Source organism: Muscardinus avellanarius, assembly GCF_963383645.1.
Source record: "Muscardinus avellanarius genome assembly, chromosome: 2".
In the NCBI taxonomy this organism is placed as follows: Eukaryota; Metazoa; Chordata; class Mammalia; order Rodentia; family Gliridae; genus Muscardinus; species Muscardinus avellanarius.
Window position 1 is genome coordinate 174257975 of NC_137787.1, and position 72089 is coordinate 174330063.

Sequence of the window (72089 nt, forward strand, 5' to 3'; positions counted from 1 at the left end):
GGTCAAATGCCCCTGGGTTTCATCCCCAGACCCATGAAAAAAAAAAAAAAAAAAAAAAAAAAGAACAGAAAATCACCAAATAAGTAACCTAATGGCACACCTCAAAGCCCTTCAAAATCAGGAATAGTCTAACCTCAAACCAGTAGAAGACAAGAAATTATTAAAATCAGAAAAGAAATAAAGTAGAGAATAAATAAACCATACAGAAAATCAACAAAACCCAAAGCTGATTTCTAAAAAAATTAACATGATAAATCACTAGCCAACCTATCCAAAAGAGAGAATTAATCCAAATTACAAAAAAAAAGATAAAAAAGGAGATATTACCACTGACAGTGTAGAAATCCAGAGGATTATCAGAAACTACTTTGAAAAACTATACTCAACAAAACAGAAAATCTGGAAGAAATTTTTAGATAAATACAACCTTCTTAAACTGATTAAAGAAGATATAGGAAATTTTAACCAACCAAAAGCAACTAAGAGCTTGAAGCAGCAATAAAGAGCCTACCATAAACAAAAGCCCAGGACCAGATGGCTTCCCAATTGAATTTTATAAAACCTTTATAGAAAAGTAATCCCCATACTCCTCAATCTATATCATGAAATAGAAAGAAATGGAAGGAACTCTCCCAAATACATTCTATAAAGCCAATCTCACATTAACACCAAAACCAAATAAAGACAGCTCCAGGAAAGAAAACTGCAGTCCTTTGTGGTTGATGAGCTTAGATGCAAAACTGCTAAACAAAATACTAGAAACACCCATTTAAAACTCCATCAAGCAAATTATTGTTTTGGAAACAGGGTCTCATCAAGTTGTGGAGGCCTCACTAAGTCGCTAAGGCTGGCTGCAAATCTGTGATGCTCCTGTCTCAGCCTCCCAGGTAATGGGATTACAAGTGTGTGCTACCATGCCCAGCGGTGTCTTGGAATTTTATCTGAACTACTCCACAAAACTCCAAGGTTGCCTGACACAAAGCATCCTATCACTGCCTTCAAAGAGCTCTCTGTAGTTGTAGTGCTGGCCTGACATCACTGTACACGAGTGGTCTGATTCTTTTAGAAGAGTCCTATCTTATAAGGTAGAAGAACACACTATCAGGAAGAATAAGTTCATTTTTTCAGGCCTTAAGAGTATATTTACATCACTGAGAGAGAAGGGATGCCATCGATTGGACTTTGCAAAGAATATGCAGGATATCAGGGCTGGTCGAGCGTGGAGATGCCTGCCTCAGCTAATGTATCCTCATCATCCAGAAATCTATGAAGTTCAGCTGCCTCCTTGACACCTGAGAAGGTGAAGAAAACCGTGATCACCCTGGGAGAGGGAGAAGCAATTTGAATCCTGGGAAGGGGTTACAAATTTCACTGTGGTCCTTCCTTTGAGCAGTAGCAGAAACAGAATTAAGACAACTACAAGGCCGGACATAGTGGTGCATGCCTGTAATCCCAGTCCGTGGGAGGTAGAAATGGGAGAATTGCAGGTTTGAGGTCAACCTCAACAATTTAGTGAGCAACCTAGCAAGACCCTGTTTCAAAATAAAAAATAGAATAGGATGGAGGAGAGGGTATAATTCGGTGGTAGTGTGCTGCTGGGTTCAATCCCCACAACAACAACAACAAAAATTAAATGACTATTCAGCCTGTGTGATTTGCTTAACCACAAACCCAAAGCTGGTAGACCAAAGTCCTGGGTATCAGCAGCAGCACAGGCGATGATGGTCAAAGGTATGATTGGGAGATGCAAAGAAAACTGGGTGAGATGAAGGAGGGAGCAAATATCACCCACTCACCACGAGCTAGGTGCTGAGCTTGGACACACATATACTTTCCACCCATTACTTATTGTGAGAATATATAACTCTTGTGAGCTGTGCGTTATTTTTTCTTTTACAGAGAGGTAAAGACCTGAGTCAAGTATCACATGATTTTTCATCCGGGTTCAAATTAGGGTATTGTTGACTTCAAAGCTTATGTTCATTCTGGGACACTGTGCCAGCAAGTAAGTAGACTAAATAAATAAATCAGGCGATTTATTTTTGTAGGAAATGACTGGTTGAGTAAAATAAACAAATAAGCCAATAAATAAAGTGACTCAGAGGAGCCTTCATTATAGGTGTGCTCCTACCAGTGCTACCAGTATGTACATTCCCAGCAAAAGATGGACCTGCATTGACGACAATGTTGACCTCACCGATGACAACATCTCAGTGTTATTTATATTATTATTATTTTTTTTTTTGGTGTTACTGGGGTTCCTGGAAACCCTTCTACCTCTGGGCTACACTCCCAGGCCTATTATCCTATTATATATATATATATATATATATATATATTTTTTTTTTTTTTTTTTTTTTTTTTTTTTAATTTGGAAACAGGGTCTCTTAAGCCACCATGCCTGGCCACCTCAGTGTTATTTTTTCTCAGTCCTTGTGGAGAGATAGGAGCAACAGTGACTCTGTGAGGGAAAATGAGAGCGAGAACTAGGCGGCTGACCCTTGCTTCCCACAGCCTTGTGAGGGACTGGCCGGCCACCACCCAGGTGGATTCCCAGGAGCAATGCCGACGCAGGGGCATTTTCTGGATGCTCCTTTCTAAAAGTCATTTCCTAGAGAAATTTTCAAACTTCTTTTGTGTATGTGACACTGGGAATGGAACCCAGCTACCTCTGAATTATGCCCCCCAGATCCATTTTATTAGTTATTTTTGAAACAGGGTCTTGCTACATTGAGGGCCTTGCGAAATTGCTGAAGTTGAAGCCAGATGTGGTGGTGTACTCTTGTAATCTCAGTATTTAGGAGGCTGAGACAGAAGGACTGCAGGTTTACAGCCAGCCTCAGCTACTTAGTGAGGCCCTCCACAATTTAGTGAGACCCTGTTCAAAATAAAGAATAAAAAATGGAGTTGGGAGTGTTGCTAAGAGGTGGAATGCCCTTGGGTTCAATCCCTACTACCACAAATAAGAAAACAAACAAACAAATAAATAAATTGCTGAGGTTATCTTCCAGCCTGTAATCTTCCTGTCTCAGCCTCTCAAGTACAGGACATGTGCCAGCACACCCACCTGTTTAAAATACTTGGAAATAGGCTGGGATTGAAGACTGTTGTACTATGAGGCCAGTGCCGGGTACTGCAAGGCCTGGATCAGAGCCTGCTGAGCAGCAAGGCTGGTGCTGGGAGGCCTGAACCAGGGCCTGAGAGGCTGGGATCAGAGCCTTACGGAGCGGCGAGGCCGATGCTAAGGCCAGAAAGGCCGGGATCGGAGCCTGCCACTGGTGAGGCTGGTGCAGGGCCTATGAGGGCAGGATTGGAGCCTGCCGAGAGGCGAGGCCAGGGCCGGGGCCACTGAGGCCGGGATCGGAGCCCAGACTCAACAAGGCTTGGGGTCATAGAAGGTTCAAAGTAAAAGGTCTGAGAGAGGATCAGGTGGTGATATTCAAAGCCTGATAATAACTGTGTTAATTAAAAAAAAAGATGGTTCCAGCAGGTGGTGGTCCGTACAGGGAGAACTCTGAATCATCTAGTATCTTCTCCATTTTTTGGAGCCTGATTTATAGCCGCTTGAAGCGGTGATACTAAAGATAATAACTCATCTCTATGGCACTGAGCAGCAGTTTCCTCAAGCTGCTCCTCTTCTTCAGTATCTAAAGTATCCTCATCTTCCTTAGGAAGCTTAACACAAAGCATATCTTTTAACATATGTGCAAAAAACAAAAAACTAATTTTTTTTACCCATTACAACATTTTTTGACCCATTGTATATTACAACTCTTACGTTAGGCACCTTTGTGTTCTGTCTTAGTTTCACTAGCACAAAGCATCTCTTTTAACTAATCCATTATATATTACAATTCCCACGTTTTTCACCACCACCACAAATCTTCGAGCGCGCTCCTTTTTTATTCAGTGGCGTCCTTCACCAGATCCTCAGTTTCAGAATCTCCCCATACAGGCCACCACCTGCTGGATCCAGCAGACAAAAGTACGGGTTCCAAAGAGAGGAGTGAGGATGAAATAATTCAATTCTTAAGAATTTGATTCCAAGAATTTTTTAATTCTAATGTGGGGGAAGCGCCAGCCTACTCCTGAGTCAATATCTCTACTGGCCGACCCCCATGCCTGGGTAAATATTTCCTACTGGCCGACCCCTATTCCTGGGTTAATATTTCCTACTGACCGACTCCTGCTCCTGGATCCATATCTCTACTGGCTGACCCCTGCTCCTGGGTCAATTTTTCCTACCAGCCGACCCCTGCTCCTGGGTCAATATTTCCTACTGGCCGACCCCTGCTCCTGGGCCGATATCTCTTACTAGCCGACAGTGGGTTTATTTTTCTCGAGGTATTTATAGAGTTACAGGTCAATCAAGACCCTCGTGCCATCAACACCTGATCTTCTCTCAGACCTTTTACTTTGAACCTTCTATGACCCCAAACCTTGTTGACTCTGGGCAAAGGACAGTCAGCTGAGTCAGAAATATTCTTTTAGGGGAAAACCTTAATGGCTTCCCACAGTGAGGCCGGTGCCGGGGCCTGTGAGGCCAGGATCAGAGCCTGCAGTGTGGCATCCACAAGGAAATGTCACAAAAAAATAAAAAAATCAGATGCTTTTCCTAATATGCAAAAACTAGGGAGAAATGGGTAATAGGAGGAACTCTAGTTGAAGAAGGGGCCCTATATATTAATTCTATATACAAAATTATAGAAGAGCAATTAAGATGACCTATCTGAGGGGATGGGAGGGGGAAGATGGAAACTCTTTAAAGCACATGATGAACTTAAACAAATATATCAAAGTCAATCACCAAATCAAGCATGGGATCAAAGGAGGGGGAGGGATTGGGAGGGGGATTGGATAAGGGCTAATTGGGTGATGTGTGCTTGTATATCCTCACAAGTCTTGTATTCCATTGAGATGTTTAACTACAATGCACCAATAAAATATATTAAAAAACCAAATACTTGAAAATATTTTTTCTCAATATCTGAGCTTTTCATTTCAACTCTTATGATTATACTACATAAAAAATAAATGAATAAACTATATTTTCTCCAGCATTAAATGCTTCATGGTTTTAACATTTGTACAAGAACGGGTCAAAGATTACAAGCCATAAATATAAGGCTGCTAACTCAAACTAGGCAACAAAAGGAAACAATATATACAACTATAAGGATTTTTTTGGTAAAATTTATTAGTTTAGCTTACCTCAAAACTCAGTTACATTTTATTTTGTGGTTGTTTGTGGTACTATGGATTGAAGCCATAATCATTCTATTTCTGAGCTACCCTCTAAGCCCTTTTTATTTTTTGTTTGAGAAGAGGGTATTGCTAGGTTGCTGAGAATCTTACTAAGTTGCTGAAGTTGATCTGGAACCTGTGAACCTCTCGTCTCAGCCTCCCAAGTGCTGGGATTACAGGCGTGCACCACAACATCAGCTTCTACCCAAATTTTCCTCTTAATTTTTGTCTAGAATGATACCTACTGTGATGAAAGATACGTGAGCTTCAGTTACAGAAAGGACAAAATGAGAAGACCTGGCATGGTGGTACACACCAGTAATCCCAGTACTTGAAAGACTGAGACAGGAGGATCACAGGTTCAAGACCAGCCTCAGCAATTTAGTGAGACTCTCAGAAACCTAGAGAAACTCTGTTTCAAAACAACATATAAAAAGGTCTAGGGGTATGGTATAGTTAATCTCCTGCACCAAAAAAAAAAAGAAAAAAGAAAAAAGAAAGAATCACTGGAAGGCAAAAAATTGAAATATTTAGTTTATTTGTTTTATTTATTTATTTATTTATTTATTTATTTATTATATTTGTTTTTGGTTTTTTGTGGCACTTGGAATAGAACCCAGAAGCATTCTACCTCCAAGCTATACCCCAGGCCTTATTTTTTATTCTTTATTTTGAAACAAGGTCTCACTAAGTTGCAGAGGGACTCATTAAAGTAGCTGAAGCTATCTGTGAGCCCACAATCCTTCTGTCTTAGCCTCCGAAGTTCTGGGAGTATAAGCATGCACCACCATGCCTGACTTAAGTTTTATTTTTATTTATATTTTGGTACTGGGGATTAAACCCAGGGGCATTCTATCTCTGAGCTATATCAGTAGCCCTTCTTAATATTTTTTGTTTGTTTGTTTTGAGATGGAGTCTTACTAAACTGCCAAACCTGGCCTTAAATCTGCAATCCTCCAATCTCAACCTCCCAAAGTACTAGAATTATAGGCACTTGCCACATGCCCAGCAAACATCCGAATTCTTAAATCCTGCAACAGATGCTAAACTGGAGATAAATTACTGTTAGCTTAAAATATAATATGGCAACTTTGTATCACTTTGCTTGGACTTGGGTGGGTGATAAAAAAAATACCCTGTGCTACTAAAAAAGACATTCAAAATTTGAAAGTGGAGGTTATACAACCTCTTTATGTCAAAAGAGCAGTCTTTCAAAAAGTTGTCCTTCTCACAATAGAAGCGGATTTTATAGTCCTAATGAGGCACAGGAGTCAAACTCTATTCTTGAAACGTTTCTGCTCCCCCCAGTGTTCTCTGTTTAATTAGAATTACTCCCTATACTAATCTCCCTAGCTAGCAATCTAATAGCCATTAGCAGAATTTATTTACTGTTTAACTTGCTGCTTAAACTTCAGGCTTGGTTCCAAGGATTTAGGTAGGTAACCCAGAGAAGGTTCAGTCTTTTAAGTGAAATCTTCGCCTCATCTTTTGAATGTATGCACAAGAACTTTCCTTGTAAGAGATTGGAAAAATCCTAATTCCTAGGAGAGGAGACTTGTTTGCAGAGAGCGGTTGATGAGGGGTGACGGGGGCACAGAATCATAATGTACCTCAGCGTAGCTGCACATTCAACTTATGGGACATCTAGGTAATAGTGTGTTTTCTGATGGGGCTTGAAGAATGGAACAGTTCAAATAAAATTATGTTCCTATATAAATATATCAGTACCAATGTCACTATCATGTACCGAGATGAAGAAGGGAGAGGAGCAGCAGGAAATATGGAAGGAAATGCATCAGATGACATGGGCATGAGTTCATGTATCACTTGGACTCTTGCTATGATGTATAAAACAACAACAAAGGTATTAAAAGTAAAATTAAAGGTATTAAAAATAAAAATAAACCCAGATTCCCAGGGTAGCGTATACATCATGCAGATTGTAGACTGCACAGCTGGAAGGAATGACATTCACTTTGCTGTCTATGGGAAATGGAGCATCCTAGAATTATTATTATTTTTTAAGGTAACTCAACATGCACATTTATGTAAATAATTCAGAAAGCAGAGCTGCTCATATTTCAACTCTAAGAGTTCTCAGATCTGTCAAATATTTTTGTTTCTCCCCAACTTTTTTTTAACACATTACTCATTTAGCCCTTTCTAGTGTCCTGAAATCATGTACTGCACATTTTGCAGGACCCTGTAGTGTGTGTGTGTGTGTGTGTGTGTGTGTGTGTGTGTGTGTTTTACTGGGAATTGAACCCCAAGGAATTTTAACTCTGACCTATACACCCAGCCCTTTTTATGTTTTTGTTTGAAAACAGGGTCTAACCAGGTTGCTGAAAGCCTTGCTGTGTTGCTGAGGCTGCCCTCGAACATGTGATCCTCCTGTCTCAGCCTCCCAAGTACTGGGTTGACAGGTGTGCACTATTACTGGACCATTCTTTTCTTTTCTTTTTTTTTTTTTAAACTGGGGATTGAATCCAAAAACTTCCTACCTCTGAATCACGTCCCCAGCCCTATTTTACTTCTTCTTTTTAAACAGTGTCTCACTATATTGCTAAACTGCTGAGACTGCCACTGAACCTATGACCCTCTAGCCTCAGCCTCCTAAATACTGAGATTACAGGCATTTACCACCTAAGGGGAGGCTTGCTCACCTAAAGAGGAAGACTCATTTTAAAAGATCCTAAGCTTGGGAAGCTGAGACAGGAGAATCACAGGTTTGTGGCCAGCCTCAATTACTTAGGGATGCCCTCCTCAACTTAGTGTGACCCTATTTCGAAATAAAGACTAGTCGGGTGTGGTGGCGCACACTTGTAATCCCAATATTCGGGAGGCTGAGACAGGAGGATCACGGTTCGCAGCTACTTAGTGAGGCCCTTTGCAACTCAGTGAAACCCTGTTTGAAAATAAAAAATAAATAATAGGGCTCTAAGTGAAATGCCCCTGGGTTTGCTCCCCAGTACCACCCCCCCACACACAAATAAATAAATAAATAAAAAATAGGGCTGGGGGTGTAGCTCAGAGGTAGAATGCTCCTGGGTTCAATCTCCAGTACCGCAAAAGAATAAAAAAAAAAAAGGTCATGGGTTTCTAAAACAAGAAAAGTATACATTTAAAATGATAACAGACCCATCTCTATAATGGTTGGCTTGTGGTTAATAATAGCTCATTCATTCCAGTGACATTTAGAAGCATCAGCGTGGTGCCAGGAATTGTGGCTAGCACTGGAGACACGGCGTCTTCATGCCTGTCTTGAACAACCAACCCCACAGTCGGCTCAGTAGAAGGATAGAGGCATGTGTCAATAAGAAACGGCAGCGATGTAACAAAGCTGCCCATGCAAACTAAGGTGAAGAAGAGAAGAGGTAAGGTTTTCTTTAAATGTTTGCTGTTCTAATTCATTTAAGCAATCAGCTGAGTTTTCCCAAATGATTACTTCTTCCTGTCTTTTCTCTCTTAGATGCTGTCGTTATGTCTCTACTGTCTGTTGACTTCGTTCATTCTCTAATACTTACCGAGCACCTACTATGCACCAGAGAATGGGCTTTGCCCTGGAGATCCAGACGCAAAGCAAACAAGCAAGGTCTAATGGAGCCGGGCATGAAGGCACACACCTGCAAGCCCAATTCTTAGGAGGCCGAAATAGGAGGATCAGAGGCTCAGCAATTTAGCAGGACCCTGTTTTAAAATTATAAAATAAAATATGTCTGGGGATGTAGCTTGGAAGGAGAATGGCCCTGTTTTCAAACTTCAGTACTAAAAAAAAAGTCTAACGGGGAGAAAGACATTAAACAAATAATTGCACGAATAGTTAATATAGCTACGTTGGTAATAGATGCTATTAAGAAGCCGTGTGTGGTGGCACACACTTGTAATCCCAGCCTTTGAGAGGCTGAGGCAGGAGGATCGCAGTTTGCGGCCAGTCTCAGCTACTTGGTGAGGCCCTTTACAACTCAGGGAGACCTTGTTTCAAGATAAACAATAAAAAAAAAAACAGGCCTGGGGGTGTAGCTTGGAGGTTGAATGTCCCTGGGTTCCATCCCCAGTACTGAAAAAAAAAAAAAAAAGATCCTATTAAGTAAAAACCTGAATCATGTGACAAGGACCACAGGAAACTTTATGTGCACTGGGGGTTAAGGAGGAGCTTCCATAGGAAGGTGAGAGTTTTTTTGTGTGTTTTGTTCTTTTGTGGTCTGGAGATTGAACCCAGGGAAATTCTACCTCTGAGCTACACCTCCAGCCCCTTTTATTTTTTGTTTTGAAACAGGCTGCTGAACGTCTTGCTAGATTTCTGAGGTTGTTCTCAAGTGATCCTCCTGTCTCAGCCTCCCAAGTACTGGGATCATAGATGTATGTCACCACACTGGGCCAGGAGGTGATAGTTTTAGAGGAGTAAAAGTTTTTTCAGGTGAATAGATGTGGGTAAGGACTAAGGAAGAGATTTCAGGCCAAGGCAGGGGTGTTTGTGAAGGGTGTGTAGGGGAAGGGAAGAGGCTGACTGGTGCCAGGAAGAGATGGGAAGCCACTGCTCATTAGGTGATAGGTGAATGGGTGGCGAAGAAGCAGATCCTTCAGGATCTTGAAAGAAGTGGAACTTTGTTCCAAGAGCAAAAGGAAGTCTTCAAATATGTAGGGCCTGCCAGGTATGGTGACACAGGCCTATAATCCCAATATTTGGGATGCTGAGATAGAAGGATCGCAGGTTCGAGGACAGCCTCAGCAAATAGTGAGACTCTCATCAAACTACTGAGACCCTGTTTTAAAAATAAATAAAATCAGGCCTGGGGTCTAGCTCAGAGGTAGAATTGCCCTAGATTCAATCCCTAGTACCACACAAAAAATGTGGGGTTTTGCTTGTTTGGATGGTGTTTTTGTTTGTTTGTTTGTTTGTTTTTGTGGTACTAGGGATTGAATCCAGGGATTTTCTTTTTTCTGAGCTACACTCCCAGCCCTATTTTACATTTTTTGTTTTGAAACAAGATGTTATTAGGTTGCTGAGTCTGGCCTCAAAATTGAGATTCTTCTTTCTCAGCCTTCCAGTGCCTCGCTATTTTCCAATACCCAGGAAAAATTTCCTCTGTCCTCCGACTCTGGTTGACCTTGGCTCCCTTTTCTGAATATCTAAGGTAACTACCATAGTTCTGAAAACCTAAAATCCAGTGGTTTGCAAGAGATACTTTTATTTTTTACTTTTTGTTGCTGAGGATTGAACCCAGGGCCTCATGAATGCCAACCACTGGCCCTACCACTAAGTGACATTTCCAACTGTCATTCTAAAATTTTAATGTCACTTGAGATCATATAAATTGGTCATACCATCTCATCATCACTTTGAAATTTCTCTTATCAATTCATAGTAAGACTCTACCTTAGCAATTAGTTGTCCTTTAAAAAAATTTTTTTTGAGCTGGGTGTGGTGGTGCACGCTTGTAATCCCGCTACTTGGGAGGCTGAAATAAGAGGATCGTAGGTTCACCGCCAGCCTCAGCTATTTAGTGACGCGCGTTGCAACTTAGTGAGGCCCTGTTTCAAAATAAAGAATAAAAAAAAGAGGGCTGCGGTGTATCTCAGAAGTAGAGTACTCCTGGGTTCTATCCCTAGTACCACAGGAAAAAAAAAATTGGGTTATAATAATTTCTTCAATAACAATTTCTTTTTCTTTTTCATTCTCTCTTCTTCTTTTTTTTTGTCTTTCTTTTTTTGGGATACTGAGGATTAAACACAGGGGTATTTTACCTCCAAAGTACACCCCAGCCCTTTTTTGAAATGGTTTCCCTAGGTTGCTGAGAGTCTTACTAAATTGCTGAGGCTAGTCTCAAAACTACAATCCTTCTATCTCAGCCTCCTAAGTACTGGGATTACAGACATGTGCGACCATATCCAGATTACTATAAAATTTAAGCTCAATAACGTAATTCTTAATTTTTTTTTTTTTTTTTTGGTGGTACTGCGGTTCCTGGAAGCCCTTCTGCCTCCAGGCTACACTCCCAGACCTATTTAATATTTTTTTATTTGGCAACAGTGTCTCTTAAGCCAGCAAGGCTGGCTCCCAACCAGCGCGATCCTCCTGTCTCCGCCTCCCAAGCACGGGGATTACAAGTGTGCGCCACCACCCCCAGCATTACTTAATATTCTTTTTGTGTGTGTGTCTGTGGTGCTGAGAATTGAACTCAAAGACATTCTACTCCCATACTATACCTCCAACCCTATTTTATTGTTTATTTGGAAACAGGATCTTGCTAAATTAATAAGACCTTAACAAAATGGTTGAGACTGGCTTCGAACCTGCAATCCACCTGTCTCAGCTTGTCAAGTACTAGGATTACAGGTGTGGGTCATCACATCCAGTCTTACTTAATATTCTTGACTTTGGAGAGGATACTTTTTTGTTCATATGCTGTTCTATGAAGACATTTTAAACAACAGGTTTTGTTTACTTATTTATTTATTCATTTATTTTTGTACTTGGGACTGAACCCAGTAGGAATCTACCTCTGAGGTACACTCTGGCCCTTTTTTATTTTTTATTTTGGAACAGAATCTCACTAGGTTGCTGAGAATCTCACTATGTGACTGAGGCTGGCCTGGAGCCTGAGATCCTCCTGTCTGAGCCTCCCAAGAAATTATAGGCATGCACCAAATCTGGCCAACAGCTAAATTTAAAATGTGTAAGATGAGTATTGACTCAATTGATGTGGGACAATAGGAATAACTATGATCAAGTTCAAGTCCAACAATAAAAAATATGTTAGGATTGCTATCCTAACATAGCAATGGCAGTTGTAAAGTACCATTGGTTTTCAAATGCATTCCAATTTCAGAACTGTATAAATGAGAATACAAATTTTCATTTCAAAGTGGAATAACTATATCTTTCTTCCTCATTATAATTATTATTTGTTTGTGTGTCATACTGAGGACTGAGCCCAGGAACATTCTACTTCTGAATTACACAGCCCTCTTTCTTTCTTTCTTTCTTTCTTTCTTTCTTTCTTTCTTTCTTTCTTTCTTTCTTCCTTCCTTCCTTCCTTCCTTTCTTTCTTTCTTTCTTTCTTTCTTCCTTTCTTTCTTTCTTCCCTTCTTTCCTTCTTTCTTTGTTGAGTTCTACCTCTGAATTACACAGCCTTCTTTCTTTCTCTCTCTCTCTCTCTCTCTCTCTCTCTCTCTCTCTCTCTCTCTCTCTTCAGGTTTTGCAAGTCTGGGGATGGAACCCAGGGGAATTCAACTTCTGAGCTATACCCCCTGCCCTATTTTTTATTCTTTATTTTGAATTAGGGTCTTACTAAGTTGCAGAGGGCCTCATTAAGTAGCTGAGGCTGTCCATGAACCGCGATCCTCCAGTCTCAGCCTCCTGAATGCTGGGACTACAAGCATGCGCCACCATGCCTGGCAACTTTTTATTTTAATTATTATTTTTTTTAATTTAAAACAGGATCTCGCTAGGTTGCTGAGGCTGTCCAGGAATCTGTGTCTCAACCTCCCAAGTAATGGGATTACAGATGTGAACCATCACATTTGGTTTATATATTATATATAATACTATGGCAGTACTGGGGATTGAACCCAGGGGCATTCTACCTCCCAGCTACACCCCCAGCCCTATTTTTTATTCTTTATTTTGAAACAGGGTCTCACTGAGTTGCAAGTGGGGGGGGCTCACTAAATAGCTTAGGCTATCTATGAACCGTAATCTTCCTGTCTCAGCCTCCCAAATGTTGGAATTACAAGCATGTGCCACCACGTTCAGCTATATCTTTAACGTTTAATTCCTGGGTGTGCTGACCCAGGTCTGTAATCTTAGTACTTGAGAGGCTGAGATAGGAGGATTGCTGGTTTAAGGCCAACCCCAACACCATGAGACCCCCTCAACCTAGTGAGACCCTGTTTCAAAATAAACAATAAAATAGGACTGGGGATGTAGCTCAGAGGTGGAATGCCCTTGAGTTCAATCCCAGTAACACACACGCGCACATGCACACACGCACGCGCGCGCACACACACACAGATTTCTTAAACTTGGCATTATTGGTCTGCTGTGGTGGTACATGCCTATAATCCTAGCAACTTGGAAAGCTGAAACAGGAAGATCTCAAATTTGAGGCCAGCCCGGACAACTTAGTGTGACGTCTCAAAAAAAAATTAAAATTAAATTCTGACTTCCAGTGAGTTCTGAATGATTATGCTTTTTCCTTTCATCTACTTAATAATATTTATACTGATACATAGTAACTATGATATGTAATAAATATTAAATCAGTGACAAGTCATTATGCCCTGGCTCTGCAATGTTTTTTCTTCTTCTTTTTTTTCCCTTTCTTTTCTTTTTCTTTTTTTTTTTTCCTTTCTTTTTTCTTTGCAGGGCTGGGGATCTAACCCGAACCCGGATCCTCACACATGTTAGCAAAGAGTTTTGCCACTGAGCTTCATTCCAGTCCTTCTGATTGGCCAAGCAGCAGAGCAAAGGCTCAGAAGACCTATTATGGGGCTCACAACATGTGACTTTTCAGTGATGATTAGGATCAAATCAATGGTTTGTAAAAGAATTCACATTTTCAGTATTTCCAAAGTCCGAGTTTGTGGTTATTGTGCAAACAAAACTCAATCATGAGGCTCTAGCCTAATTGTGCAGGTCAGTATCCAGGTGACCTCTAGACCTACATGCTCGTGTGGACTGGGTGGCTGCCCATGCTCCCAGTCGGTCCCTTCCCAGCTGAGCTGTGGCTCAGACACAAACAGCTCCTGGGGCATCCTAGACATTAGTCATACCAGCAGACTCCATTTCCACCAAGACACTAGAGGAACTATTGTTCGAGGGATGCAAGTGTTCTTTATAATACTCACAGTGGACCATTAGATATACACCTTGAAATGCTACACTGAACTTATAAATATACCTTTGTGTGTGGGGGGGTTACTAGGGATTGAACCCAGGAGCATTCTATCTCTGAGCTATACCCAGTCCTTTTTATTTTCAAACAGGGTCTCACTAGGTTTCTGAGAGTCTCACTACATTGCTGAGACTGGCCTGGAACCTGTGATCCTCCTGCCTCAGCCTCCCAAGTACTGGGATTACAAGTGTGGGCCACGATGCCTGGCATAAAGATGACTTTATTTCTTTTTATTTTTCCGGGTCTGGGAATGGAATGCAGGGGCATTCAACCTCCGAGGTACACCCCCTGCCCTATTTTTTATTCTTTATTTTGAAACCGGGTCTCACTGAGTTGCAGAGGGCCTCACTTAGTAGCTGAGGCTGTCCGCGAATCACGATCCTCTAGTCTCAGCCTCCCGAATGCTGGGATTACAAGCGTGCACCACCACGTCCGGCTAAAGATGACTTTCTAATAGAAATCTCAGAAATAGATTTCTTTCCTTTCCTTCTTTTTCTTTCTTTCTTTCTTTTTTCCTTTTTTCTTTCTTTCTCTCTTCTTCTCCCTTTCTTTCTTTCTTTCTTTCTTTCTTTCTTTCTTCTTCCTTTCTTCTTTTTTTTGTAGTACAAGGATGAAAACTAGGGGCAGTCTACCTCTGAGCTACATCTCCAGCCCTATTTTTTTTTTTTAAACAGGGTCTCACTAAGTAGCTGAATATGGCTGCAAAACTGCGACCTTTCTGTCTGAACCTTTCAAGTACTGGGATTATAGCATTCCCTACTACAACTGGCAGAAACCAAAAGAAACATTCTCCTATTCTGTAATTATCATCTATTAGGCTATTAGGGCTACTTTGGAGCAGAAAAACTGGGGCTCAGGGTGGGATAGATAAGTCAAGCCTATGAAGAATCCAGAGAGATGAGTTGATACCAATATATCTTTATCAGAAGCCTGCTTGATTACAAGGGCTATTGGTACATGTCAAGAAGCCAGATGTTATTTGGAGCACAAACCATTTTTAAAATGGAAGAGTCTTTTTGTAAATACTGGATGGAAGCTTAGGTTTTGAGAATCATGCAAACCTGAACATCCAGGTCTCAGGGAGTGTTTTTTGGCAAAAGCAGAATCTCTCTAACATCGAGTCACTTCTTTCCACATTGTCGCCTACACCTCACCGCCCAAATTCCTTCTTCACAAGTGCTCATCTTCTTTAAGTGTCGAATCGAGCTAAAATTATGGGTTAATGACAAGAGGTGAATTCTAGCAAGAACTGGAAGAACAAGAATAGACGAATCTTTTCAACTTGGTTCTTAGTTTATACATACACAATATATATGCATATATACAGATAAATACAAACATATATGCATGCATGTATATATAATTTATAAGTGTATATATACACACATATGTATATATACATATACACATGTACACACACATATTTATATATATGTCCCAGCTCGGGTTATTTAAATATCTGCAAAGCTGGGTATAATGGCGCATGCCTATAATCCCAGTACTTGGGAGACTGGGACAGGAGAAAAACCAGGTCCAAGGACAGCCTCGGAAACTCGGCGAGACTTTCAGGAACCTAGTGAGACCTTGTTTCAAAACAAAACCTTAAAAAGCTCTGAGGGGGTGTAGCTCAGAGATAGACCGTCCCCAGTACCAAAAATTAAATTAAAAAAATATCTGCAACCATTGCAAAGATGTGGAGACCAAACCCACCATGTTGAGAATGTATCCCTGCTCCTCCAGCTTGTGCACTGCCCCAGCACCTTGCTTGTGTCTGCCCCACATGTACATCTTGTCTTGCAATTAGGGCTGCTGACTTATTCCCTTTGCATCAGACCAATAGCCCTGTGATTCCTAAACAACAGACATGCTACATGACTTTGGTACCCCTATTCCATTCCAATTGGGTCCGTATGTTAATCCAAATTATTATTATTATTATTATTATTATTATTATTTGGTACTAGAGATAGAACTCAGGGATGTTCTACTTCTGAGCTATACCCTCAGCCCTTTTTTACTTTGAAACAGGGTCTCATTAAATTGTTGAGGTTGGCCTCGAGCCATGATCCTCCAGTCTAAGCCTCCGAAGTGCTGCGATTGCAGGTGTGGGCCACCTCACCCGGCCAAATTATTCTTCTGTGTATTAGCAACTGTTTTGAGAAATAAACCCTTGTAAAGTAAGCTGAAGTCTTGCATGCCCCATCTAGCCAAGCCAGAGGCCAAGGCTTCACTCTAATCTCTTTTAATAGTTTATTAAAAGTATGAGTTGCCAAGTAAGACGGGCTTTTAAAAGTTCTTTAAGTCAATCAAATGCAGTATTAAATAAAAACATAAAACTCTTGCTAGGCATGAATAAAAGTTGAAGAGCTAATGATTTCTCCTCCTCATTGGCTTTATTTCTGTCTGCTTTTTGTCTCTCTTTGCTTGAGAGTTGAATATTACAGTTTTGGCCAGAGATGCAGCATTATTGGTGGAATACATATTTTCTCATTATCCCCATGGCTGTCTCTCATGATGTATGGAAGGTATCAGCATGACAACCAAAGAAAGGCTGTAGTAGTCAGGTGTGTGATACACTCATGTAATCCCAGTACTTCTGATACTGAGACCGAAGGATCTCAGGTTCGAGGACAGCCTCAGCTACTTAGTGAGGCCCTTTGCGAATCAGTGAGACCCTGCTTCAAAATTATGAATAAAAAAAATAGGGCTGGGGGTGTAGCTAGGAGGTAGAATGCCCCTGGTTTCCATCCCCAGGACAGCAAAAAAAAAAAAAAAAAAAAAAGAAAAGAAAAAAGAAAAAATAGCGTTGGAAATGTAGCTCAGAGTTAGAATGCCTCTGGGTTCAACCAAGGAGGGGAGAGGGTGCTGCAGTAAAGCATGTGTACAGTCTGACTGTTTTGTCCTCTGGGGAACTGCCAAACCATTGATGAAACATTTCAGATGTGCAGCTTCACTCGGATGAGCAGTTTGGGGCCTTGTTAAAATTCTGGTCTGGGTTTCTCTGAATGGGACCCCACCCTTTGCCTATCATAGATAAATAAGGCTTTGGTCTAAACCAAAACAGAAATGACCACGACTTTTGCCTTAAGAGATATTGCAAACCAAAGACCAGTTAATAAACTATTTTCATGTTTTTTCTTTACTAAAAGTGCAAAATATCACCCATCAAATAACAAGCTTGTTTCTAGAGTTTAACCAGTCTCCAAAAGTTCAGACTTTTGCACGTACACTCTGGTCCTTTTGTATTTAGGAGAGGAAAGCAAACAGCCAGTTGTGGCTTGTAAGTCAAATGCTAAACCCATTAGACCTTTAAAATTTTTGATCTAGGTGCTCAAAACTAATAAATGACATAATACCTATCAACTGCCTATGAAATACCTCATGGTACTGAGCAAAGAGTGAATTCATTAATCTGACATCATCAATACCTTCGCGCGCGCACACACACACACACACACACACACACACACACATACACACGCCAAGTAATCCTTGGGACGGAAATGTACTAGAGGAAAGTCAGGCAAAGTTTGGTTGGGATTACTTCCCTGGCCTTGGCTTTCTTCTTTCAGACAATCCCCAGAGCAAGCTCAAACATGGCAAAAATTTGGCAGAGACTTGAAATCTCCTGAAAACACATAAATGAATGTTTTAACTAACAACAATCAAGTTGTCATTCTTAAATGAATCTCAAATACAGAGCACTGCAATATATATATATATATATTGCAAGGAAACTAAAACTAAAATTCTAGAAGTTTCTCTAAATCCTTAGGAGTCACATTTGCTCTGTCATTACACTTTTAATCTATCATCTCAAAATATTGCATTGCAAACTCACTGTACTTGTGATGTAAATTTAAGGTTTTTTTTTTTTTTTTTTTTGGTAATAGTGGGAATTGAACCCAGGGACATTATACTATTGAGCTGCACTCCCAGCCTTTTTTATTTTTGAAAACAGGGTCTTGCTAAGAAACTGCTCTGGCCTTGAACCTGTAATCCTTCAGTCTCGGCCCAAGTACTTAAGGTAACAGTGGTCTGCTACCGAACCCCTGAATTTTCAACTTCCGAGATTCAGAATTTGAGGCTGTTATTCCTCTGTATTTATCCCCAAATGTAATAAATCATATTTTTTTAACACTCTGAAGGAGACACAGCTGTTTCCAATCCATTTAGACATAAACATTTAATTTTTCATATTCTGAAAATGAACTCTACACTGGATCATAGACAAATTCAACATTTAACAGGTTAGTTGGAAGCTTCTGGAGAAATTCAACTTTCCTATTTATCTTTAAAGAAATTATTTTCATCAGGACTTCAAACTTACACCAAATCCTCTTCTAACTCCAGCTGACTTTCATATTGTATTTTCAAATCAGTGAGGTATGCTTCTATCAGAGATTACTTATTTACTTATTTGTGGTACTCGGGGATTGAGTCCAGGGGCATGCCATCTCCAATCTACATTCCTACTTCTATTTTATTTTTATTTCCCAACAGGGTCTCGCTACGTTGATGAATCTCACTACTTGCTGAGGCTACCCTCGAACCTGAGGTCCTTCTGTCCCAGCCTCCCAAGTACAGGGACAAGCATGTGCCACCACGCTCAGCAGACTATATATATATGCTAAATTACAAGGAAAGTCCTAGAGCCAGGCCTTGTGGTTCAAGTTTATAATCCCACCATTTGGGAGGCTGAGTCAGGCCAGTCTTAGCAATTTAGTGAGATTCTCAGCAACTTAATGAGACCTTGTTTCCAAATAAAGGCTGGGGGTATAGCTCAGAGGTAGAATGCCCCTGGGTTCAATTTCTAGTACCACACACACAAAATAAGTAAATAAACAAACAAGTAAATCAATTTTTAAAAAGCAATTCCTAGAGCAGCAGTCTTTGACTTGTGGAATGACTAATAATGAAAATTCCCAGGCCATCATGGGAAAAGGTTCTCAATCTACCTTTTCAATAGACACCCCATGGCATTTTCCACAAGTAGTCTATGGAACACTTTGAAAACTGCAACTGCAGTCCAGGACAATTTCAACTCTCTCATTTTCTATACCAAAAAAGCTCTCTCATGCATGTGGCAGTTTTGATGAATAAAGCTAATCAGTCCACATTTTTGAGTTTCGCAAATCGTAAACACTAGTCAGTAAGAAACCCTGCTTTATTTTTTAGCATTCTGATGCTTTTTAGCATTTCTGGTGCTTTCTTAGGTGAACTTTAAAGATACATGAGAATCAACATCCAGTGAGCATTTAGAATTCCCAAAGTTGAAGGTAAAGAGTAAATAATCTCCAATTTAATTTTGAGCTGCTTTAGGAAAGTCAGAGGAACTGAAGGTTCTTAGAGCAACCAGTGAGTTTAGGAGGCTACTTGGTTCCTTGAAAGCCATTTTTAAAATACAAAATAGAAGACAACCTGTACTAAGACCTCTTGACCCAAAAGAACAGGAAACAAGAGATTAAACAATAATGACAGGTAAATCATTTCCTAGACTTCCGGTGATTCTTGGCAGCCAGTAAGTTTGTACTTTTGGAAAGAAGAAGAAAAAAAAAATCACCAGCCACAAAGTGACTAATGAAGTGACTTAAGAAAACCTAATATTTGTCAAGATGGGCTTGTAGTAGCTTGCTGTCTTTGTTCCCAACAGACAGCTCCAAACACCCTGACTTTCTGCCATATTCTATCTTTACCTAGAGTAAAATTTAACATTTAACAATTTTCTGGATAATTTGATTAAATAAGTCAGGACTGTAAGTTGGCCTCTTTGGGGTTGAATTATGAGACCAACAGAGGATGAAATGTCATGATACCAAATACCCAAATCAAAACAAGTTCTATTTTTCATGTCTTTTCTAACATAAGGAATTTGGTCTGATGAATTCCTGAGTCTAAAATCAAATAGACCAGCAAAAACACAGCTATGATCGGCTAAGTCAAGAAACATTTTCAAGGAGGGCCGATCTGTGCACAGGAATACTCCACGCTCCGACACACAGACACCATTCAATAGATGTTTGTCGAAGTAAACTCGTTCCTCTAGTTTTTTTGAATTAGCTTCATGGCATTCACTCAAACTACTGTATATTAAGAAAATGCCTAACTGTAAGTCTTTGGGGAAATTTTTCTAAGTCTATCAGCTCAAACACAAATCAAACCAAAAAAACCCCTGCATAACAAAGGTAAGTTAGCAAAAAAGGACAATGGTAATGGCCAAAATAAGTTCTCATAGGATCAATACAGGTCACATAGTCAAACGTTCAGCCATTTTCTCCTGATAGGTAGAATTATCTCAGAAAACCGTCAAATCCACTTTCTGTTAAACCAGCAATTGTAAGACAACAACAATCCTACAGGTAAATAAAGCTGCTTCATTAAAATGCTGGTCTCAACAAAAAGGTGGTTTTTTGCATTGGAAAAAATAAGGGTAAAACAAGACAGAACAGCTCAGTTTAATTTCAAACGTTAATATATTTTCTATTTTATATTGAACATATGCATCTGTATCCCCTCATTTGCAGCAACTACCACATCCTCATAAAAGGGGCAAAATTTGTAAGATGCCTCTTAAAATAAATATTCTTTTTTATAAAATAATAAAACTTCAAATAAATATTCTTTACACTAAACAATATGTTGAAAAATTAGAAAATAAAGGTTGAATTTTACTGTAACTGTACAATATACATGAAGTCCAAAGTGAAATCAGAGTCTTACAATAAAGGCTTTCTGTAAGGCAAAATACAATCTAAAAACATACTGATTGATTCACATTCTTCCGAATGTACAACATATTAGTATAATATTTTGTGACTGTGCCATGTTGTATGGCACAACTTGTTTTTCACAGTTGCAAATATTATTGTATATACAAAAATATAGCACATTATCTCTGGAGAAAACAATGGGAAAAAAAAGTCATTTGCTAATTTACAAATTTTGCAGGGACTATTCACAAACAAAATCTTTGCCTAGGAGTGTTGCTTTAGCTTATGCAATATGTGGGTCACCAAGTTTTGTATCCCTTACTTTGAGCCCCATTAGCTGAATCCTAACAAGCATATCAGTTAAAATGGCACATGGACAAAAAGCATCTCACTGCAAACAGCAAAGAATAATCCCAACCCTCTACTAACAGTGCCAAGATTACAACTGTTTAGTTGGTTGCATATGTGTGTGTGTTAAAAAAAAAAAAGAACAATCCTTATTACTGTGATATTCCTGATTAATAATGCTATGTTGGTTTATCAAAGTTCCTGGGGGGGACAGTGGGAACTTTGCAGCAAACAGTGTTCGAGTTTTTGCAACGGCATCCAGGCCTGTTTACCCGGTCATAACACCCCTGGCACAATTTAAGGCAACCCTTGGCTGGAAGGTAACACCATAAACAAGGCAAAAAGAGGGACATGACCCCCATGGCCGACCATCGTGTACAACAGTGAGACTGGCTGCAAGAACACGGGTTGTCGGCACAGTTGTCCTCGTCATCATTAGAACAGTGATAGAAGAGACCTTTCACACAGCACACGCAAGTCCCATAGTCAATCACGTTCTGGGCCGAGCAAAGGCACTGCTTGTCGCAGATCCAGTCTGAGGGCAGGGGCCTCGGGTAGGTGCACTCCTTACACTTGCACTTGCCGCAGTCTTCACACCTGTAGGCGTGCAGGCCCAAATCTTCCTTGCTCAGTGGCTTAAGCTCACCTGGCTTGAGCTCAGATTTGGGCTGCACCCGGATTATTCCATCAGCCACTGGCCCCGAGGAGAAGGATGAGCCTAGCAGTCTCTGTTCCGAGGAGCTGCTGCTGGTACTGGTCCTTGTACTGCTCCGAGACCCTGAGCTGACCGTGCTGATGGACCTGGACAGAGGGGCTCGAGTGGAAGGATGGACGTGCACGTGCTGGAGCCGGGGAGGCTGGCGGTGCTCCTGGCGGTGCTCCGGCAGACCGTGGAGTCTCTCTTGTTTGTGCTGTGTGGAGGGGCGGGGAGCAGGCTTGAGTCCAGGTCTTGGGAGCACAGTAGGGCCCTCTGTGTACTCATTGGTGTTTCGGATGGCTCTGATCTGATCCAGAGATAAAACATGTACCTGCTGGGTGAGGGCGTCTCTCGGGTCAGGCTCCCCACGCTGCCTGCCACCGTCACGGGGCGCCGGCAGCAAGGGCTGCGACCCGTTGCCACTCTGAGCTCTGGCCTCCATCTGGTCTTGGCAGTGTGGTCACTCCAGCAGGCTTAGAACACATCTGAACTCCTGGGGGAACCAAGAGGAAAGAGACCGGGTTTACACTCTACATACTTCCCTCTTTCTCCACCCACCTGGGTTCACTCTACTTCTCACATCCCCCAGAGAAACAGGATTTGGAATAGCAGCAGGGAGGGAGGTGTTAGAACTGTCCTAGGATCCAAGCACGCAGGCAAATGCAAAAATGACTGCCGGGCACTGACAATTCTGTAACCCTGTAGTGTAGAGTGACCCAGAGTGATCTGAGAGTCACTTAGGTAACGATCCCTTAGTCAAATAAGCACATCATCTCGAAGGCCCGGGTTCAAGGTAAAAATTGCAAGAAAAGTTATGTTAGAGCTCTGTCGATATTTTCAAAAGCCAAATAGCTCTTCAAAGCTTGAAACACACTTAAGTTCTTCATGGCTATTTCTGCCTTAAACATCAGTAAATACAGCCTAGAAAACCTGTTTTTAGTTCTTTATATATCTGTCTTTACATCAAACACTTGCATGCCTTATCCAGGATTCTGTTAACTTTTTCAAATTCTGTAGGATGACTATCACATGCAAAGTGTTTGTCTCCCCAAGGACTGCTGGGAGTTTTGTGATTTCTAATAACAATTCAGAAGCACAAAGTTATAGGATTAAAAACAAACCACTCCAAATCCTATTAGGTACCAGAAACCCATGAAAGCAAACTTACACAACTAGCAACAAGACAGGAAATTATTTTTACCTTCTCAACAATGAGAATCAAATATAGCCTGAGAGCCTAAGAGAACCCCTTAGATCCTGTAGCTCAAAGGCTGTTCTCCTGTTTTAAAAGTATATTGAAATATTTCTGAAAAACAACCGAAAATATCAACCCACTTGTAGTCATAGGAAAAGTTTTCTAAAAATCCAAATGGCCCATTTCAAACCTAGCATTCTGTCAAGTGATCCCTTAAATTTCAGTCAGCCTTAGGTTTCAAAACTATCACCCCCATCCTTTACTTGGAAAATAGAAAGTAAAATAGGCAAAAGTGGATCTTTAGCCAATCTCTGCTTTTTAGAGGAGGCAGCCACAGCGAACAAGCAGGTGACAAACGCCTCGTAACTCAGAACAAGGCAGAGCTGGAAACCAGATCTCCTCACCTTCCACGGAATGGCAGACGAGGCTGCTCTGCCTCCACTCCGCTTATCGGCTCGATCTGCGCCCCAACACCGTCCCCAGCAGGTGGGACGCAGCCAGAACCCCGGGGGACTTTTCTCCAGGCGGACTGACGCTGTCCAGGGGCCAGGCTGCCCCCCCCCCCCCTGCAAAGCGTACAATCCCGAGACGCACAGCCAGGCAGGGGGCGCGGGCGCCTCCGCGGAGGACGAGTCACGAAACGCACTAGCACACTCCCCCCCGCCTCCCCCTCCCCGGCCACCTCCTCCAGCTCAGGAGAAGAGCTTCCAGCCCCAAAAGGGAGCCGCTCCAACGCCCCCACCCCGCAGAGGTCACGCAGCCCACCACCGGGCGCTTCTGCCAAGGCCCTCCAAAGTCCGGCTTAGGTTTCCAAACCCCACGTCCGGAGGCAGAAAAGCCCAGCCTTGCACACAACCGGGACACAGCTCTAGACCGCGCGCACTGTAACTCCCCAGAGCACGGACCCCAAGCGAGCTCTGTCCGTAATCTGCACACGCCTATTCTCCTCTTAGATCGAGAGAAACAAGAGATTTTTCTTTAAGTGGGGGGAAATGCCTTTTTTTTTTTTTTTAAGAGCCCCGCTGTACAAGCCAAGCGTGCAGGACCCAGATCCCTGGGCTGGAAACTTTGGGCGCAGATTTGCATGCAGTGAAAAAAGTAGCATCTTTGGCAGAAGAAAAAGTGATTTCTGCCGATCCCAGGCCTCCTTCTCCTTAGCCCCCGTTCCACCCCTCTGCGCTCTCCCAGATCCTCCCTCCCCTTTGAAAGTGCTTTGAAACCCCCATTAAGAACAGTGTGTGATCAGACTAAGGATTAGGGGGGAAAGGACTTCAGCACTAGGGTGGGGCAAACCGACACAGAAACCGCTTTGTAAAAAACGCACAAGACTCCAAATTAAGAAAACAGCAACAACACAAAAGGAGAGTGGGGAGGAAAAAAAGAAAACACACCCCCCCCCCAAACTAGCCTCTTTTGCCACCTACTTTCAGGTCATGGAAAACGATCGCGACCACTTGATGACTCCCTTCCTGTGCTGGGTCAGACCAAGTGTCCAAAAATAAAAAAAAAAAAAAAATTTAAAAAAAAGCGTGACCCAGGTCGACCGAGTAGAACGGAAAAAAGAGAAAGCTGTATTTCCGAGCCGCAGAGACCAGGCGCCAGGCTGGGCGCCGCTCCCACCCGCACCGGGTAGTCTGTCCACACCGGGCAGAGGCGGGGGCTCCCGGCGTCCGGCACTGTCTTTTTTTTTCTTCACTCGTAGGATCTCATGCTCGGGCTTGGGGAGCCACCCATCCCCACCGGCGCCCCCTCCGCAGGGGAGGCTCGCCCAGAAGGAACTTTGCCTTCCTCCGAGAGGAGGCACAGGTTAGAATCGCGAGCGCCTGCAAGGGCGACCTGGGAAACACAAAGTGCTCTCCCTCGCCTCCCGCTCTCGGCCGGTGCAAGGCTGGGAGCAGAAGCCAGCGAGCCGCCCTCCGCCCCAAATCCCCGAGGGCGCGGGGGCGCGGGCCGGGGGCTCCGGGCGCACCCGGCAGCCTGGCCGGGGCAGGCCGAGGCAGACCCGCGGGCGGCTCCCCAGATCCCCGCCGGCAAGCCCGACCCACTCCCCAGCCCGCTGCACCTACTCCATGTTGCCCGGAGCCGGGGGAAGAGCCCGCGCGCCTCACCGTGATCGCGGCTCTGCACCAACCCCTCTCCCTCGGCTCCTCTTCTCTCTGCGCTGTGCAAATAAATCCGGTCCCGACGCAAACTTTACTTTCCAAACTCTGTCTCGGGATCAACTTCCGAGCGCGATCGGGGGCGAGTCGAAGAGAGGAGAGGAGGGGAAAAATTAAAAAAAAAAATAATAAAACCCGAGAGAAATTCAGAGTCCGGTTCCCTGGCCGAGGAACACTCTGGGGTTCGGAGCTGGAGGCGCACGCGGAGTCTGTCCTCTCTCTCTCTCTCTCTTTTTTCTCAATGAACCAGAGGCCGAAGCGCCCACGGCGAGTCTCGGATCCCGGCCGACGGGCGATTGAGAAAAGGGCCGGCCTTACAAAGAAGCCGGCGCCGGGCCGCGGCCCCGGTCCGGGCTGGCTGCGGCGCGCGGCTCCGGGCCGTGCAGACTGGGCGGCGGGGCGCGCGGCGGCGAGGCCGAGCGGGGGCGCGGCGCGCGGGGGCGGGCGGGGGCGGGCCGGGGGGGCGCCGCGGGCCCGCGCCCTCGCCTTTCCGGAGGAGGCAGAGCGCTCTGCGGCGGCCGCGGCAGCAGTAAATGGCGTCATGTGGATCCGAGGCGGAACAGAGCAGTTGTTGTCCCAGAGGATATATCGCATCCGGTCCCAGCTCATTGGCTCCGCGGGGCTACATTCACTCACACCCCGCGCCCGCCGGCGCTCCGAGCCGCGGGAGGCTTGGGGAAGGGCAGCCGCGCCCCCGGCCCGCCGCCGGCCGCTGGGTTTATCTAGTTTCAAGGAAACCCTGACCTTAAGGCTCCCCCCGCCCCCCAGGCCGCGAGCGCCGGCCGTGGGGGCTCGGGCAAGACTTGGGGGACTTTTTCCTTGCTCCTGGGAAAAGGGGACTGAACATAAAAAAAAAAAAAAAGAACACCCTAATCCGGGCCGTGCAATGTTGGCATTAAAAATAATAATAAAGAAATAAGAACAAGTTGCAGGTTTTAAGACTTTTTTCCGGAATCCATTTCAAGGCTCCCTCTCGCCCCGGGTCGGTTCTCCCTCCCCGGGAGGGTGCCCGGGCGCGGGGGTGCAGCAGGGGGAGGGGAAGGGAGCGGGAAGTGAGGTGGGAGGGCTATTGGTTTATTCTTTGTCTACTGGATTAACCCGATTATACACCAGGCACCAGCACAAACCGCCTCCCCCACCTCGGAGCCTTGTACGGGAGGAACGGAATGCAGATTCGGGTTTCAAGTCCCTTCGGCTCTTGCCGGGATTTGCTTTGGATTGTGTCGACTTGTAGTTTCTCTGGTTATTAGACTTTTATTTTCAAGGGGCGTTATCCACCGAAGGAGGCTTTTTGAAGGTTTTTTTTTTTTTCCCTTTTACTGCTTTGCTCCACGCAGTAGCTGAAGGAAATTCTACAGTCTAAGGCTTTTCAATTAATTCTGCAGTCCTTACGCGATTAGTCGGGGAGACACCGCGAGCTTCCGAAATTGGGCGTGGGGGTGAGGGTGGGGGCGCTGCCTGCCCCCCTGCAGAATCCCTCCATCGCGTGACCAGGACAGTCATCCTTCATTTCCCACACTTTGAAGATTATAACTTTTCTCAAAAAAAAAAAAAGCTCCTATTGCCCACGTTGAAGGTGGACTGAATTTTTCCACTTGAAAAATAGAGTACTTAAGCATTTCACTAACTGCCGCTCACGTACGAAGAAGCGTGCCTGCACGTGGGCGCACCAGTGGGAAATCATAACACACACACACACACACACACACACACACACACACACCTCATGCCGCATTCGATCTAATGTTCTACAGACTGTTTTTACTTTATAGGGAAGTACCTGCTATGATAAGGTCAAAATTCCCGAATAGCACCTGCGATCTTGCACCATGCAGGCGAGGGTTAAGAGATTTTTCAAACAGGGTGCTACGGGGGAGGGGAAAAAAAAGAAAAACAAAACGTGGTGCTGGATTCCTGCAGCCCGAGCCCGCATGCGTTTGCAGCCGCCGCGCTCCGGCTGCCTTCCCCGGGTCCTGCCCTGCAGGGTCCCCGGCGCGCCCGGGCCCCGCGCTCTCCCCAGCTCTCTCCACGTTTCTCCGCCGCCGCCTGGGGTTTGGACCTTCAGCTGGCGGGGGAAGTGGCCTGCGTTATTTCCGGGCGCTGGGCTACGTCCTCCCACCCCTCGGGTGAGGTTGGACGAGGCTACGCTGGCCGGCTCGGCCGCGTCCCGGGGGCTGCGGGTGCAGGAGAGCTGGGCCTCTGCAGCCGCCGCGGTCGCCGGACGCCCGAGTCCACCAAGCCTCGGGCGAAGGCGGGCGCCGCCGCGCCCCTGGCCCGTCCGGCCACTAGGGGGCGCGCGCCCGGCACGCGGCTGCCGCTGCTTTCTTCAGGATGGGAGCGGGGCGGGCGGGGTTGCCTTCCAAAATGTGCATTAGGATGGCTGATTTTAAAATGTATAAAAGGACTTATTTATTTATTTATTTATTTACTTTTTGGGAATTGAACTCATGGACATTTTACCTCTGAGCTACATTCTCAGTCCTTTTTTTTTTTTTTTTTTGAAAACAGGGTCTCGCGAAGTGGCTGAAGTTGGCCTCAAACCTGTGATCTTCCTGTCTCAGCCTCCCAACTACTGAGAGTACACGCGTGCCACCAACATATCTACATTTATAGTATAAATGTCCCAGGAGGTGGTATTCCCTGTCATCTCCTGGGATACATTTTATTTTGAATGCGAAGGTGTACCTCCATTTGGAAGAACCCCAAGGTTTTACCAAGGGGGAAGGGTCTGGGGGTTAAAACCAGGTTATGCAATGCTAGTCAGGACTGGCCGCTGGTGTCTGGCCAGCAAGTCGCTGGAGCTGAACAGGTGAAAAAAACCTCCTCTCATCACCTGCTCAACCCCCTGCACCAGGTGGCGGCTTCTTAGGGGGATGCTGGAGCCTGGGCTGTTTTACCCCTGCGGGAGTTCTACAAAGATGTGGTTAGAAATCACAGCATAAAATGGAATTTAAATCAGAAACTTCTGCCTGGTTAGAGCACTTGATATTTTTATTGAGTCAGTAGGAGAGGATCTAGAATTTTTTTTTTCTTTGTCTTCCAAAATTAGAAGGAATTTTAGGTAATCTAGCTCTCTCTTTTCTCCCCTACAAACTCCAGTTTGCCAGTTGGGAAAACATTAAGTCTTGTTAAGTCTATAACTTAACAAGGAAAACACAAGAATCAATTGTCAATTGGATTCTTTCTAACTTACTTAGTTTTATTTTATTTAGCGCAATTTTCAGACCGTATACCATATCATATGTCCTAAGTTTACTGAGATTTTTTGGCTTGTTTGTTTTGGAAGTTTTTTGTTTTTATGGTACTGGGAATTGAGCCCAGGGCCTGGTACTTGCTACACATACAGTTCTTTTTAATTTTTGAGACAGGGTCTCACTAAATTGTCCAGGCTGGTCTGGGACTTGCAATCCTCCTGCCTTATCCTCTCAGTTGCTGGGATTATGAGTATGTATTACCACATTGGACACTAATTGAAATCTAAGAGAGGAATTGTGTTTGTGTATGTGGGCATGTGCATATTGAGACATTTAATGTAATTATTTCATGTGTCCCCCAAATTGATTCTCTTGTTACACTCCAGATTATAACTGGGATTAATTTTGAAAGATACTCCAGAATTATGATATAGTTAGGTAAACCTTTACAATGAAGCCCTTTTGTGTGTGTGTGCGTGTGTGTGTGTGGGGGGGTGCTGGAGTATTCTACCTCCAAGCTACACCTCCAGCCCTATTTTATTTTTATTTTGAAACAGGGTCTCCTTAAGTTGATGAGAGTCTTACTGTTTGCTGAGGCTATCCTCGAAGCTGTGATCCTCCTGTCTCAGCCTTCCAAGTACTGGGATTACAGGTGTGCACCATCACATCTGGCTGCCCACTTTCAAATTCACTGTGGAAAACAGGTTATAGTGGCATACGCCTGTCATCCCAGTACATGGGAGTTTGGAACAGGAGGATTGCAAGTTAGAGGACAGCCTCAACAATTTAACAAAAACCTTAGCAACTCAGTGAGACCCTGTTTCAGAATTTTTTTGTGTGTAATAAAAAGGGGTATAAGAGCCGGGAGTGGCGACATATGCTTGTAATCCTAGCATTCGGGAGGCTGAGACAGGAGGATCGCGATTCAAGGACAGCTTTAGCTGTCCTTAACCTTCTTAGGGGCTAAGAAGCCTTTGCAACACAGTGAGACCCTGTTTCAAAATAATGAATAAAAAATAGGGCTGAGAGTGTAGCTCGGAAGTAGAATGCCCCTGGGTTCCATCCCCAGTAACATACACACACACACACACACACACACACACACACACACACACGAAATGGGCTCACTATGCCAGGCGTGGTAGCACACGCTTGTAAATCCCAACATTTGGAAGGCTGAGACAGGAGGGTCGCAGTTTGCAGACAGCCTTGGCTAATTAGTGAGGTCCTTTGCAATTCAGTGAGACCCTGTTTCGAAATAAGGAATAAAAAATAGATAGGGCTGGGGTGTAACTTAGAGGTAGAATGTTCCTGGTTCCATCCCCAGTACTCCCCCCCCAACACACACACAATAGGGCTGTGATTAGCCAGTACTTGGGAGGTTGAGACAGGAGGATTCCAGTTGAGAGGCCAGCCTTAGCAGTAAAGCAAGACCCTATTTGAAAACAAAAAAATAAAAAGGGCTAAGGGTATGGCTGAGAGGTAGAATGCCCCTGGGTTTGAGCCCCCAAACCAAAACACCACCGCCCCCACCACTACCAACAGCATCCACAAAACTGAAAACCTTGTTGTAGACAGCTCTAGAAAGGGAATCTTGATGCCAGAATAGGCTTTGCTCTTTGCCTAATGCTAAAAAGCACCACGTGTGTGGGAATCCATGCAGCATCAGCATTACACCCAAGTCCCAGGAGTCACCAAGCCACACACTCTCCCAACCCTAGCCCTTAGACGGGACACCATTACACCCATGTGATCTTTCGCCTCTGGCTTTATTCTATTTTCAGATTTCATTTATTTGCATTTATTTCATTTTATAAATTAAACTTCCTCACTTTGTTTTTGTTTTTAATGTAGCAGCATGTAACCACGTGACTTTCGCTGCCTCTGCTCTGTGTAGAAGAAAGCAACAGAAAGGGTGCTTCTGCACTGATAGTTGTGTTGAGCGAGTTGACGTCGATTTCTTCGTATTACACTTGCTACTAGGGCTAAGCTTTGGGTTTATATTGCAGTGGTGCAGTGGCGTTGTAAACAAATTAGTTCTAATACCTTTCTGAGACTGGGTAAACCATGGGTTTAGTCCTCCTCGTTTTGAGAACAGAAGAGAAATCTTGCTAAGATACCATATATTTTTGAGACAAATGAATTAAAAGCTGAACCAGGCGTGGTGGCGCACGCCTGTAATCTCAGCATTTGGGAGGCTGAGACTGGAGGATGGCAATTCGAGAGGACAGTCTCAGCTACTCAGTGAGGCCCTCCACAACTTAGTGAGACCCTGTTTCAAAATAGAGAATAAAAAATAGGGCAGGGGGTGTAGCTCAGAAGTCAAATACCCCTGGGTTCCATCCCCAGACCTGCAAAACAAACAAACAAAAAAAAAGATTTAAAAGCTATTTGGATATTTTCTTCCTTCTAGTCCCAAAGCAGTTTATGTATGGGTTCACTTTTAGATATGTCACCAAACAGAGCTAGTTTGTGCTGTTTCCAAGGGATACAATTTGGGGACTCTCAGCAATTTTTTCTCTTTACAGCCCAATTTTGCTAGTAGAACTAATTTTTGCAAGGCCTTTCCAGGCTCTTCCAGAAGCTCCAATGAGCGGCGAACCTTTTGATTTGGCAGCCCGACTGTTGTCATTTAGGTTTTTGAATTACTTCAATTCCCCACATTCTGTTGATATTGCCTCTGGGAGGGAATTGGGAGTGGTTGCAATAAAGATGCAAAGGAATTCAAAATAGACCACTCCAGGTCTTATCTAGATTGCTCAGAGGCCTGGAAACAGTTTATCTCTGCATCTAACCTTCTTTGCTGATGTCCTTTATTCTTAACTACACTGAGAGAAAGATCTGGGGTTACCCCAGGATAAGAGGAGTGGTTTTGATGAGTGACCTTGAGCTGGAGGCTCCTGTAGGTCTGGGCTTTTTTAGAGATCTCAAACTCAGTGGTAATCTGCCTGAGGTTTCTACTGACTGCTTAGTGAATATTCCTACTGGGTGGTGGTACATTATGACTACAATTTGTGCAAAGTCTACTGTGGACTGAATTCTGTAACAAGGCCAACATGATTTTCCCCCTCATTGTTCTTTTCAATCTACTTGTTCCTTGACCTAAAGATCTAACTCCTTTCTTTGTGGACTTCTGTGTGCCTAGAGAAATCTAATCAGCGAAGACATAGTCTTCAGTTCATGCTTTACCTTTCTGTGAATAGCCCTAGGTTCATTTCTTCTGTTTTTAACATTTGATCCCCTTTGTTCTTGGAATCTCTTTTTAACAGACACTAAAGCCTCCTAATAATGAAAATCGCAAATTGAGAGTCGTCTTTGGTATTACTGGCCATGTTTAGGAGTAGCAGTGGGAAAAGTTTAGCCTCTGAGTAAATAGGATGTCGTAGTTTTATATTTCCCATTATGTAGACTTGATCAAAAGGGCAAAGAAAGTTCAAACTGTTTTCTGAGGAAGATGAAGCCAAACAGATTCCACCAGGCCATTCTCGTGGTCCAGATGCCACAATATTGAGGCCACCAGTCAGCTCCGAATTAATCTCGGTTAGCTGATCAAGTCTAAATAGATTCCTTTCGATGAATAGGATATAGCTGAATACAGATTTAATTTGGCTGTTCCTTTAAACAGGAAGTATTTGCAGTTACAAAGAATCATTTGAAAGTATTCTGGACTTATATGTTGGGTGCAACTCGAAAGGATGGGCTAAAGATTTGGGGGAGCTGGGCAGGGTGCATGCCTGCATCCCCCATAATTGGGAGGTGGAGACAGAAGGATCAGAGTTCAAAGCCAGCCTTAGCAACGTAGTGAGACCCTGTTTCCATTAAAAAGATAAAATATGTCTAGGGGAATAGCTCAGAGGTAGAAAGTCCCTGGGTTCAAAATAAAAAATAAACTAGGGATAGGGGTACAGCTCAGAAGTAGAATGTCTCTGGGTTCAATCCCTAATACAAAAAAAAAAAAAAAAAGAAATTTTAAATTCAAAATCATCATCATAGCCAAGTATGGTGGTGTATGCTTGTAATCCCAGTACTTGCTTTAAGGAGGTTGAAACAGGAGGATCATAGGTTCCCTGCCAGCCTCAGCTACTTAGTGAGGCCCTCTACAACTTAGTGAGACCCTATTTCAAAATAAAGAATTAAAAAATAGAGCTCAGAGGTAGAAAGCCCTTGGGTTCAATCCCCAGTACCACACACACACACACACACACACACACACACACACACACACAGCCCAAATCATCAACATATCAATACAATTCAAAGTCTTAAGGACCAAGAAGGACCAACACCTCCCCTTCCCCACACCCCCACTTCCCTGCTCTCTGCCTGCAGATACAAGGCTAGTTGCTGGAAGCATCTCTGAAGTTTCCCTTTATCTTCCTCAGTAGGGCCTTAGTACATTCCCAGATGCATTTTTCTGGACAATTCTTTTTTTCTTATCAACTTCTACTTCTCTTAAATCCCTGTTGTCATATTCTCAGGAAAGCTTTTATGACCTTTCTGATTAGACCTAATTCCTCTAGGACCTTCTCTGATGTAAGCTGCCTTTACTCAATGACCAAGTGATTCTTCCTTTTTTTTTTCTTGGCGCTGTGTTGGGGATAGAACCCCAGGGTTTCCTACCTCCAAACTACACCTCCAGCCCTTTCTTATTTATTAATTTTTTTCTTATTTTGAACCAAAGAATTGCTTGCTAAATTCTTGAGGCTGGCCTCGATCGAACATGGAATTCTCCTGTCTCAGCCTTCCAAGTAGTGGGATTACAGGTGTGCGCCCCTATACTGCCCCGTGATCCTTTCCTAATAACGATCACCTTAGTCAGGCATGGTGGCACAGTTTAATGAGAACCTCGGCAACCTAGCAAGATCTTATTTCAATATTAAAAAAAAAATGGATGGGGGTAAATTAAAAGGCTCAGAGGCAAAATGCTCCTGGATCTAAATCTTAATCCTCCCTCACCAAAAAAAAATAAAATAAAATAAAAATAAGAAGAAGAAGAAGAAGAAAGAAAGAAAGAAAGAAAATAAAGAAATAAAAAAGAGAAGATTTCTTATATCAGAGCATTGTGAGTAGATTTTCTTGTTTTATTGTAATACTGAGGCTTGATCTCGGGAGCATTCTACCTGGGAGCTACAGTCTTCTCTCTAAGTTGTGGAGGGCCTCATGCTGCTGCCGAGGGTGCCTGTGAACCTGCGATCCTCCTGTCTCAGCCTCCCAAGTACTGGAATTACAGATGTGTGCCACCACGCTTGGCTAGTGAAAGGAATTTAAAAAGAGATCTAACTTGTAAGTATTTTTTTCAGTAACAAAAGCCATTATATTATCATTTTTAATCATAATAGGGATTCATAGCTCACAGAACAAAAATGGAAAATAAAAGAGATATCAAATAAAGTGTGGATAGGTGATCATCTGTCTCTCTTCTGGCTCTCACACTTAGGGAAATCACCTAGGAAAATTAGCAATGGTGTTAGCATATTTATAACACAGATACTGCTGGAATCAGAGTTTTCCTTGCAGAGAGCAAGAAATTAGGTTTTACCATCAGATGAAAGAACAGAGTCAGTTGACCCAGAAGTCTGAAGAGATACTAAAAAATGATGTTGGCTGAACGTTACAATTTGGCCTGGGCCAAGTAAGCCTACCACGGCGCCTGCCTGAGCCTCAGGTCCCAAGGAGTGGCGGATGGAAGAACATGGTGACATGAAGATTGTAGGTTCAAAGACAGCCTCAGCAACTTAGTGAGACCTTGCTTCAAAATAAAAAATAAAATCAAGCTGGGCAGCCGGGCGTGGTGGCGCACGCTTGTAATCCCCACGCTTGGGAGGCTGAGACAGGAGGATCGCACAGGTTCGAAGCCAGCCTCAGCTACTTAGTGAGGCTCTCAGCAACCTAGTGAGACTCTGTTTCCAAATAAAATAATAATAATAATAAAAAGGTCTGGGAGTATAGCCTGGAGGTAGAAAGCCTCTGGGTTCCACCCCAGTACCACCAAAAAAAAAAAAAAAAAAAAAAAAAAATCAAGCTGGGCATGTAGCTCAGAGTTAGAATGACCCTGAGTTCAATCATCAGTGACACACACACACACACACACACACACACACACACACACACACCGCATTTTAATAAACTTCAAAATGACAATTTTAATTTGAAAAACATCAAACCAAGCCAGGGGCAGTGGCACACACCTATAATTCCAGTACTTGGGAGATTGAGACGGGAAGATTAGAGATTCGAGGCCAGCAGAGCAAGGTAACTTAGCATGACCCTATTTTAAAGATAAAAAATAAAATAAGATTGAGGGTTAGCTCAGAGGTACAGCATCCCTAGGTTAAGTTCCCAGTATTGAAAACAAAGCAAAGCAAAACAAAAAATAAAACAACCACAAAAATTACCAAACCACTTGACTCTGTGTGTGTGTGTGTGTGTGTGTGTGTGTGTGTGTGTGTGTGTGTTTTACTGGAGATAGAACCCAGGGGTGTTCTACCTCTGAAGTATATCTCCAGACCTATATTTTAATTTTTTTAAACAATTTTGAAACAGGGCCTCACTGGGTTCCTGAGGCTGGCCTCAATTCTGCAATCCTCCTGTTTTAGCCTCCCAAGTAGTGGGATTACAGATGCCTGACAATACTCCCAGCTCCAAGCCACAGATTTATTATTTCAGAAAAAATAATCTCACTGTAATTGAATATACAGTTAAATTCAACCAAAATTACAAACTTCCTTGTGTTCATGCTTCATGCTCATAAAACGGACTAGATACCCCAGCAGCAGGCTTGTTGGAACTCAGATTTAGTTGTGAAACTGAGAAACCGTAGAAGACAAACCTTATTTTATTTTATTTTTGATCTGAATAAGGTGCCAAAAGAGAGTAAAAACCACTTCCCTCCTCCTTTCCTTCTCCTCCTCTTCCTCCCTCCTCCTCCCTCCTCCTCCTCCTCCTCCCTCCTCCTCCTCCTTCTCTTTCTCCCTCTTCTTCTTATTAAGTTTTTGCAGGAGAACCAGCAGCTTAATAAAAGATCATTTCCTCTGGAGACACTTTACGAGTTTCGGATTCTGTAAACCCCTGCATGTAGCTTAGGCCCCACGTTGATAAACTCCCTAGGCTTTCCCTGCCCTCCTCCTGCTTCTCCCTCGCGCTGGATCCAGGGTCTCACCTTTAAAACTCCATCTGTATTTACGTGCCCGTGCGGTCCCCTGTCAGGGTCTGGCTTTTTACCTAGGCACTTTTCACCTCCATCCTCCTGGCCTTTCTCGCACAGCCCACTGGGCTTCTTCCTGCCTTGAATACGATATTCCCTGGCAATTCAAGCTCAGTCATTAGCCCCTGTCCCCCTACGAGAATTATGAATGAAAAGCCTTGTTGTTCTTTACAAATAACTCGGGCTGCCTCAGTCAGTCAAATTCGAATGGAAGTGACTGCCGGACAAAGGGGCGGCATGATGGACAGTCCGCACAGCAAGTCATCAATGCCCACAGGAAGTTTTTTAAGCCACAATATAGGTAGAGGGGCTTGGGCGTTCCCGGAGGACCAGCCCGCAGGAGGGGCCTGGGAGCCCCGGACCGCTTTGTGTTTCTCCTGGACCTCAGGAAACAACTTGTTCAAAGCTGAGAGATCACAGTGTCCACAGTCAGTTCGGCCCTAGCAAGAGCGGAAAAACTCGGTCCTCGGAGACACATCCACACCTTGCCGTCATTCGGGTTGGAACTGACACCCACGGACAAAAGTGAAGGCACCGGCCATTTACTCGGGTTTGAATGCCCGAACGGTGCAGGAGTGGGTTACACGCTCGAAAGCCTGCACGGCGCCCCGCTGAGAAGTTGCTTTGTCTTGGGCCCCTCTTTCAAAACAGGGGAAAAGGTAATTGACAGCCCGATTGTTCCGCCGGGACCCCTGCTGTTCTAAAATCCTGGAAGGCCCCAGGCACACGTTGTCAATAAAGGCCATCGGAGAGGAGTGAAGAAGGGCTGTTCAGGAAACTGTTTGAGTCCTTCAAGTGGACAGGCCTTGGCGACTTCTGCACTCGGCTGCCAGAGGCAGCTCATTCCAAAATAACCTTAAAGTAATAAATCAAACTTGTTTCCTGAACTATACAAGGAACAGCTGGTTGTTTCCTCACTCCCCACCCCCACCCCAAAGCCAGAGAAAGAGAGAGAGAGAGAGAGAGAGAGAGAGAGAGAGAGAGAGAGAGAGATTTTTTACTACAGGAAACCAAGCCTGTCAAAATTTGGCAAAGCAATGTGGATGCTTTAACCTTAAACACTTCTCTTTTTAACGTCAGGCTTTCATCAGTCTTTCTTGGTCAAACTTTTCTTTTTTGCATTCTGTTTGCTTCTATGGGGCTCCCTTTTACCCCCACCCCACCCCATCTTTGAAAGGAAAAGGAATTTAGTATCTTGTCCTCAGCGTGTGTTTGCGGTGTAATTTCTAATGCATTGGTCAAATTGGGCTTAACTGCTTTTTTTTTTTGGTGGACTGGGGGTGGAACCCAGAGGCTTTTTACCTCTGGGCTATACTCCCAGACCTTTTTTTATATTTTATTTGGAAACAGGTTCTCACTAAGTTGCTGAGAGCCTCACTAAGTAGCTGAGGCTGGCTTCAAACCTGTGCCATCCTCCTGTCTCAGCCTCCCAAGCGCGGGGATTACAAGCGTGCGCCACCACGCCCGGCATCAACTGCTTTTATAGATAAAATTTATTTTCTTTGCAGAGAGAAGTTGGATTTAGATCTATAGCTCTACATGTATTAGTTTCTCTTGAGATCCATATATTTTGGGGTTCTGATGACAAGATGATTTTTCTTCCTTTTCTTGATTTAGGAACCCAGAGCTGAGTCTATACACTATAACCCAAGTCTGATATTTTACAAAAAGGACACTTTGCACTTTTTCTCTGTCTCTTTGGATATCTCTTTGCGCCTGTCCTTTGCATGTCTCTTTCCTTCTTCAAATATAGTTGTCTTCCAGATTCTGGAAAAACATGACAAATTGTTATTCCAAATTGTTAAAATATTTGCATGAATAAGTAACATAAGACAATTCCCTCCTGTGATTTAAGGAATTTGTCTTTGTTTTATACTCAATATTTTTTTAACAGCAATTCATTTTTAATCGAAATGGGTGTGATAAATCGGAGTTTGTTTTATAAATTAGATTTTCACAACTTGTGGGCAATAAAAATTAAAATCAGGATGTCAGATTTTAACACATTCTGTCTCTTTCAATCAGTTTAAATATCATTAAGCTGGGTATAGTGGCACTTGCCTGTAATCCCAGTATTTGGGAGGCTGAGTGAGACAGGGAAGACTGCAGGTTCAAGGTGAGTATCAGCCCCTTAGTGAGACGCTCAGCAACTCAGCAGGGCCCTGTTTTTTTTTTTTTAAGTATATATAGTATATATATGTATATATATATATATATATATATATATATATATATATATATATATTTGGGGTAATAGATGGGAGGTAGATGCCTCTGGCTTCAATCCCTAGTACCACCAAAAAAAAAAAAAAAAAAAAAAGAAAGAAAACAAAGTCATAAAAATCTTAAAATTAGTGATAAGATTATATGAAACATGTCTTTTCACAGGACATTTTGATCACTTATAAAATTATCGGTCACAATTTAGCAGCATGTGAGAAATTATAAATTATGCTTTGGGGTATTGTCTTATATAACTGATACCTACATTTTTCTCTTATTTTGTTATAATAAAACACTTGTAATGAAAGAAATGTTTACAGGTGGGTAATAATGAGACTCAGTTGGCAGTAGAGTTAGGCCATCATGGACGTCATTTTCTTTTGTGTTTGCAATAAGTGACAGTTCCATAATGCCACAAAGGAGTCCCTGTTTGTGCTGTGTGGCTAGACGAATGCGATTTGTACACATGCAATATCTTGGCTGTTAGAAGTGAGAACACAGCTGTGGGTGTGGTTTCCATATGAAAATGTTTCTTCCATATTTGGCCGATATGCATACGGAACCTGTTTGGATGCAACATTTCTTCACTTTCAGCATTTTAAGCTTCAAACATGTGATACGTGACTGGATGGAATTCCTTGAGAACTGTATTAACATGTTTCAAAGAGCTGAGTTCACTGAGGTTAGTGCCACGTCAGAAAAGACTGTGTCTTGAGTGTTTGCGCCGGAATTATGTGCACAGTCCATCGGCAATCACATAATTTGTCATTCACATGTACATTAACATATAAAATGTTGTTTTAAACGTGTAGAATACCCGGTTCTGTGGTGGATTCATTTCATTGTCATCAGGTTCCAGCCTTTCCCTTTGCCAACTGATGCTTTGAACTGGGAAGTTGGGTGGACTTCAGGCTGCAGGTGCCCTGCCTCAGCCCGGCAGCCCCTCTGCTGGGCCGCCCTGGACTCTGGGCTGCTCTAAGGGCAGGCTAGCCGGGGTAGAAGGAAAGAGCTCTGCACAGACTTGCTTTTTGGCTTCCTGTTCAGTTGCCAGCCTCTCAGCTTGCCCGGGGAATGGACTTCCTGCGCAGTCATCTACACTCAGGATCACACTAAGCGCTTTGTCACTGAGCCTTTGAGACAGAGGGGTGGAGATAACACATCTAGACTGCTTGTGTTGACTTTGTGGATAAAGTAAAGGGCTGGAGTCAAGAACCCTGGATCTTATCCGAACTCTGCAAAGGGCTTCCCTGTGATACTGAGCCTGGCTTCTGACCTTCTGTTCCTGGATTCCGCTCATTGATGGAAGGAGGATCCTAAGGTTGGCTTCTCTTATTTTATCACAGAGGTGTGGTTATTTGAAGATTTTCTAAACCTTGAAAGCCCTTAGCAAAAGAAAAACAAACAGACAAACAGAGAAAAACAACCCAGATAAAATGAACTCTTTCTGCTTTTAGGAGATGGTAAGGAAACTGTAGCTGACTAATTACTCCCCACTCCCAGAAATAATAATAGTAATAATAATAATACAATAACATTTTGTGGTACTGGGAACTGAGCCCAGGGACAGTCTGCCTCCAAGCTATACCCCCAGCCTTTTTTATTTTTTATTTTGAAACTTTTTTTTTTTTTTTTTTTTTGGTACTGGGAATAGAACCCAGGGGTATTATACCTCTGAGCTACACCCCAGCCCAACTTTTTTATTCTTTATTTTGAAACCGGGCTTCATTGAGTTGCAAAAGGCCTCACTAAGTAGCTGAGGCTGTATGCAAACTGCAAACCACAATCCTCCTGTCTCAGCCTCCCAAATGCTGGGATTACAGAGGTGTGCTACCACACCCAGTGGAAACAGTCTTTGCTAAACTGCTGAAGCTGGCCTCAAACTTGCCATCCTCCTTTCTCAGCCCCCAAGTACTGAGATTACAGGCATATGCCACCAAGTCTGGCCTAATTATCTTTATAATCCTTTAAGAATCCCTTTCCCTTCTACCCTTGCAATTTTTTCTCATTTCTTCCCCCCCCCACACCTCTTTTTTCCCTTCTTATAATATTCCCTTTGTTTCTATGTGGAAAAGCACCATGCAATGAGATCATAGAAATTGTGGATGGTGAAGAAGCCCTCTAGTAGGTCCTTAGTAGGCTATGTCAGCAGTGCCTCCGCAGAGGCGCAGAGAAATGAGGAACCTGAGTGATGGGACTAGAGGAAGGGGGATGTCACAGCAAAGGCTGTGGAGGCTTCAGAAAATTTATTTGGTTGGGGAGGAACCCACAGAGATAGCTACCTGATGGCTAGATGGATCTCTGAGTGCCGATGGTTCTGTGGCTATTGGGACCACTTGTATGGAAGGATTTCTTTGAAAAGAGGTAGTGTTGGATGGGGTCAGAACCTGCAGTGAAATGCAGAGATTCTCTTAGCACAAATGGGAGGGCTGATCATCTCGTTTCTCCTGGCAAGATTTGTAGCTACATCCTTCCTATATTTTAGTTTTTCGTTTGTTTGTTTGTTTGCTTGTTTATTTATTTATTTATTTTGCGGTACTGGGGTTGAAACCCAGTGGCATTCTACCTCCCAGCTATACCCCCAGCCCTAGTTTTTATTCTTTATTTTGAAACAGGATCTCACTGAGTTGCAAAGGGCCTCACTAAGTAGCTGAGACTGGCCCAGACCAGGATCCTCCTGTCTCAGCCTCCTGAATGCTGGGATTACAAGTGTGTGTCACCACACCTGGTTCTTTATTTTTAGTTTAATTAATTCAAATGAGCGGAGGATTGGTGTGAGTCAAAAAGGATTTGACTAGCCAGGCATGGTGGCTCATGCTTGTAATCCCAGCATTTGGGAGGCTGAGACTGGAGGATTATGGTTCACGGACAGCCTCAGCTACTTACCTACTTAGTGAGGCCTTCTTGGTACCCAGTTGGCAAGGACTGAAAACCCTGTTTCAAAATAAAGAATAAAAAATAGAATTGAGGGTGTACCTTGGAGGTAGAACGCCCCTGGGTTCAATCCCCAAAAAACCTCAAAGGAAAAAAAAAAGGATTTACATACTGCATTTCAATATATTTCACTTCGTAAAAGTTTTAAGTAGTTGAATTTTATTGCTGTTACTTTATTTCGATTTTGTTTTGTGAAGAGATGGGCAATACACATTGGAAATGAGAAATAAATTCACCTAGGACATCTCATCACATTTTCAGGTGGGATTGTAGCTGGTATGGTTGGCACATTCCTGTAATCCCAGGATTTGGGAGGCAGAGACAGGAGGATTGCAAGTTCAGGGACAGCCTCAGCAATTTAGTGAGACTCTCAGAAATGCAGTGAGATCATGTTTCAAACTAAAAAACAAAAAGGGCTGGGGTGTAGCCTGGAGGTTGGATGACTCTGGCTTAAATCTCCAGTACCAAAAAATCAATCAGTAAATAATAAATGAGATCATGATTTTGTTTGCCTATTTATTTTGCCAGATCCACACCCTCATCTATACATGTTTAGATTTTCATTTGGCAGGCAGGATACCATTTCAGTGTCCTATGCTTTTAAACACTTGTACATACACATAGCTACGACATGGACCAACATTCATCTATTTCACATTTCCTATTGGAAGACATTGTATTTTCACAGATGTTTCATCTTCTTGTTCTTTTTGTTGTTGCTTTACCTATAGATAAGATTCCTTAGTATGACCCCCATTTAGAGAGAAGGAGGGCTGGAGATGCAGCTCAGCGGTAGAGTGCTTACCTAGCACTGTGTGAGGTTCTGGCTTCAATCCCCAGCACTGCAATAAAAACCAATAACAACAAAAATAAACCTAAAACAAAACTCACACAAGAAACCCTCCAAGCAAACAAAATATTTCTATATGGTGATATGTAGTTTGTTTTTATGAGAAGGATGTGATAAGATACTTACCCGTTTGTTTATAATAAAGATTGCAGTGGGGGATAGACGGTTAACTTTTGAAATTTTTTCCTTAATTTGTTTCACTTCCTAAAACAAACATACATTCCTTTCTTAATTAAAACATTAACAAAGAAAACATTTCAATACTGGCATAATAAAAAAACAATTCAAGAGAAAAATTCATGGCAACAAATAATATTTTTAACTTAGAAGAGTTTTGCTTGTCTTGATAAAGTACCCAAAAGTCCATCACAAAAAGACAGTCTGTTTTGTTTTTAAGAGCACACATTCAAAAAAACAATGGTTGGTGCTCCCTCTGCTGGTTTTACTGCAACAGTAGCTGGGCAATTTGGGAGGATGAAATGACAACCAATAAAATTATTATTTTTCTAATATTCATATACCATTTCTACATATATGTTTTATCCTTGATTGGCAACAAGTGTCAATGTAGTTTGTGAAAATGAAATTATTTTCCTGGTGTTTAACAGTGATTGAAGTTGGACTAGATAATTATAAACCTTTTGAAATGAATTTTTCCTTTGTTATTTATTTATTTTTGGTACTATGGATTGAACCCAGGGTTGTTCACAGGAGGATTGCAAGCCTTTTTTATTTTTTTATTTGAAACAGGGTCTGGCTATGTTGCTGGGGATCTGACTAAGTTGCTGAGGCTGGCCTTGAAGTTATGATTCTCCTTTCTCAGCCTCCTAAATATTCCATCCTTTCTGATATCTTAAAGTAGAAAGCAAAGCACAAAATTCTTATTTTATTAATTTTTTTGTTGATGGTTAATCTTATTCAATTAATTCTTTGTAACTGGGTGACTTTATTTATTTGGTGATGCTGGGGTTCCTGGAAGCCCTTCCACCTCCAGGCTACACTCCCAGACCTATTTTTTAATATATTTTTTAAATTTGGAAACAAGGTCTCTTAAGCCAGCACAGCTGGCTTCAAACCTGCGTGATCCTCCTGTCTCCGCCTCCCAAGCACAGGGATTACAAGCCTGCGCCACCATGCCAGGTGAACTGGGTGACTTTAAGTTGATGACTTGAACATCAAATTCACATTAGTAGCCGGGCATGGTGGCGCACGCTTGAAATCCCAGCATCCGGGAGGCTGAGACCTGAGGATCATGGTTCTTGGACAGCCTCAGCTACTTAGTGAGGCCCTCTGCAACTCAGTGACACCTGGGTTCAAAAAAAAAAAAAAAAAAAGGCTAGGAGATGTAGCTCGGAGGTCAAATGACCCTGGGTTCCATCCCTAGACCTGCAAAAAAAAAAAAAAAAAAAAATTATACTAGTAAACAAAATTGAATAATTATATTTTTATTAGAAGATTTCTTATATTATTATTATCAGTACTATTTTAGCCCATATCATACTATATAATAGATATCTGGGAAATGCTTAGTTTATTTTACTTATTTTGATACTTAAACTATAAATATAGATTCATAGAATTCATTGAATTACTATTTTACTCTCTGGGAGTCCTGACTTCTATGGATCAGAGTAGGTTAGTCAACAAATACTGCTTATTTAACAAATGCTTGTATTAATATTAAAGCACTCCTAAATCTTTATTATCTTCTGTATTATAAGCTGTTTTAGTGGTACTTTGCATGAAGATTCTCTTTGTACATATTCACCTCCTTCTATTGACTTTTACCTTTATCAGTTAAGGTATTAGATGGTAGGGTATGTTTTCTTAGGGATGTCTGCATTCTATAGGGAGGTCTGGAGACTAATTTTTTTTTTTTTTTTTTTTTTTGCGGTACTGGGGGTGAAACCCAGGGGATTTTCTACCTCCGGGCTATACTCCCAGACCTATTTTATACTTTATTTGGAAACAGGGTCTCACTAAGTTGCTGAGAGCCTCACTAAGTAGCTGAGGCTGGCATCGAACCCGTGCAATCCTCCTGTCTCAGCCTCCCAAATGCTGGGATTACAAGTGTGTGCCACCACGCCCAGCTTCTTCTTTTAAATATTAAAAAAAATTTTTTTTGAGGTACTGGGGATTGAAATCAGAGGTATACTACCTCTGAACTACACTGTCAGCCCTATTTTTATTTACTTTTTTTGTGGTACTGGGGATGGAAGGCAGGGGCTTTCTGCCTCTAGACTACACTCCCAGACCTATTTTATACTTTATTTGAAAACAAGGTCTCACTAAGTTGTTGAGAACCCCACTAAGTAGCTGAGGCTGGCTTCCAACCTGTGTGATCCTGTCTTAGCCTCCCAAGTACTGAGATTGCAAGCGTGTGCTACCATGCCTGGCTTATTTTTATTCTTTATTTTGAAACAGGGTTTCACTAAGTTGTGAAGGGCCAAAGTAGCTGAGGCTGGTTGCGAACCTGTGATCCTCCTGTCTCATCTTCTAATGTACTGGGATTACAAGTATGCACCACCAAGCCTGGCTCTCTCTAAGGTTTTAATTGAAACTTTTTTGTTTTTGATACTGGGGATTAATCCCAGGACCATTCTACCTTTCAGCTATACACGTGGCTCTTTTCACACACACACACACACACACACACACACACACACACACACACACACATATATATATATATATATATTTTTTTTTTGCAGTACCAGGGATTGAATCCAGAGCCATTCTATCTCCACGCTATATCCCCTGCCCTATTTTTCATTCTTTATTTTGAAACAGGGTCTCACTAAGTTGCAGAGGGCCTCACTAAGTAGCTGAGTTTGACTGGGAACGTGCAACCTTCCTGTATCAGCCTCCCAAGTACTGGGATTATAAGCATGTGCCACCATGCTCGGTTTCATTTTTATAATTTTGAAACAGGATCTCACTTAATTGCTAAGCCTGGTCTTGAACCCATAATCCTCCTGTCTTAGCCTCCCAAGTACTGAGATTACAGGTGTGTATCACTGTACCCAGCTGAACGAATGATTCATTGTTAATGGTATATTTCAAGGAGAGGGCTTGTAGTAAGATAAAGACCAGAGCAGACTTGCCTCTATAAAAATGGACAGGCCCTTGGGAATGGGGTGGAAAATGAGGAGAACCCCCAGCAATAATCAATGAGGAGTGCTGGTCATCAGGGAAGAGAGGACTTGAGCTGCTTTCCCCTTAAAATGTCATCTCTGCAGGCAGGGAAGGGTAAAGCAGAAGGGAAGCATCGGGGTGGAGGCCAGCTCTCCTACGTCAACCTGGCCTATCACTGGTGAGCGGGAGCCCATTGTCAGATCATGTTCACACTCTGGAAAAGACCAAGTGGAGGTGCGGGTGAGTGACAGTGGACATCAGGGACAGACAGTTTCAAATGGACTAGATGAAGCCACAGCTCCTGGAGCTCAGGGCTGGCATCTGAAGGCTCTGGAATGACTGAAGAGTAGTGGGGGCCTGGGGTGGAGGGGTGCATTGAGGGGGCACACATTCTTGGATTCCAGGGGGCGAGCACTTGGGGCATCTGACAGTAAACTGAAGCAAAGTTAAGACTTGGTCCTTATGGCTGAGCTCCTAGGTCAGGAGGCGTCATGGCAGGAATGTGGCCTGGACGGTGGGGTGTGAGTGAGTGGTCATGGTCAAGGCTGATTTGATACTGACCCCGGTGTACGGATATATTCTTTCATCTCGAGTCTGGAAAGGGTTTGCACACATAAATGCATGATCAGTTAGGACCTAGGAGCTTCATAGACAACTACAGCAAAGGAGGAAATTTAGAAGATGTTATTGGATGAGGATAGAGGGAAAGGTCATGCCCTTTGCTTTTCAAATCATGATGTATGTCCTGATCTTAACCTAGCATACCCATAAAGTCATTCTGCAATTAGAGGTAACGTTGTGTGTGTGTGTGTGTGTGTGTGTGTGTGTGTGTGTGTGTGTGTGGTACTGAGGATTGAATCCAGGGGTATTCTACCTTTGAGCTACACCCCCAGTCCTATTTTTTTATTCTTTATTTTGAAACAGGGTCTCACTAAGTTGCAGAGAACCTCACATAGTAGCTGAGTCTGGCCTTGAGCCTGCAATCCTCCTGTCTCAACCTCGGAAGTACTGGGATTGCAAGCATGTATCACCACATCTGGCTTAGAAGTTGCAGATTAAAGAGGCCAGAATGACCCTTCTTCAAATGATTTTTTAAAAAAATATATTTTGTATTACTGGGTATTGAGCCCAAGGGGCATTCTACCTCTGGGCTACAACCCCAGGCCTTTTTATTTTTAATTTAATTAAATTAATTAATTAATTAATTAGAGGTACTGGGGGAAGAACCCAGGGGTTTTTCTACCTCTGGGCTATACTCCCAGACCTATTTTATATTTTATTTGGAAACAGGGTCTCACTAAGTAGCCGAGAACCTCACTAAGTAGCTGAGGCTGGTTTCAAACCTGTATGATCCTCTTGTCTCAGCCTCCCAAGTGCTGAAATTATAAGCATGAGCCACCATGCCTGGTTTATTTATTTATTTTTTTGAAACAGGGTCTCAGTAAGTTGTGGAGGGCCTCACTAAGTAGCTGAGGCTAGCCATGAACCTGTGATCCTACTGTCTCAGCCTTTAAAGTACTGGGATTACAAGTGTGTGCCATGACGCCGACTTGAATGATTTTTCTTTAGTCCCACATTATAGTTTTCTAAGTTCTTATTTCTTTGTTTTGAGTTCTGTGTCTTTCGATGTTATAAGTTTCTTAAATACGAGATTATTTTTAGAACTTTTGCATTTCCCCAAGTGTATAACTTAATCTTCTATCCATATTCTTCTAAATGATAGCAATGGCAGGAGGTGTTTTTTTCTAATTATGCTTCATAGAGTGGCAGTGAGTCCATTGAACTGCATGTGAAGTGGGGGAGGGAGGATCTTTGATTGTAGATATTTGCCTCTTGTATAGAATTTCCTGTGCAAAACTAATTGTCCTAAAAATTTCAGAAAATCACGAGGATATCTTGCTGTTGATCAAATTTGTACTTAGAAGCAATTAAATGTTGGGAACTTTTCGTTGAAGACTTTACATTTCTAAGCTAGGTTTTTGTGTGTGTGTGTGTGGTACTGGGGTTCCTGGAAACCCTTCTTCCTCTGGGCTACACTCCCAGACCTATTTTATATTTTTTATTTGGAAACAGGGTTTCTTAAACCAGCACGGCTGGCTTCGAACCTGCGCAATCCTCCTGTCTCCGGCATCACGCCTGGCTAAGCTAGGTTTCTTATGAGTCAATTTCACAATTTTATACTGGGGATTGAACCCAGGGGCATTCTATTTCTGCTCTACACCCCCAGCCCTTCTTGATTTTTTATTTTGAAATAGGCCTTGCTAATTTGCTGAGGGTCTTGCTAAATTACTGAAGATGGTCTTAAATCTGTGATCCTACTGTCTCAACCTCCCAAATTTTGGGATTACAGGAGTGTGCCACCACACCTAGCTAATGAGTTGATTTCTTTCTCTCTCTCTCTTTCTTTTTTCTTTCTTTCTTTTTTTTTTACGGCACTGGGGATGGAATCCAAGGGCATTCTACCTCTGAGCTACACCCCCAGACCTATTCTTTATTCTTTATTTTGAAACAGGGTCTCATTGAGTAGCAAAGGATCTCACTAAGTAGCTGTGGCTGTCCACAAACCCCAATCCTCCTGTCTCAGCCTCCCACATGCTAGGATGACAAGTATGCACCACCACACTCGGCTATGAGTTGATTTCTTTATGAATAAATTCATTATGACATTATTTTGGGCTTGTTTGAAACAACTTAAAATTAAACTTGTTTCTTTTTCTTATTTTGTTCATTATAACTATTTTTAAAACTATGCCTCTCGCTGTTAGAACTATTATTAAGAAACAGCTCAGATGTTCTTTAGACTCTTAGGAGAAACAGTATAATAAGGGAAATTTCCTTTCACATTCCCTAGGAATTCCACATGGAATGGCTAGGTTTACATGGATGCCCTTGTCCCTGTCCCTAGCTCTTGGGACATCAAATCTGACATTAAACAAAGTATTAATCTACATAGAGCATGGAAAGGTCTGGTGGATTTATTTCAGATAATATTTAACCAAACCATCTTTCAGCTTTACTTACACTACCTAAGAAAGAAAAAAAAAAAAAAGAAAGAATTCGTTGTTTTCTTCCCTGTCTTCTATGCTCTTTTAGTCAGAAAGGTACAGATCCTCACTATTTATTACTCCTCTAAAGACTTTCACTAAGTTGCTACAGGTCTTCGCTGGCTTCTGTGCTCCTGTTTCTTCCTCCCACACACCAGAATTATAGGTGTGCGCCACTGTGCTTTGCCGAGATCCTCACTATTTATGAGAAAACAATGGCCCCTCCACATCTGAGGCTTTAACCAACCACAGATAAAAAATATTCAGAAAACAGTTTGCTTCTGTTATGAACATAAACAGTCATTTTGTTCATGTCATTATTTCCTAAACCAGAGTATAACATCTATTTTTTAAAATATTTTTTTGAATTTTTTTTGGTATATTGTAGTCATATATCTTAATGGACTACAAGATGGTCGAGGCATACATGGACTCATGAGTGTAACATCTATTCTATACCATTCACATTTTATTAGTTATTATACATAATTTAGAAATGACTTAAATTATACAAGATAATTTTTGTCGGATTTCTCATCTCTGGTACCAAAGTAACCCTGCAAGAGCAAATTTCAGGAGGGAGGACTTACTGGGGCTCAGGGCTTAAGAGGTTTCAGTCCATAGGGGTGGCAGCAGCAGGGCTGCGCAGGGATGCTGCTCTCCTATCAGGGAGGCCAAAAGCAGAGAGAGCAAAGAGAGGAGACACAAGGGACATCATAATCCCCAAGGGCACACACCCAGGGACAACCTCCTCTAGTCACACCCTACCTGTGTAAATTGCCACCCAATGAATACATTCAAATTGCTAATCTGTCAATGGATTTATCCACAGATGAAACTGGATCCCTTGTCATTCAGTTATTTCCCCTCTGAACATTTTCGCATTGCAAATGCATGAGCTTCTCCTGGGGACATTCTATATGCAAACCATAACAAAAGAGGCATATGTGAACTATATGCTTATAAATACTATGCTATTTTACAGAAGGAACTTGAGCATCCTTGGATTTTGGTATCTGTAGAGGGCCCTGGAACTAATATCATGGGAAAACACAGGGCGGGGATTAAAGAAAAACACTAAAAAGTTTGTTATTGATACACAAAAAAGGGATTCTAATAATAAAAGAGTCGCATACTTTTGTCCATAGTACATGGTGAAGATAGTTTTAGTCCTAAAATAAATATGGCACTTAAATTGAAAAAATGTCACATGTGTGTGTAGGAGTGGTTGCTGGTTCCAACTGTTCTCATACAACTCCTGCTGACTTCCCTTCATGGAAAAGAAAGAGACCCCCCCCCAAAAAAAAAAAAAAGGTAGAAGAGTGAGGAAAAAAGAAAGAACAGAGAACATAGAAGAAAATAGAAAATATAGAAAATAAACCAAGTGGGAACAAGAGAAAACAAACTCTGTGGCCTTATGTTCAGTGTGTGTGTGTGTGTGTGTGTGTGTGTTCCTGTGGGTCAAACAGGGCTACATGCATGCTAGGCAAGTGCTATACCACTGAGATACATCCTTAGCCCTTTTTATTTTATTTTAAGACAGGATCTTGCTAAGTTTCTCTTGCTGGCCTCCATCTTGCAATCCTCCTGCCTCTGTATCTGAGTAGCTGGGATTGCAGATGTACACCACCATGTCCCTCAGCTTGAGAGATATTAAAAGGAAAGCTGCGTGAAATCCAATAGCAAATGGTGACATCAGAGGTAGAAGACTGGGGTGGTTCATTCTTCTCATGTGTTGGATGAATTTGAACAATTTAGTTGGGTGCAGTTTTCTGTGTTGGCTTGGCAATAAGATTGGCAGATGAAATTGGCATAAACCAGTGCGAATTAGTACTGCATTAAAAGTTTCTCTAGTGTATCATTCAAGTTGGAACAGATTCCTGCTCTAAGATCAAGGGCTGTATTATACTGACTATAGATACACATATTACAATAGGTTCATGCACAGCCTGTGTTGGCAAACTCCAGTCCTGTGTGTCAGATCAGGTCAAGCATTAGGCATCAATGCTGGAATTCTAACCTTTGGTTTTTCTAGTCTTAGGTCACAGGGAATTAGGACAGGAGCCTGCTGAGCAATTTATGGAGCCGGCTGTATATGGCAGGATGAGATATATGGAGGTAGGGGACACATGTTGGATTTGAGATCAGGGAAGGTAGATGCATTCAGCTACTCACTAGGAATAATCTATCTACGTAAGTTTTTCTAATCTACGTCAAAATTGTCCAGGAAAACTCGTTTGTGAATTTGACTTTCAAACTTGTTCCCCAAGGTAGTGAATGAATGCAGGGTGAGTGGGGATATTCCAGCAGATAGCAGAGAGAAAGAACACAAGCTGTTTTGTGTTTCTGCTTCTCCTTGTTTTGGGGATTTAGTCACAAATTTGAGCCCATTTAGTTCCTGTGAATTCATAGAAAGAGGACCATATATCTGTCCAAGAATCGAGAGCATCTTCAAGTCGCCAGCAACAGTGAAGTAGCCCTGAAAATTAAATCAAACCACTAAAGGTGGTTGGCTATTAAACATCATGATGTTTAGAATTGAACATTTATTGAATTCTTGGTATATGCTGAGAACTACACTATAATCTTTTTTTTGGTGGACTATTTTATTTAACATTCCTGGCAATTTGAGGTCAGTTTATTATACCTTTTCATAGATAAAAGTACTCAGCCAGCTAGGCATGGTGACACACACTTGTAATCCCAGTACTTTGGAGGCTGAAACATTATTCTAAAGTTTTTAGTAACACATTTGTTAAAATTATTTTACATTTTGTTATCTTTGCTCTGGATTCTAATTTATAATAAGTATATATAGTAAGATATTTCATATTCAAACTAGATCTATTTTTTTTTTTGTGGTGGTACTGGGGTTCCTGGAAGCCCTTCTACCTCCGGGCTACACTCCCAGACCTATTTTTTATACTTTTTTATTTGGAAACAGGGTCTCCTGAGCCAGCGCGTGTGGCTGGCTTCGAACCTGCGCGATCCTCCTGTCTCTGCCTCCCAAGCGCAGGGATTACAAGCATGTGCCACCACGCCCGGCGCTAGATCTATTTTTAAAAGAAATTATTTTTCAAGTAGTTCTGGGTAGTAGCTTACTTTATTTCCTTTGTTTTGAGTCTATTGTTTTTTCAGATACTTGGTTCTTGTGAGTGGATTAGAAATGAATTTTTTTTTTTTTTTTGGCGTGTGTGTGGTGCTTGGGAATCTAACCCAGAGGTTTTCTACCCCCAGCTACACCTCTAGCTCTATTTTATTTTTTATTTGGAAACAGGGTCTCACTACATTGCTGAGATCCTCACTAAGTTGCTGAGGCTAGCTTAGAACCTGTGATCCTCCTGTCTTAGCCTCTCAAGTGTTGGTATGACAGGTGTGCACTGCCATGCCCAGCTGGAATTTTTTTTTTTTTTTAAAGGCAGTAGCAGAACATCTTTCCCCTTCCTGTTGTAATGCCTAGTTTCAGATATTACATGGGTTAGGCATGTCATTTCACGATTTCTTTTCTCTGTTTTATGAAAGAAAATAAGTATATTCTTGTAAATGAGATTTCCCTAAAATCTCTTTTTTGGGGGAGAAACTGGAGATTGAACCCAGGTTAACTCTGTCTTCAACTTATACTCCCAGCCCTTTTTTATTTTTTATTTTTTTTGTTTTGAAATAGGGTCTTGCTAGGTTGCTGAGAGTCTCACTAAATTACTGAGGCTGTTCTCGAACCTATGACCCTCCTGTCTTAGCCTCTCACGTACTGGGATTACAGAGGTATACTAGCTCCTCCTCCTCCTCTTCTTCTTCCTCTTCTTTCTCCTCCTCCTTCTCCTTTTATTCTTCCTCCTCTTCCTTCTCTAGTAGGAATACATTTTCTCTAATTATTGATAATAAATACCTAGTGAAGCATCTTCCTTGGCTACCTCCTCAATTTTCACAGACAAACAGAATGTCCCAGCTTGCTTTCTGTATAGTCTTGCCTGCTTGACACGGTGATCTGGACTTCCTCAGTGGGAACTGTTAGGGGCAACAGCTCTCTCCACCGGCACTGGCTACTGCTCAATTCCCCTGAAGGGAATGTCCCTATCTGGCTTCTAAAATGGGGTATCAGAGACCTTGCAGATTCCTGAGCCTGGGGCCAAAGAAGAGAAAGGAAGAGGGTGAAGAGTTTCTCTATCCTCCTAGAAATATCTTCCTGCCCTGAGGGTCTGAAGCAACTCTGGCTTTTCCTCAGTGTTGTGGATGAAAAAAAAAAAAACAACAACAACAACAAAAAACACACCTAGAATGGTCACGTGGCATGTAACTTTAATAAAGAAGCATGCTGTTGAGAAAAACAGAATACTAATAGTTGGTACTGTGACACAAATACTTTGTGATAAGGGTTTGAATTCCAGTGAAATGATGTTGATGGCCATGTATCTGTGATCTTAAGCGAGTGGACATTTAGGCGCCCTCATCCTCTGTGTCAGGAAAATGATAGCATCTCTCCCAATGGCCAACTCACCTTTGCAAGCTTGAGCAGGGGTTGAAGCATACTTCGCCTGCCCAGCTTTACCAGTTAGCTGGTCTAGGGGGCCAGGGACATGGCGCATGGACAGACTCACCCCTTGACAAGGGAAAACAGAGGATGGTTATTGACTCAGAGGCCAACTTTCCATCTCTGACCTACTTTCTCATCCCCTGTTCTACTTTTGCTCTTGGCCCAGGCCCCAATCAATGCTCACACTCAGTGTGAGTATCCACAGCCCCTGACAGATGCTGAACAGCACACTTGTGTGTAGTACAGTGAAGCCCTACAGATTCTAGCCCACGTCCTGACCAATCATCTCATTCCCATTAACAACTAGGTTTGCACCAGGCATGGTGGCACACGCTTGTAATCCCTGCATTTGGGAGGTTGAAATGGGAAGATTTGGGTTTGTGGCCAGCCTCTGCTACTTAGTGAGGTCCTTTGCAACTCATTGAGACTCTGTTTCAAAATAAAGAATAAAGCCGGGTGTGGTGGCGCATGCTTGCAATCCCAGCGCTTGGAAGGTGGAGATAGGAGGATCACACAGGTTCGAAACCAGCCTTAGCTACTTAGTGAGGCTCTCAGCAACTTAGTGAGACCCTGTTTCCAAATATAGTGTAAAATAGGTCTGGGAGTATAGCCTAGAGGTAGAAAAGCCCCTGGGTTCCATTCCCAGCACACACACACACACACACACACACACACACACACACAGAATAAAAAATAGGGCTGGGGGTGTAGCTTGGAGGTAGAATGTCCCTGGGTTCCTTCCCCAGTACCAGAAAAACAAAAACAAACAACAACAACAACAACAACAACAACAACAACAACAACAACAAAAACCAACTAAGTTGGAGGGTGGAGATTGGGTCTTATAATTTCTTCACTGTCTAAATACTGATTGATCTCTTTTCATCTTTTGAAAACAAGCTTTTTTTTTTTTTTTTGTGGTACTGGGGGTGGAACCCAGGGGCTCTTCTACCTCCAGGCTATCCTCCCAGACCTTCCTTCCTTCCTTCCTTTATTTATTTATTTGGTGGTACTGGGGTTCCTGGAAACCCTTCTACCTCTGGGCTACACTCCCAGACTTATTTTATATTTTTATTTGGAAACAGGGTCTCGTAAGCCAGTGAGGCTGGCTCCAAACCTGCGCCATCCTCTGTCTCTGCTTCCCAAACCTGGGGATTTCAAGCGTGCACCACCAGGCCCAGCTTCCCAGACCTATTTTATAGTTTATTTGGAAACAGGGTCTCACTAAGTTGCTGAGAGCCTCACTAAGTAGCTGAGGCTGGCTTTGAACCTGTGAGATCCTCCTGTCTCAACCTCCCAAGTGCTAGATTACAAGCATGCGCCACCACGCCTAGCTCTTAAAAACAAAATTTAAAAAAGCAATAACTCTTGCACAACCTTCTCACCACCCCCCAGAGGAGTATAATTGATGGATAGGGGAGGAGAGGGCTAGTTTTTCAGGTCAATTTCTGTGGGTCCTGGAGAAAATAGAAATCTGTCTTAAAATTTTTAAATCACTGCATGTCAAATGTATCAAGATAGATAATGTAGAAATTAATGTCTTTGGAGCCAGGTGTGGTAGCACGCATCTGTGATCCTAGTATTTGGGAGGTTGCGACAGGATTGTGGTTTGAGGCCAGTCTCAGCAATTTAGGGAGATTCTATCTCAAAATAAAAACTACAAAGGGCTGGGAGTTTAGCTTCGAGATAGAATGTACATGGGTTAGAAGGCACATCAGTCTTCAGTCTTCAGTTACACACACACACACACACACACACAAGGTAATGTCTGTGGGTATTTATTAAATATATCCTATATGTTAACTATTTGACAAATAAATACAGCTTTCAGATGAAGTTGAAGAATGTAATCTTCTGAGGCCAGTTTGAAATTCAGAGCCATTTTAGGGCAGATGGTTCATGGACTTCATTTGTTCTCCAGATTTTCCAGTAAAGGAGTGTCTCTTCCCCTGAGAGGACCTGTAATCATGGGAACTTGTGCAAATCACTTGTGCTGCCATGGGGTGGTGAGTAGATGAATATGATTAGCCATGGGTTGATCATTATCAAAGCTGGCTGGTAGACATATGATGGCTCTGAATATTATTCTATTTTCATATTTATTTATTTATTTATTTATTTATTTATTTATTTATTTATATTTTTGTGATACTGAGGATGGAACTCATGGGCATTCTACCTCCAAGCTACACCTCCAGCCCTATTTTTTAATTCTTTATTTTGAAACAGGGTCTCACTGAATAGCAAAGGGCCTCACTAATTAGCTGAGGCTGTCCATAAACCATGATCCTCCTGTCTCAGCTTCTCAAATGTTGGAATTATAAGTGTGCAATATCATGTCCAGCTTCTGTTTTCATATTTATCTTTTTTTTTTTTTGTGGTACTGGGGATGAAACTCAGGGGCTTTCTACCTCTGGGCTACTCTCCCAGATCTATTTTATACTTTATTTGGAAATAGGGTCTCACTAAGTTGCTGAGAGCCTCACTCAGTAACTGAGGCTGGCTTTGAACCTGTGCGATCCTTCTGTCTCAGCCTTCCACGTTCTTGGATTACAAGCGTGCACCACCACGCCCGACCTGTCTTCATATTTAAAAATGTCCAAAAGCAATTTTTTTTTGTGGTACTGAAGATTGAACCCAGGAACATTCTACCTGTGAACTATACCTCTGTTCTGGTCAGTATTCTTACAGCTATAATCTAAGAGATTTATCATGTTACTTAGAGAAATGAAGATTTATTTTTCTTACGGTTTTGAGTTCAAGTCATGTGAGGCCATGCATCTCACAGCATAGCAGCAGGAAAAGGAGAGAGAGAGAGAGAGAGAGAGAGAGAGAGAGAGAGAGAGAGAGAGAGAGAGAGAGAGAGAGAGCGCGCACAGGTTATGCTCACATCATCATGGAGGTTGAAGGCAAGAAAGATAGAGCAAGGGAAGGAGGAACTGTTTACATAATCTTCAAGGCCAAGCACCGTGGAACCACTTCCAGCCACACCCAACTGGCCTGGTTCTCCACCCAGATAAATTTATTATAATGGATTTATCTGCTGTTGGGATTACAATCTTCAGGACTCGATTATATCACATCCAAACACTAATAAATGAGCTCTTTAGGGAATATTTTATATCTAAGTATAACAACCTCCAGTCCTATTTTTATTCTTATTTTGAAACAGGGTCTCCTTAGGTCGATGAGAGTCTCACTACTTGCTGAGGCTATCATCAAATGTGATCCTCCTGTCTCTGTAATCTTCCCTAAGATTACAGGTGTGTGCCACCATATCTGGCTCATAGTAAATGTGTTAAGAAATGTGTTTCCACTACAGGTGTCCAGGGTAGTGAGTCTCTGGTCTTCGTTTTTAACTCTTACTGGGTACCATAAGATATCAGAAGAATAAAGTTTGCCCAATTCTTCCACATGCCTTTGAACTCTTGACAACTTAACAGAAATTAGCCTAATTCAGTTAATAGAGAAAACTCTCTACAAATCAGGCCTCAAACCTAGAAAAACAAAATTTTGTGATTCAGTAATGGCCAAAAGATAACTCCTACATGAATGGGCAGAACACTCTTTACTATGTTTGAGAATAGCAAACTAGTGCTGTCCAACCCAAACACCACAGCCTGGGTGGCTTAAGCAGCAGGCCCTCACTTCTTACATTCTGGAGGCTGGATGTCCACAGTCAAGGTCCTTTGGTCTGAGGCCTCTCAGTGGCTACAGATGGCTTCTTAGACCCATACCAGTTAGATTAGAGTAGGACCGTCCTGTAGCCTCTTAACATAATACTTAAAGGCCCTATTTCCAAATATAGTTACATTCTGAGGTACTGACGTTTAGAGCCTCAACATGTGAATTTGGAGAGAGACGTAATTTATCCAGATAAATTTCCCTTCGTTCCTCACTTAGAATGCCCAAACAGAGTAGACCTGGACTCTAGGCTTGACTTTGCTCGTTTATCCTCCCTCTCTTTTTCTTTCTTCCATCTTTCTTTCTGGAATTGAACCCAGGGCATTTTATCTCTGAGATACAACCCCCCCCCAGCCCTTGTTTTTATTTTTATAACTTTTTAACTTGCCGGGGTTGATCTTTGAATCTGTGATTCTCCTGTTTCAGTCTCCCCAAAACAGGCATTATAGACGTCCACTACTATACCTAGCTTTTTCTCCTCTTTCTTCTTCTTTCTCCTTATTCTCTTCTTTCGTCTTCTCCTCCTCCTCAAAATTATATTAATGTAATCAGGCTTTCCTTTTGAAAATAGGATAGAACATAGACTTTGAAATAAGGCAGCTTAGGATGCAAATCCTGATTTGATCATTTAGTCTGTTTTTCTCTCAGGGCTCTGTGGGCTTCCATTTTTCTATTTGTAAAATCTGAGTAGTGTCTACTTGAGGATAGATAAGATAACCTGTGTGAAGTGCCTGGGGCAATGACTTATGCAGTAAATTGGCTCCACTCCCCTTTCTTTAAGGATGAATAAAGGTGTCTGTTACCATCAAGAGAAGATATTTTTGGGTGTCTCTTCTATGAGAATTCAATATTTCCCCAAGTTGGGGGGGTATCAAAGTGAGGCCGTAGAAGAAAAGTAGACAGGTAGGGAAGAGGCCTCGGTAGAAAAGCTTAATTTCCTGAGGGGCAACAAATACTAATTAACTTTCAAGGCTCCTAAAAAGAGACCAGCTCTTTCAAGGTTCAGAGATAAGAATGACCAAAGCTTCACAAAACCATCTGTTTACTAATCAACAAACCCAGGAGACATCCCTGGAGCAAGCCTGATACCTCTACTGAAAGAAGGAGACCCCTCAAGGACATGCAAATACCCTATGCAAATTTTCAGAACTGCGTCCCAGACTCCAAGTAACAGAGGACTTACTGAGATACATAAACCCCTAGACCAGTCACCAGGACAGTTACCCACTCTGGGAACCCCTCCCCGTTGGGGAGCTTTTCTCTCTCTCTCAGGTTGCCTTAGCTTTGAGAGAAGGTAGGGTGCAATTGAAGGCACTTGGCCTGGGATACACTCAGGTAGTGACCTGAAGGCCTCCGCTGGACATCAAGGCTGAACAGGGCCCCTAGGGGTGACCTGCACATTTTTTCTGGCAGATTGCGTGGACTTTGGGAGAAAGCAGCTTGCAATTGAAGGCATTTGGCTTGGACTACCCTCAAGTACTGTCCTGAAGGCAGCTACTGGGCACCAGAGTCCCGACAGCCCTTAGGGGTGTTCTGCCACTTTTCCCTATTCCCTGCTGCTTCCAATAAACTTTTTACTCCCCTTCCTGCCGTCTGAGGGGGTCATTCTTCACTCGCCGCAGACAAGAATCCAGTAAGGAAACGCCGTGTTTCTTCTCAAGAAACCCCCTTTCATCTTAAGGAAACTCAGTGTTTCTTCTCAAGAAACCCCGTTTCAAAAGGAGGTATTTGGAGTAGTAGTAATACTATATTTAGATGTACCATAGATTACTTAGGTTTTTTTTTTTTAAGATTAGACTGGGGACTAAAGATCACATAGAGCTTTTTGTTTTGCAGAATAGTATCCAGTCTGGGAACTGAAAATAATGTATCAGGAAAGAGATAAGAGGCAAGAGATAGCAAGTGTTGGGTGAGAAATTAAGGATCCAATTCAATGGATGCTGAATAAACTAATGTAGGAAAACAGTCACTAGGCTTAAGAGATAGCTACAGCTCAGTTCATTTCAAAGAAAGCTGCGTTTGAGGCCACAGGGTAACTCTCAACTTGAACCTCTGGCTGGAGCTGGGGCTCATGACATATGCTCTTAGGTACTGGAGGGTACTTTCCTATAACAACAAACCTGGACAATTTATTAAAGTAAGGCCAGAAAAGGTAAACTGATAATGGTTTGACGTTTGAGGGCAAGCAATGAGCATCTTTTGAGCATAATTATTGCTCACATTCTTTTTCCTTTTATTTCATCATATAAATAACAGACTGTAGAACATAATTTATAATTTATCATCATGTTTATTTGATTTTCATATCACTTCTAGCAAGTGTGATATGCGTGTATGTATGTGTGTGTGTGTATGGGGGGGGATTGGAGATTGAACCTAGGACCTTGCACGTACTAGGCCCAGCCCCAAAGATACACTTTTGATAATAATCTGCTATGATGTGGATCGTAAAGATGCCCCCAGGCCATGTGCTAGTCCTGGTCCACAGCTGATGGCACTGTTTGGAGGTGGTGGCAACAATGGGAGATGGGGCCTAGTTAGAGGAAATAGATCACAGGGGAACATGCCTTTGAAGGAAAGGTCCCTGGTCCTTTCCTTTCTCTCTTTTTTTTCCTGGCCACCATGAGGAGAGTAGCTTTGGTCTGCTGTACTCTCTGCCATGATATTCTGCCTCACCACAGGCTAAAGGAGTCAGCTGATCTTGGACCTCTGCAATCATGAGCCAAAATAAAGCTTTCTTTTTTTAAGCTGTTTTTCTCAGGCATTTTGTCACAGCTATGAAAAGCTAACATTTACCTTTTTTATTTTGTGATATGGGGATGGAACTCAGGGGCGTTCTACCTCTGAGCTACATCCCTAGCCCTATTTTTTATTCTTTATTTTGAAACAGGGTCTTACTGAGTTGCAAAGGGCCTCACTAAGTAGTTGAGGCTGTTCGAGAACCAGATTCTCCTGTCTCAGCCTCCCAAATTCTGGGATTACAAGTGTCTGCCACCACGCCCGGCTTTAACATTTATCTTTTAAAACTATTATAGTAATGTATAGTGGAGCTGTATGAAGGGAAAAAAAAAATGAATCAAGTAGAAAACTCAAACACATTACCTACTGGTAATTTTCCACTACTTAAGGCAAAGTGTCACTTCTCCACCAAACAATCTAATCCTTATTCTTATCACTAATGTACATAACACGATTAGTATTGCATATCTGCAAAGTACACATTGCTTTAATATTTTTCACAACTTTTGCTGAAATGGCCCTGAGTAAATGTAGTATCTGGCACCAGGTGCCAGAGTCGTGGCCCTGTTTCAAAGTCAGTGGCTTTGTTGTGCCATGTGAAACTCTCAGAACTTTGGCATAGCTAATTTTTTTTCTCTTCCTTAAAAAATTATTTATTGACAATTTCTCCTTTACTATCCACAGAGCTCTGTTAACTAAGTAATCAGAGGCAAAAGGCTAAAGGGAACCAAATTTTAAAAAATGAGAATAGTTTTAACCTGGTGGTGAGGTATATCTAAAATATTTTATATGTGGTAACACCCAATAGTTAGCTATAGTGGGAAATTATATAGAAACTTTTAATACAATCTTAAACAGTATATTTTTAAATTAATTAATCAATTAGATATTGAGGATTGAACCTTGTCCTGGGACCACAGGTATAGCTCAGTGGTAGAAGCTTGCTTAGTTTGCATGAGTTCCTGGGTTCCATCCCCAGCATCACAAAACAACACCACCTTGTTCTGCTTACTTGATAGCTCACGACTAGAGTCAAAGGAGATCATGCAAGCGAAATCCTTTTGCTAGTTCCAAATGTTATGCAAATGTAAGACATTGTTACCACTTTTAAAGTAGTGGTAAAAAGCTTGCTGGGGGGGGTAATTGCTCAGAAAAATCTAAATCCAAGTTTCCCTCTGAAAAAGGGATACAAATACCTGCTACACATATAGATAGAAAATATTTGTAAAATCTAAGGTAGTCCAAATTAAATTAAATAAAGCAGGAAAGAATTTGAGAGTTAAAGCACAAGCTCTTAACAGTGTGTTTTTAAGCTGCAAAAATAGTGAAAAGAGGTTTTTTTAAGCTGCAAAACTCAGCAAATGTTAAATGTCATGGGCACTGAGCTATATTGATTGTTAATAATAGCATATTAATTGCTAATAAGAACATGTTTTCATACTTAGGCAAAATAATAAAACCCTTTTCTCTATCTCTAAGCTGTCTGTCTCTGTGAGGATTAACAAAAAAGGCTAAAAGAAAAGTTGTACACAGCAAAGATAACTGGAGTGCCTGCACTTGGTTTTGGTGGGGAAAGAGGACTATTGGCTAAGCAGGACGGGAGAAAGGAGATAATGAATTCTTATAAAAAATGTTATGTGTTCAGAGACTGCAGTGTCTTACTTTCAAGGCACTCCACTACGTCCCCCTGATGTGGTGCTTTGATTGTTCTGTCCCTTCTTTCTATCTTTGTAATAATAAATTTTGCTTAAGTATACAGCAGTGCAGTTCTATTTTTTTCTAAACTAGCTAAGAACAATAACCCGGGACAACATCTCAGATGTTACAAAATGCACTTGCTAGCTGTCCCTGCAATTTTCTGTATGATGAGCTTGAACCATCTCATTTGCACTGCACCCAAGAGTGAGAAAGTGTCCATATTCTTTCTCAGACTGGGGTAGTGAGAGAACCTGGTAGAAATTTAGCTCAAAAGTCACCAGCTAATTCCCTTTGGTGTTGCTACTGGGACTCTGTGGAAAGCCAGGTAGAGGAGTTTGGGATTTCTTCATAAGAAAAGGTTAAATTTCTCCAATTAGAAGGTTATTTAGAAAACAACCAAGAGAAAAGTAGTGATCTTTAACTTTAACTTCTTTTGACTAAAGCGGAATGTTAAGAACTCAGTAAAAGGAACATTTATGAAATAGAACATGTAGTTATTGATAATAATACAAACTGACATAGAAGTTTTTTTTTGTTGTTGTTGTTTTTGTTTTGTAGTACTGGGGATAGAACCCAGGGGCTTTCTACTTGCAGGCTACACTCCTAATATATTTTATATTTTATTTTGAAATAGGGTCTCACTAAGTTGTTGGGAGCCTCACTAAGTAGCTGAGGCTGGCTTCGAACCTGTGATTCTCCTCTCTCAGCCTCCCAAGTATTGGGATTACAAATGTGTGCCCGGCAACATAGACATTTTAAAATCTGATGATTGGCAAGCTCTTGTTAATATCTCTTATTGCTCTATATTACTTTTTTTTTGTGTGTGGTACTGGGGATTGAACTGAGGAGCAATCTACCTTTGTGCTATATCCCCACCCAGCAATATTTTATGCTTTATTTTGGTGGTACTGGGGGTGGAACCCAGAGGCTTTCTACCTCCGGGCATTACTCCCAGACCCTTTTTTAAAAAATATTTTATTTGGAAACAGGGTCTCACTAAGTTGCTGAAAGCCTCATGCCTCACTAAGTAGCTGAGGCTGGCTTTGAACCCGTGCGATCTTCCTGTCTCAGCCTCCCAAGCGCGGGGATTACAAGCATGTGCCACCACCCCCGACTTATGCTTTATTTTGAAAGAGTTTCATTAAGTTGCTGAGGCTGGCCTGGAAACTCCCAAATGGATTACAGGTGTGTGTGCTACCACACCAGGCCTCAATGTTACTTTCTACATTACTAAGTCAGTGCTAATCCTTCCTTCCTTTCTTCCCCTCTCCCTCCTTTCTTTCTTTCTTTCTTTCTTTCTTTCTTTCTTTCTTTCTCTCTCTCTCTCTCTCTTTCTTTCTTTGCTGTATGTATGTATGTATGTATGTATGTATGTATATATGTATGTACATATTTTTTGACATACTGGGGATTGAAGCTAGGGGTGTTCTATCTCTTAGCTACACTCCCAAACCTATTTTATTTTGAAACAGGATATCACTAGGTTAATGACAGCCTCACTACTTGCTGAGGCTGTCCTCACATCTGTGATCCCTCTGTTTCAGCCTACCAAGTACTGGAATTACAGGTGTGTGCCACCATACCTAGCTTAATGCTGCTTTTATATGGGCAAATGCAAAGGGATTGCCAGACCTAATGAGCACTGGCTTTAAGTCACTTACAAAAGTTCCAGTGTATCATTGAGTATTTTCCCTCAGAAAGTGGTTCTCATATCTCTCCAGTTCAGCATTGTAAAATAGCTTTGCACCAGCAACACATCTATTCTGCTTTCGGTATGTTTTAATAAATGTTGTGTGGTTTAGCAATATAAAGCAGGGGCAGGAGGTTTTCAAGCAGATAGTTCTTAATGCTTATAAAAGTACTACATCTTCCTCCCCTCCTCCACTTTCTTTCTCTGTTGTGTTTGTGATAAAAAGTTACTAAAATGAGAATAAAATTACAAAGAACCCAGAAGATTCAAATGAAACAGTGCAGAAGAGGAAGAGCAGAGGCTTAGCAGGGTTCTCTGCCTGCTCCCCATAATTCAGCAGAGCTGAGGTAGTGAGCTCAGTGCTCTTGCAGGTGTCGATAGAGGAGGTCTCTGTGTTGTCTGCTTTTTAAAAAATTTTTTATTGTTGCATTGTATTTATATATCATAATGAAGTAAAAAACTTGTATAGACATAAATGCACACATCACCCAGCCAGCCCCCTCCCAGTCCCCATCCCACTCCCTCCCCATCCCTCCATTTCTAAACTAAAATGAGAATAAAATTACAAATTGGCTTAGTGGTTGACTATGATATGAATTAGTACATCGTGCGCTTTAAAGAGTTTCCTTCTCCCCACTCCCATCCCCACAGTTAGGTTGCCTTATTTGCTCCTCTATAGGATCTCCTTTTTCACCTGGAGTTCCTCCTATGACCTCTTTCACCTTAGCTTTCACATATTAGGGAAAGCATCTGATTCCTTACTTTTTGTGACTGACTAATCTCGCTTAGCATAATGTTATTTGCTTTTTGACAGATTAAAAAAAAAAAACTAACATGATCACAGCTCAGCAGTTGCAGTGGCCCAAGAAGAACAAGCATGATAGTGCCTCTTTATTCATGGGGGATTGGATCTGTGACCCCCTCAGATAGTGAAATTCACAGGTGCTTTAATTCCTTATGTAAAATGGTGTAATGTTTGCATGTAACCTATGCACATTCTTCTGTATGGTTCAAATAATCCTTAGATGACCTATAATGCCCTAAACAATGTAAATGCTGTGTAAACAGTTGTTATATAGCATTGCATAGTGTATTATGATAAGAAAGAAAAGTTTGCACATGTTTAGTACAGATGCAGTTTTTCCCCAGATATATATATCTCATGTGTGCATGGTGCTGGGGATTGAAGCTAGGGGCATTCTCCTTTAGAGCTACAACTCTAGCGCTTTTAAATTTTTGTCTTGAAAAAGGGTTTTGCTCCCTAGGCATGGTGGTACATCCCTGTAATCCCAGTACTTGGGAGGCTGAGACAGAAGGATCGAAGGTTCATGGCCAGCCTCAGCAACTTAATGAAGCCTTCCATAACTTAGTGAGAACCTGCTTCAAAATAAAAACAGAACTGAGTGTAACTCAGAGGTAGAATACTCCTGGGTTCAATCCCCAGTAACCCCTCCCCCCACAATTAGGGCTGGGAGTGTAGTTCGAAGGTAGCTACTGGGTTCAATCTCCGGATACACACACACACGTCTTGTGAGGTTGCTGAGTCTCACTACATTGCTGACACTATCCGTGGACTTGTGATTCTCTGTCTCAGCCTCCTGAGTACTGGGGCTACAGCTGTCTATCGTGGCACTCCTTTTCTTACATAAATTGAGTTTGTTCAGCCTGGCTCTCTCCTTTCTGATGTTCCACCTACAACTTTTCTGAGCATTGGCCACTCAGAACTTCTATTTTTATCTCCATAACTTAGTGTGCCCATTGGATACCATTTACAACCCACTCTTCTATGTTGTATTAATTGTAAAAATGAGTGGGTTTCACTGTGACATCTCTCTACACGCACACATTGCCCTTCAGTCATATCCATCCGTCTTCACTGCTCTCCCCTCTCCCTGGTGCCAACTCTCACTCTACTGTCTTTTTTCTTTTTTATGCTGTACTAGGGATTGAACCCAGGGGTATTCTACCTTTGAGCTACAGTCCCAGTACCATTTTTATTCTTTATTTTGAAACAGGGTCTCACTAAGTTGCAGAGGACCTCACTAAGTAGCTGAGGTTGTTGCAAACCCTCAATTTTCCTGTCTTAGCTACCCAAATGCTGGGATTATAAGCATGTGCCACCATGCTTATAATAGACATTAGCTTAACACTAATGTCTTAATATTGACTCCAGGCAGAAATTCAGGGCTATAGTATGGCACTTTTTCTTTGTTTGGATTCTCTCAGAGATCATACTCGTGTACTAGCATAGATTCTAGTATCTAAATAATAATAGTCCCAAATATTTTTGCCTGGTTTTCTAGTATTTTGCCATGAATAGAATTCCCATAGAAATACTGCTACATGGGTTAAAGTGGAATTCACAGTGCTCCGTGTTCCACCTGGTGCTATTGAGGAATTGAATTCAGGGGCATTCTACCTCTGAGCTATACTTCCAGCTCTATTTTATCATTTTTGTTTTGAAACAAGGTCTCACTAAGTTGCTACTGAGGGTCTCCCTAAATTTCTGAGGGTGGCCTCAAACCTGTGAGCCACCAGTTTTAGATTCCAAGTACGAGGTTTTTCTTCAATTGAGAGAGTTAATTTTCCCATTGTCTCTTTGAATTTTTTTCATCCTTTTTGTAATTGACTCTAGGGAGAAATACACATCATATTTAGTATTTCTTTCAGTGTGGAAGAAGCTCTATTTGTGTGATTTCACTCTTCTACTCAGTCTGTCCCAGTGAGCAATCAGCGATACATCTGAGTTCTACATTGAGATGAATAAATTAAAACTGCTTGGCTTAGTTTTCATTCTTTCTTGTGAGAAATAAAAGCCTCCAGGAAGCAAGAACCAGGAAGGAAGCAGGATAACTTTGGCTCTCCCTGCAGTAAATCTCTAAGATCAGACCACCCACTTCCCACCCTGAAGAGTGCATTTGTGTACTGCCTGGTTCTGCCTTCAGTCAGAGACACATTTGGCTCCCACTTTAAATTACATAATCTAGCTTTGTCTTTACTAACCATGAAGGTGATGTTTTAGTTGCTGGTGATAATACATTTTTAAAATTTTCATTGGAGTGCTATTTATTAGGGCCACTTTAAAGTCTTCACATTTGCTGTATGGATCAGAAACACAGAATGAGACAACCAAGGAAAGAATTTGCAGTTAAGTGTGACAGGTGCCGTGTGGTAGCTCATGCTTGTAATCCCAGTACTTGGCATAGATAGCAAGTGGAGGTCAGCCTCCAACCATACCCCACCAGCCTAGGTTACCACCTAGTAAATCATTTATCTGCTGATGAGACTATATCCCTCAGGGCTCAATCACATCAACTCCGAACGCCAATAAATGAGCTCTTCAGGGGCTGTACTATGTCGAACTATAACTTCTAGTTATCTATAGACTTATATAAAATAATACACAGTTTTCTTCCTCAGTCTCTAAGCTTTAGGATAACTTGTTACATAGCAATAACTAACTGCCACATAAACTCATCACACTGCAAAAAAATAAAAAATAGAGAAAAGAGGTTTTATAGAGACCTCTCCACTTTGGACTAAGGGTTGGATCTGGGCTGCCCTCCAGAGGCCCCCTCTCCTACTCTGCTTCCTGCCCACCAGGTGGTGAGCAGTTTCCTTCTACACCTGTCTTCCGCCACAGGCCCAAAGGCAACAGCACTAACCAGCCGTGCCTGAAACCTCAGAATCTGTGAGCTAAAATAAACCTTTCATTTTTTAAAATTTTTGATACCAGGAATTGAATCCAGGGGCATTTTACTTCAGAGCTTCATCCCTAGCCCTTCATCCCTAGCCCTTTTTATTTAAAAAAAAAAAAAAAATATATATATATATATATATATTTATTTATTTATTTATTTTGTGGGACTGTGGATAGAACCCAGGAGCATTCTTCTTCTGAGCTATACCCCAGCCCTATTTTTTAATTCTTTATTTTGAAACAGGGTCTCATTAAGTTGTGGAGGGCCTCACTAAGTAGCTGAGTCTGGCTGAAAATCTGCAATCCTCTTGTCTCTGCCTCCCAAGTACTGGGATTACAAGCGTGTGCACCACACTCAGCTCTATTAAAAAAAAATTTTTTTTTTTGTGGTACTGGGGATGGAAACCAGAGGCATTGCACCTCTGAGGTATACCTCCAGCCCTATTTTTTATTCTCTATCTTGAAACAGAGTTTTACTGAGTTGCAAAGGGCATCACTAAGTAGCTGAGGCTGTCCATGAACTGTCTCAGCCTCCTAAATGCTGGGACCACAAATGTACACCACCACATCGGCTTTTTTTATTTTTTATTTTTTTTGAAACAGGGTCTCATTAAGTTGTGGAGAGTCTTGCTAAGTTGCTGAGGCTGGACTCCTGACTCAGCCTCCCTGTTAAGAACAAGATCCAAAATGGCAAACAACAGGTTAAAAAGCTTCCAAGAGTTAATTGTTCATAAAAGGGCTGCTTAGTTGGTACCAAAAAGGCTTGCCTAACACATAACTATAATATTTTAAATCTATCTATCATCCATCTATCTATCTATCATCTATCTATCTATCTACCTATCTATCTCTCCATCTATCTATATCTGCATGCCAGCTAACCAAAAAATTCCACTTCTGTAGTTTGTGCTTGCTTGCAAAATTAAGCCCCCTAAACCACCTGCGAACAGTACTGGCCTATAAAATATATATAGCTTTTTTTTTTTTTTTTTCACTACTGGAGATGGAACCCAGGGGCATTGCACCTCTGAGCTATACCCCCAGTGCTATGTTTTAGTCTTTTTGTTTTTTGAAACAGGGTTTCACTGAGTTGCGACGCGCCTTGCTAAGTAGCTGAGGCTGTCCGGGACCGCGATCCTCTGGTCTTCCCTCCTGAATGCAAGCATGTGCCACCACTGCAAGCTAAATTGAGGCACTGCTCTTTACTCGGCGTGCTGAGTGGAGTTGCAGTGGCTGCGGCAAGTAGATCCTTTACCTCTTAAATGATGATTTGGAGTCTTGTCTCGAGTTGGGATACAACGCTCTTAAGTATTGAGATTATAGGTGTGAGCTAATCTTTTCGCCTTTTGTTTTTCTCTGGTATTTTGTCACAGCAAAGGAAAGGTTTGTAATTGCTCATCTAATTCCAAAACTTAAGGCAACTTAAGATTTTAGCTTTGTATTCTTACTTTCAGATCAAGTAGCGCTAAGCCGACTAACACAAATTCAGTTCCGGCTTCCTGAGGATGTCGGGGGCTCTGTCACGGGGTGAGGAGGTTTCCATGGTGAGATCCCCAACGAAGCGGCTTCGGTCCACTTCAGCTTAACATGTGCTTGCGTGTAGTGCTTTGCCTCGTCATCCTTACGTAACTTTACACACATGGCGGCTGCGTGGAGTAAGGGCACATCCCGGGCTGAGTGGGATGTGCGCACATCTGCGGTAGTGACACACACCTGTAATCACCACCAGCCTGTACTTCCTCTGGGCCCCCACAGAGGAGAAGAGGGAAAAAGACATTGAGAAATTACTTGAAAAAAGACATTGGAGAAATAAATTATTTTCAAGGTTTGGAACAGTGCATGGATATTTTTCTTTTCTAGGCCCCTGAGGGCTCAGTCTTCAGAAATATTGTCTACTTCAGAAATCTCTTAAGAGTGTTTTTTTTTTCCAGTTCAATGTGGAGGAAGGATGAACATTTACTCAGGCCCAAGCTATTCTGTGAAACAAGATGGCATCCACTGAGATAGAAGGCTGAAAAATACCTGTTCACAAGAATTTGTGGATACTAAGAGATAATATATTTGGCACGAACAAAAATCAAAAGGCTTTAAGTATATTAGAAAGAAAAAAAAAAAAACAGCACCTGAGAGCTGGGCGAGATGGTCTTTGCATTGTGATCCCAGCATTCGGAAGGCTGAGACTGGGAGGATGTCGGTTCGCCCACAGCCTCACCTATTTAGTGAGTCTCTCTGTAACTTAGTGAGACCCTGTTTAGAAAAAAAGAATTAAAAAAAAAATAGAACAGGGGGTGTAGCTCAGAGGACGAATGCCCCTGGGTTTCATCCCCAGACCAGCAAAAATACGCCCAACCAACAAACAAACAAACAAACAAACAAACACAAACTAGCACCTGAACTGGGAGACTGGCGCCGCCTCTTGCATATGTCTGCCTTCTAAGGAGCAGCTTGAGCCTCAGGAGGCCCTGGATGTTGCTGCAGTGACAGCCCTTGAATTTCAGTGACACAAGACAAAGGTCTTTCCCTTCCTCTGTGTTATCTGTGGTTTGCAGGGCCAATGCTCGCAGCCGTCTTCCGAGGACTCAGGCTGACAGATGCTCCATTTCAACACTTGCTTCTCTAATTTCCAAGGCAAGAAAATACAAGCACAAAGGAAGGAATGTGGAGACTGGCTTACTGGCTCTTAAAGCTCTCACATGGAAGAAACATATAGCACTTCCGTTCACATCTTACTGGCCTAAGAAAGTCCCATGGAAGAGAGAAATGCAATCCTTTTTTTCTGGAAGGAGAGGGAAAGCAAAATATATCCTGATAGCTTCCACGGTTGCTCTGTGCAGTAAAATATTTTGTTCAGCCTCCTTTTTTTTTTTTTAATGTGTAAAATACACTTACTTCCGCCAAGGGAAAAAGAGTTCCATAGGGCACTGACAGTAAATTCAAAGTCCAGGAAAGCTGGAGATGTGCCATTGTCTCCATGGCACATTTATTGATTGTGATTTTTTGTCCAGAAAGTTCAGAGCTAAAATGGGAAGTTTTCTCTCCTTTACCCACCCAAAAGACAATGATAGTATTGTTATAGGGTAATTGCAATAAACTTTTACATTTTAAGAAGAGATGACTGGGGGATACTCAGTGGAGCAGCTGTGAAGAGACAGGATCCAAGAAGAGCTCTGAAAATTTTACAACATGTTTGGAGAGCAGTTTCATTGAGATTGAGCACTGGCTCTCTTATATAGCATATTCAATTAACACAATTCATTGACTTTGTCCACCTTTTTATTAATACTAGAGGCAACCAAGGGACTTGTATCTCTTATATTATTATTATTATTATTATTATTATTATTATTATTATTATTACTAGAAGTTGAACCCAGAGGCATTCTACCTCCAAGTTACAACCCCAGCCATTTCTTTCTTTCTTTTCCTCTCCTCCTCCTCCTCCTCCTCCTCCTCCTCCTCCTTCTTCTTCTTCTTCTTCTTCTTCTTCTTCTTCTTCTTCTTCTTGGCAGTAGGGGACTGAACCCAGGGACATTCTACCTTCAAGCTACATCTCAATTCTGTTTTATTTTTATTTTGAAACAGGGTCTCACTAGTCTGGAATGACACAATCATGGGTTCTTGTCCTCGGCTAGTTTTGAAAAAAAAAAAAGGTGAAACTGCTGCAAGCTTAAGCAAGGTTTTATTATCACAGGCAAAAGTGGGGGGGCAAGGAAAGTACCACATCAGAGAGATCTGATGGAGTATCTCAGAAGTGAGACTCTGTCACCTTTGAAATTTTAATCTTTATATAGGAATTATCTTGACCCTATTTTGCTAGACAGAACCCTTCTTCTTCTTCTTCTTCTTCTTCTTCTTCTTCTTCTTCTTCTTCTTCTTCTTCTTCTTCTTCTTTTCTTTTTCTTCTTTTTTTTTTGCATTACTGGGGATTAAACCCATGAGTGTTCTACCTTCGACTACATTCCCACCTATCTTTTATTCTTTATTTTGAAACAGGGTCTCATAAGTTGTGGAGGGCCTCACTAAGTAGCTGAGGCTGGCCATGAACCTCACAATCCTCTCATCACAGCCTCCCAAGTATTGGGATTACAAATATGTGACACCACGCCCAGCAGTAGTCTCCTTTTCCCACTAAAAGCAGGTTCTGGTCTACCAGTTATCTCTGCTGTATTAGCCCTTCTTGGTAGCTTCCTTTGTTCATCCTTACAAGGACAGACAGGTCTGATATCACCGATCAAGGTGTGTCATTTAGTAAAGTCAGGGGGTTGCATGGTAGAAGCCTGCATTGTTCTTTGTTTATTTTTACTTTTAAAGCTTAAAAGTAAAAATAAGATGTAGTGGCCATCTGTGTTCTTGGGTAAGTCTCAGTATTTCATATCTCTATCTGCTAGCAGTTACTTTAATTTATTTATTTTTTTGGTAGTACTGGAGGTGGAACCCAGAGGCTTTCTACCTCTGGGCTATTTTATATTTTATAATATAAAATACCTATTTTATATTTTTATTTGGAAACAGGGTCTCACTAAGTTGCTGAGAGCTTTACTAAGTAGCTGAGGTTGGCTTGGAACCTGTGCGATCCTCCTGTCTCAGCCTCCCAAGCACGGGGATTACAAGCGTGCACCACCACGCCTGGCTCTAGCAGTTACTTTCTATGTTGAAAATCTGTTTTGTAATAAGGAAAAGAAAGACACAGGAATATAGTTTTTTAAATTTAAAGACTTGAGGCTTTAGCTATTTTGTGTTATTAATAATATTGGGTCAATATACCTTGCTTTTTTTTTATCATTTAACTTGTCTTAAACTTTTGTGAGGGCCTGTGCAATCCTTTCCTTCTAAGTTCAGGTGTTTATAATTTCAGTATTCAGTGTTCTACATCTTTGTTGCTATGACAATTTGGCCTCAGTTATCAGCCAGCTTTTAGCTGGCAAGATAAGCCTTGTAGCTTCTGCTGATAGTCTAGAGACAGAGAAAAAGGATTTTATTGTTTTGACTAAATATAGCTATGCTTAGAAGCAATTAGTACTACTCTTATTAGCAATCAATACCAACTCAATCCCCATCGATTAGGGTGATGAAAGTCTCACTACTTGCTGAAGCTGTCCTTGAACCTGCAATCCCTCATTTCATCCTCTCAATTACTGAGATTACAACCATGCACCACCACACCCAGCTTCATTTGTATTTTTTTCTTTTGAAACAGGGTCTTGCCAGGTTGCTGGCGTTCTTGCCAAGTTGCCAAGGCTATCCTCAAACCTGCAGTTCACCTGTCTCAGCCTTCCAAGTACTGGAATTATAGATGTGCACCACTAAACCCATTTCTGTCCACCTTTTAATTACTCTACTTAATGCAGATAGAGTGACTTCCTTGGGTAATTTTAGAAAAGTAAGTTGGGATTGCCTAGGTCAGTCCTACCTTACGGGGCGAGCAGGTCTGATTGAGCAGATGCTCAGCTCTTCTTCAGCATGGAGTAATGACCTCGTTTTTCTACCTCCCAAGTGAATGGTCCAGCCTGACTCAGCACTGCCTTATGGCCAGGTGAGCACGCCAAACACGGTGACTCATAAGATGCCTGCTTAACTGCCCATAATGTATATGTAGTCTTTATTGACAATAATGGTTTATTTTGATTCTTGGTCATTCATTCACTCTATTTCTTATTTTATTTTGGAAGAAAAGGATTAAACGAGTTTGTCAAAAAGAATTCAGAAGCTAGGTTTTCTATTTTAGAAATCCCAGTTAGGCTGGCGTGGTGGTGCACGTGGGAGACTGAGACAGGAGGACTGCAGGTCAGCCTTAGCAAAAGTAGTTTTTAGGGGCGATATGGTTAGACACAAGTTTTTTAAATCTTACCATTTTATTTATTTATTTATTTATTTGTTCGTTTGTTTGTTTGTTTAGGTACTGGAGACTGAACGCAGAGGCAGTATATCTCTGAGCTACATCCCCAGGCCTTTTAAAAAAATTTTCAGCCAGGTGTAGTGACACACACCTGTAATCCCAGTACTTGGTAAACTGAGACAGAACGATCGCAGGTTTGAGGACAGCCTCCGCAAGTAGTGAGACTCTCATCAACCTAGCAAGACCCTGTTTCCAAATAAGAAATAAAATCTGGCTGAGAGTATAGCTTGAAGGTAGAATGCCTCTGGGTTCAGTTCCCAGTCCTCAGTACTACCAAAAACTTTTTTTTTTTTTTTAATTTTAAAACAGTATCTTGCTAA

The 72089-nt window shown here is 42.1% G+C and overlaps 1 protein-coding gene across 1 annotated transcript; it reads right to left on the minus strand.

The window, feature by feature from the left end:
* Positions 1-21378: 21378 nt before the first annotated feature.
* SPRY2 (sprouty RTK signaling antagonist 2) lies at positions 21379-22338 on the minus strand (the record flags this gene model as incomplete). Its single annotated transcript, XM_080689834.1, has 1 exon — positions 21379-22338. The coding sequence occupies one exon, from the start codon at positions 22336-22338 to the stop codon at positions 21379-21381; it is 960 nt and encodes a 319-aa protein (XP_080545960.1).
* Positions 22339-72089: the final 49751 nt, after the last annotated feature.